Here is a 69,770-nt window from a genome sequence, read left to right as displayed (position 1 = left end):
GAGTCTGGGGTTGCTACCCGGGATCACAGGGCCCCAAAACACCGGAGAAAACTCTGCGGGAGACTCCTGGGAGGAGTTCTGGATAGATCCCGCAGTATGGACCACTGTCAAGAGAGAAAAATTATATTGGGTGTCTTCCCTGGAAGAGTCTGGGGTTGCTACCCGGGATCAGAGGGCCCGAAAACACCGGAATAAACACTCAGGGACATACCCGCAAGGAGTCTCGGATGCTTCCCAGAGGATGTAGCATTGTCCAAGGAGAAAAATCATCTCGGGTATCTTCCCTGGAGGAGTCTGGGTTTGCTACCTGGGATGACAGGGCCCAAAAGCACCGGAATAACACTCAGTGACATACCTGCAAGGAGCCTCGGATGCTTCCAGACGATGGAGCATTGTCCAGGGAGAAAAATTATCTCGGGTATCTTCCACGGAGGAGTCTGGGGTTGCTACCCGGGATCACAGGGCCCAAAAGCACCGGAATAAACACTCAGGGACAAAGCTGCAAGGAGTCTTGGATGCTTCCCAGAGGATGGAGCATTGTCCAAGCAGAAAAATCATCTCGGGTACCTTCCCTGGAGGAGTCTGGGGTTGCTACCCGGGATCACAGGGCCCTAAAGCACTGGAGAAAAGTCTGCGGGAGACGCCTGGGAGGAGTTCTGGGTAGATCCCGCAGGACTGACCACGGTCAAGAGAGAAAAATCATATTGGGTGTCTTCCCTGGAGGAGTCTGGGGTTGCTACCTGGGATGACAGAACCACGAACCGCGAGAAAAAAGACTCAGGGACATAGCTGCGACAAGTCTCGGATGCATCCCAGAGGATGGACCATTGTCCAAGGAGAAAAATCATCTCGGGTTATCTTCCCTGGAGGAGTCTGGGGTTCCTATCTGGGATCACAGGGCCCTAAAGCACTGGAGAAAACTCTGCGGGAGACGCCTGGGAGGAATCTCAGATGCATCCCAGAAGATGGAGCATTGTCCAAGGAGAAAAATCATCTCGGGTATCTTCCCTGGAGGAGTCTGGGGTTGCTACCCGGGATTACAGGGACCCAAACCACAGGAAAAATGTCTGTGGGAGACGCCTGGGAGGAATCTCAGATGCATCCCAGAAGATGGAGCATTATCCAAGGAGAAAAATCATCTTGGGTATCTTCCCTGGAGGAGTCTGGGGTTGCTACCCGGGATCACAGGGCCCCAAAACACCGGAATAAACACTCAGGGACATACCTGCAAGGAGCCTCGGATGCTTCCCAGAGGATGTAGCATTGTCCAAGGAGAAAAATCATCTCGGGTATCTTCCCTGGAGGAGTCTGGGGTTGCTACCCGGGATTAAAGGGACCCAAAACACCGGAATAAACACTCATACCTGCAAGGACATACCTGCAAGAAGTCTCGGATGCTTCCCAGAGGACGGACTATTGTCCAAAGAGAAAAATCATCTCGGTTATCTTCCCTGGAGGAGTCTGGGGTTGCCTCCCGGGATCAGAGGGCCCGAAAACACCGGAATAAACACTCAGGGACATACCTGCAAGGAGTCTCGGACGCTTCCCAGAGGATGGAGCACTGTCCAAGCAGAAAAATTATCTCGGGTATCTTCCTTGGAAGAGTCTGGGGTTGCTACCCGGGATCACAGGGCCCTAAAGCACTGGAGAAAACTCTGCGGGAGACGCCTGGGAGGAGTTCTGGGTAGATCCCGCAGGATGGACCACTGTCAAGAGAGAAAAATTATATTGGGTGTCTTCCCTGGAGGAGTCTGGGGTTGCTACCTGGGAAGACAGAACCATAAACCGTGAGAAAAAAGACTCAGGGACATAGCTGCGACAAGTCTCGGATGCATCCCAGAGGATTTAGCATTGTCCAAGGAGAAAAATCATCCCGGATATCTTTCCTGGAGGAGTCTGGGGTTGCTACCCGGGATTTAAGGGACCCAAACCACAGGAAAAATGTCTGCGGGAGACGCCTGGGAGGAATCTCAGATGCATCCCAGAAGATGGAGCATTGTCCAAGGAGAAAAATCATCTTGGGTATCTTCCGTGGAGGAGTCTGGGGTTGCTACCCGGGATCACAGGGCCCGAAAACACCGGAATAAACACTCAGGGACATACCTGCAAGGAGTCTCGGATGCTTCCAAGAGGATGGAGCTTTGTCCAAGGAGAAAAATCATCTCGGATATCTTCCCTGGAGGAGTCTGGGGTTGCTACCCGGGATTACAGGGACCAAAACCACAGGAAAAATGTCTGCGGGAGACGCCTGGGAGGAATCTCAGATGCATCCCAGAAGATGGAGCATTGTCCAAGGAGAAAAATCATCTTGGGTATCTTCCGTGGAGGAGTCTGGGGTTGCTACCCGGGATCACAGGGCCCGAAAACACCGGAATAAAAAGTCAGGGACATACCTGCAAGGAGTCTCGGATGCTTCCCAGAGGATGGTGCACTGTCCAAGCAGAAAAATTATCTCGGGTATCTTCCTTGGAAGAGTCTGGGGTTGCTACCCGGGATCACAGGGCCCTAAAGCACTGGAGAAAACTCTGCGGGAGACGCCTGGGAGGAATTCTGGGTAGATCCCGCAGGATGGACCACTGTCAAGAGAGAAAAATTATATTGGGTGTCTTCCCTGGAGGAGTCTGGGGTTGCTACCTGGGAAGACAGAACCATAAACCGTGAGAAAAAAGACTCAGGGACTTAACTGCGACAAGTCTCGGATGCATCCCAGAGGATTTAGCATTGTCCAAGGAGAAAAATCATCCCGGATATCTTTCCTGGAGGAGTCTGGGGTTGCTACCCGGGATTAAAGAGACCCAAACCACAGGAAAAATGTCTGCGGGAGACACCTGGGAGGAATCTCAGATGCATCCCAGAAGATGGAGCATTGTCCAAGGAGAAAAATCATCTCGGGTATCTTCCCTGGAGGAGTCTGGGGTTGCTACCCGGGATCACAGGGCCCCAAAACACCGGAATAAACACTCAGGGACATACCTGCAAGGAGTCTCGGATGCTTCCCAGACAATGTAGCATTGTACAAGGAGAAAAATCATCTCGGGTATCTTCCCTGGAGGAGTCTGGGGTTGCTACCCGGGTTTACAGGGACCCAAACCACAGGAGAAATGTCTGCAGGAGTCGCCTGGGAGGAATCTCAGATGCATCCCACAAGCTGGAGCATTGTCCAAGCAGAAAAATCATCTCGGGTATCTTCCCTGGAGGAGTCTGGGGTTGCTACCCGGGATCACAGGGCACTAAACCACCGGAATAAACACTCAGGGACATACCTGCAAGGAGTCTCGGATGCTTCCCAGAGGATGGAGCATTGTCTAAGCAGAAAAATTATCTCGGGTATCTTCCCTAGAGGAGTCTGGGGTTGCTAGCTGGGATCACAGGGCCCTAAAGCACTGGAGAAAACTCTGCGGGAGACGCCTGGGAGGAGTTCTGGGTAGACCCCGCAGGATGGACCACTGTCAAGAGAGAAAAATCATATTGGGTGTCTTCCCTGGAGGAGTCTGGGGTTGCTACCTGGGATGACAGAACCATAAACAGCGAGGAAAAAGACTCAGGGACATAGCTGCGACAAGTCTCGGATGCATCCCAGAGTATAGAGCATTGTCCAAGAAGAAAAATCATCCCGGGTATCTTTCCTGGAGGAGTCTGGGGTTGCTACCCGGGATTACAGGGACCCAAACCACAGGAAAAATGTCTGCGGGAAACACGTGTGAGGAATCTCAGATGCATCCCAGAAGATGGAGCATTGTCCAAGGAGAAAAATCATCTCGGGTATCTTCCCTGGAGGAGTCTGGGGTTGCTACCCGGGATGACATGGCCCAAAAGCACCGGAATAAACACTCAGGGACAAAGCTGCAAGGAGTCTCGGATGCTTCCCAGAGGATGGAGCATTGTCCAACGAGAAAAATCATCTCGGGTTATCTTCCCTGGAGGAGTCTGGGGTTGGTACCCGGGTTTACAGGGACCCAAACCACATGAAAAATGTCTGTGGGAGACGCCTGGGAGGAATCTCAGATGCATCCCAGAAGATGGAGCACTGTCCAAGGAGAAAATTCATCTCGGGTTTCTTCCCTGGAGGATTCTGGGGTTGCTACCCGGGATTACAGGGACCCAAACCACCGGAATAAAGACTCAGGGACATACCTGCAAGGAGTCTCGGATGCTTCCCAGAGGATGGACCATTGTCCAAAGAGAAAAATCATCTCGGGTATCTTCCCTGGAGGAGTCTGGTGTTGCTACCCAGAATCACAGGGCGCTAAACCACCGGAAGAAAACAATCAGAAACAGAGCTGGGAGGAGTCTCTGGTGCATCCCGCAGGATGGACAATAGTCCAAGGAGAAAAATCAACTTCGGTATGTTCCATGGAGGAGTCTGGGGTTGCTACCCGGGATCACAGGGCCCAAAAGCACCGGAATAAACACTCAGGGTCAAAGCTGCAAGGAGTCTCGGATGCTTCCCAGAGGATGGACCATTGTCCAAAGAGAAAAATCATCTCGGGTATCTTCCCTGGAGGAGTCTGATGTTGCTACCCAGGATCACAGGGCCCTAAAGCACTGGAGAAAACTCTGCGGGAGACACCTGGGAGGAGTTCTGGATAGATCCCGCAGGATGGACCACTGTCAAGAGAGAAAAATCATCTTCGGTGTCTTCCCTGGAGGAGTCTGGGGTTGGTACCTGGGATGACAGAACCCTAAACAGCGAGAAAAAAGATTCAGGGACATAGCTGCGACAAGACTCAGATGCATCCCACAGGATGGAGCTTTGTCCAAGAAGAAAAATCATCTCGGGTATCTTCCCTGGAGGAGTCTGTGGTTGCTACCCGGGATCACAGGGCCCCAAAACACCGGAATAAACACTCAGGGACATACCTGCAAGGAGTCTCGGATGCTTCCCAGAGGATGGAGCTTTGTCCAAGGAGAAAAATCATCTCGGGTATCTTCCCTGGAGGAGTCGGGGGTTGCTACCCAGGATTACAGGGACCCAAACCACCGGAAAAATGTCTGCGGGAGACGCCTGGGAGGAATCTCAGGTGCATCCCAGAAGATGGAGCATTGTCCAAGGAGAAAAATCATCTCGGGTATCTTCCCTGGAGGAGTCTGGGGTTGCTACCCGGGATCACATGGCCCTAAAGCACTGCAGAAAACTCTGCGGGAGTCGCCTGGGAGGAGTTCTGGGTATATCCCGCAGGATGGACCACTGTCAAGAGAGAAAAATCACCTTGGGTGTCTTCACTGGAGGAGTCTGGGGTTGCTACCTGGGATGACAGAACCCTAAACCGCGAGAAAATATACTCAGGGACATAGCTGTGATAGTCTTGTATGCATCCCAGAGGATGGAGCTTTGTCCAAGGAGAAAAATCATCTCGGGTATCGGGAATCCCACACTCTGAAGGCAAAGGGGGAGGTCTGGAGAGAGGAAGATTTTCCCTCAGTTGAGGAGGACCGTGTTAGAGACCACTTGGCCAAGCTGGACATTCACAAGTCCATGGGCCCTGACGGGATGCATCCGCGAATGCTGAGAGAGCTGGCGGATGTTATTGCTAGACCACTCTCCATCGTCTTTGAACGGTCATGGAGAACAGGAGAGGTGCCTGAGGACTGGAGGAAGGCCGACATCACTCCAATCTTCAAAAAAGGCAAGAAGGAGGACCCAGGGAACTACAGACCGCTTAGTCTAACCTCTGTCCCTGGGAAGGTATTGGAGCGACTCATTCTGGATGTCATCTCCAAACACGTTGAGGAACAGCAAGTTATTGGAAGTGGTCAACATGGATTTACCAAGGGTAGATCGTGCTTGACCAATCTGATAGCTTTCTATGATGTTATAAGTGGTTGGCTGGATGAGGGGAAAGTCGTGGATGTCATCTACCTTGACTTTAGCAAGGCTTTTGACACTGTCTCCCATGACATCCTCATTAGGAAGCTGAGGAAGTATGGGCTAGATGAGGTGACAGTGAGGTGGATTGAGAGTTGGCTGCGGGACAGAACTCAGAGGGTTGTGATCAGCGGCACAGAGTCTAGTTGGAGGCCTGTAACCAGTGGTGTCCCCCAGGGGTCAATACTTGGTCCAATTTTGTTTAATATATTCATTAATGACCTGGATGAGGGGACAGAGTGTATCCTCAGCAAGTTTGCTGATGATACCAAACTGGGTGGGGTGGCTGACACCCCAGAGTGCTGTGCTGCCATCCAGCGTGACCTGGACAGGCTGGAGAGCTGGGCAGAGAAGAACCTAATGAGGTTCAACAAAAGCAAGTGCAAGGTCCTGCACCTGGGGAGGAAGAATGTAAAGCACCAGTATCGGTTAGGGGCGGACCTGCTGGGAAGTAGCTCTGAGGAGAAGGATCTGGGGGTCGTGGTCATTCTCCCCCTCTACTCTGCACTGGTGAGGCCACAACTGGAATACTGTGTCCAGTTTTGGGCTCCCCAGTTCAAGAGGGACAGGGAACTGCTGGAGCGGGTCCAGCGAAGGGCAACTAAGATGATTAAGGGCTTGGAGCATCTCCCTTATGAGGAAAGGCTGAGAGCTGGGCCTCTAGCCTGGAGAAGAGAAGGCTGAGGGGAGACCTTATTATGGCATACAAGTATCTAAAGGGTGGGTTGAAGGAGGATGGAGCCAGGCCCTTTTCATTGGTTCCAAGTGACAGGACGAGGGGCAATGGGCACAAGTTAGAACACAGGAAGTTCCGTTCAAATACAGGGAAACAGTTCTTTACGGTGAGGGCGTCAGAGCACTGGAACAGGCTGCCCAGGGAGGTGGTGGAGTCCCCTTCCCTGGAGATTTTCAAGACCCGCCTGGATGCAGTCCTGAGTAATGTGCTCTAGGCAATCCTGCTTTGGCAGGGGAGTTGGGCTAGATGATCTCTAGAGGTCCCTTCCAACTCTGATAATTCTGTGATTCTGTGATTCTGTGATCTTCCCTGGAGGAGTCTGGGGTTGCTACCCGGGATTACAGGGACCCAAACCACAGGAAAAATGTCTGCGGGAGACGCCTGGGAGGAATCTCAGATGCATCCCAGAAGATGGAGTAATGTCCAAGGAGAAAAATCATCTCGGGTATCTTCCCTGGAGGAGTCTGGGGTTGCTACCCAGGATGACAGGGCCCTAAACCACCGGAATAAAGACTCAGGGACATACCTGCAAGGAGTCTTGGATGCTTCCCAGAGGATGGAGAATTGTCCAAAGAGAAAAATCATCTCGGGTATCTTCCATGGAGGAGTATAGGGTTGCTACCTGGGATCACAGGGCCCTAAACCCCAGGAAGAAAACACTCAGAAACAGAGCTGGGAGGAGTCTCAGGTGCTTCCCGCAGGATGGACAATAGTCCAAGGTGAAAAATCAACTTGGGTATTTTCCACGGAAGAGTCTGGGGTTGCTACCTGGGATCACAGGGCCAAAAACCACCGGAATAAACACTCAGGGACAAAGCTGCAAGGAGTCTCGGATGCTTCCCAGAGGATGGAGCATTGTCCAAGGAGAAAATTCATCTCGGGTATCTTCACTGGAGGAGTCTGCGGTTGCTACCCAGGATCGCGGGGCCCTAAAGCACTGGAGAAAACTCTGCGGGAGACGCCTGGGAGGAGTTCTGGATAGATCCCGCAGGATGGACCACTGTCAAGAGAGAAAAATCATCTTGGGTGTCTTCCCTGGAGGAGTCTGTGGTTGCTACCTGGGATGACAGAACCCTAAACGGCGAGAAAAAAGACTCGGGGACATAGCTGCGACAAGTCTCGGATGCATCCCAGAGGATGGAACTTTGTCCAAGGACAAAAATCATCTCGGGTATCATCCCTGGAGGAGTCTGGGGTTGCTACCCAGGATTACAGGGATCCAAACCACCGGAATAAAGACTCAGGGACATACCTACAAGGAGTCTCGGTTGCTTCCCAGAGGATGGAGCATTGTCCAAGGAGAAAAATCATCTCGGGTATCTTCCCTGGAGGAGTCTGGGGTTGCTACCCGGGATTACAGGGAACCAAACCACTGGAATAAAGACTCAGGGACATACCTGCAAGGAGTCTCGGATGCTTCCCAGAGGATGGAGCATTGTCCACAGAGAAAAATCATCTCAGGTATCTTCCCTGGAGGAGTCTGCGGTTGCTACCCGGGATCACAGGGCCCCAAAAAACCGGAGAAAACTCTGCGGGAGACTCCTGGGAGGAGTTCTGGATAGATCCCGCAGTATGGACCACTGTCAAGAGAGAAAAATCATATTGGGTGTCTTCCCTGGAGGACTCTGGGGTTGCTACCCGGGATCACAGGGCCCCAAAACACCGGAATAAACACTCAGGGACATACCTGCAAGGAGTCTCGGATGCTTCCCAGAGGATGTAGCATTGTCCAAGGAGAAAAATCATCTCGGGTATCTTTCCTGGAGGAGTCTGGGGTTGCTACCTGGGATGACAGAACCATAAACCGTGAGAAAAAAGACTCAGGGACATAGCTGCGACAAGTCTCGGATGCATCCCAGAGGATGGAGCATTGTCCAAGGAGAAAAATCATCCCGGGTATCTTTCCTGGAGGAGTCTGGGGTTGCTACCCGGGTTTACAGGGACCCAAACCACAGGAAAAAAACACTGAGAAACAGAGCTGGGAGGAGTCTCGGGTGCATCCCGCAGGATGGACAATAGTCCAAGGAGAAAAATCATCTCAGGTATCTTCCACGGAGGAGTCTGGGGTTGCTACCAAGGATCACAGGGCCCAAAAGCACCGGAATAAAGACTCAGAGACATACCTGCAAGGCGTCTCGGATGCTTCCCAGAGGATGGAGCATTGTCCAAGCAGAAAAATTATCTCGGGTATCTTCCCTAGAGGAGTCTGGGGTTGCTACCCGGGATCACGGGGCCCTAAAGCACTGGAGAAAACTCTGCGGGAGACGCCTGGGAGGAGTTCTGTGTAGATCCCGCAGGATGGACCACTGTCAAGAGAGAAAAATCATATTGGGTGTCTTCCCTGGAGGAGTCTGGGGTTGCTACCTGGGATGACAGAACCATAAACCGTGAGAAAAAGACTCAGGGACATAGATGCCACAAGTCTCGGATGCAGCCCAGAGGATGGAGCTTTGTCCAAGGAGAAAAATCATCTCGGGTATCTTCCCTGGAGGAGTCTGGGGTTGCTACCCGGGTTTACAGGGACCCAAACCACAGGAGAAATGTCTGCGGGAGACGCCTGGGAGGAATCTCAGATGCATCCCAGAAGATGGAGCATTATCCAAGGAGAAAAATCATCTCGGGTATCTTCCCTGGAGGACTCTGGGGTTACTACCCGGGATCACAGGGCCCCAAAACACCGGAGAAAACTCTGCGGGAGACTCCTGGGAGGAGTTCTGGATAGATCCCGCAGTATGGACCACTGTCAAGAGAGAAAAATCATATTGGGTGTCTTCCCTGGAGGAGTCTGGGGTTACTACCCGGGATCAGAGGGCCCCAAAACACCGGAATAAACACTCAGGGACATACCTGCAAGGAGTCTCGGATGCTTCCCAGAGGATGTAGCATTGTCCAAGGAGAAAAATCATCTCGGGTATCTTCTCTGGAGGAGTCTGGGGTTGCTACCCGGGTTTACATGACCCAAACCACAGGAGAAATGTCTGCGGGAGACGCCTGGGAGGAATCTCAGATGCATCCCAGAAGATGGAGCATTGTCCAAGGAGAAAAATCATCTTGGGTATCTTCCGTGGAGGAGTCTGGGGTTGCTACCCGGGATCACAGGGCCCGAAAACACCGGAATAAAAAGTCAGGGACATACCTGCAAGGAGTCTCGGATGCTTCCCAGAGGATGGAGCACTGTCCAAGCAGAAAAATTATCTCGGGTATCTTCCTTGGAAGAGTCTGGGGTTGCTACCCGGGATCACAGGGCCCTAAAGCACTGGAGAAAACTCTGCGGGAGACCCCTGGGAGGAATTCTGGGTAGATTCCGCAGGATGGACCACTGTCAAGAGAGAAAAATCATCTTGGGTGTCCTCCCTGGAGGAGTCTGGGGTTGCTACCTGGGATGACAGAACCCTAAACCGCGAGAAAAAAGACTCAGGGACATAGCTGCGACAAGTCTCGGATGCATCCCAGAGGATGGAGCATTGTCCAAGGAGAAAAATCATCCCGGGTATATTTCCTGGAGGAGTCTGGGGTTCATACCCGGGATTACATGGACCCAAACCACAGGAAAAATGTCTGCGGGAGACGCCTGGGAGGAATCTCAGATGCATCCCAGAAGATGGAGCATTGTCCAAGGAGAAAAATCATCTCGGGTATCTTCCCTGGAGGAGTCTGGGGTTGCTACCCGGGATCACAGGGCCCTGAAGCACTGGAGAAAACTCTGCGGGAGACGCCTGGGAGGAGTTCTGGGTAGATCCCGCAGGATGGACCACTGTCAAGAGAGAAAAATCATATTGGGTGTCTTCCCTGGAGGAGTCTGGGGTTGCTACCTGGGATTACAGGGACCCAAACCACAGGAAAAATGTCTGCGGGAGACACCTGGGAGGAATCTCAGATGCATCCGAGAAGATGGAGCATTGTCCAAGGAGAAAAATCATCTCGGGTATCTTCCCTAGAGGAGTCTGGGGTTGCTACCCGGGATCACAGGGCCCCAAAACACCGGAATATACACTCAGGGACATACCTGCAAGGAGACTCGGATGCTTACCAGAAGATGGAGCTTTGTCCAAGGAGAAAAATCATCTCGGGTATCTTCCCTGGAGGAGTCTGGGGTTGCTACCCGGGATCACAGGGCCCCAAAACACCGGAATAAACACTCGGGGACATACCTGCAAGGAGTCTCGGATGCTTCCCAGAGGATGGAGCATTGTCCAAGGAGAAAAATCATCTCGGGTTATCTTCCCTGGAGGAGTCTGGGGTTGCTACCCGGGATCACAGGGACCCAAACCACAGGAAAAATGTCTGCGGGAGACGCCTGGGAGGAATCTCAGATGCATCCCAGAAGATGGAGCATTGTCCAAGGAGAAAAATCATCTCGGGTATCTTCCCTGGAGGAGTCTGGGGTTGCTACCCGGGATCACAGGGCCCTAAAGCACTGGAGAAAACTCTGCGGGAGACGCCTGGGAGGAGTTCTGGGTAGATCCCGCAGGATGGACCACTGTCAAGAGAGGAAAATCATATTGGATGTCTTCCCTGGAGGAGTCTGGGGTTGCCACCTGGCATGACAGAACCCTAAACCGCGAGAAAAAAGACTCGGGGACATAGCTGCGACAAGTCTCGGATGCATCCCCGAGGATGGAGCTTTGTCCAAGGAGAAAAATCATCTCGGGTATCTTCCCTGGAGGAGTCTGGGGTTGCTACCCGGGATTACAGGGACCCAAACCACAGGAAAAATGTCTGTGGGAGACGCCTGGGAGGAATCTCAGATGCATCCCAGAAGATGGAGCATTGTCCAAGGAGAAAAATCATCTCGCGTATCTTCCCTGGAGGAGTCTGGGGTTGCTACCTGGGATGACAGAACCCTAAACCGCGAGAAAAAACACTCAGGGACATAGCTGCGACAAGTCTCGGATGCATCCCGGAGGATGGAGCTTTGTCCAAGGAGAAAATTCATCTCGGGTATCTTCCCTGGAGGAGTCTGGGGTTGCTACCCGGGATCACAGGGCCCCAAAAGACCGGAATAAACAATCAAGGACATACCTGCAAGGAGACTCGGATGCTTACCAGAGGATGAAGCTTTGTCCAGGGAGAAAAATCATCTCGGGTTATCTTCCCTGGAGGAGTCTGGGGTTGCTACCCGGGATCACAGGGACCCAAACCACAGGAAAAATGTCTGCGGGAGCGCCCTGGGAGAAATCTCAGATGCATCCCAGAAGATGGAGCATTGTCCAAGGAGAAAAATCATCTAGGGTATCTTCCCTGGAGGAGTCTGGGCTTGCTACCCGGGATCACAGGGCCCTAAAGCACTGGAGAAAACTCTGCGGGAGACGCCTGGGAGGAGTTCTGGGTAGATCCCGCAGGATGGACCACTGTCAAGAGAGAAAAATCATATTGGGTGTCTTCCCTGGAGGAGTCTGGGGTTGCTACCAGGGATGACAGGGCCCTAAAGCACTGGAGAAAACTCTGCGGGAGACGCCTGGGAGGAATTCTGGGTAGATCCCGCAGGATGGACCACTGTCAAGAGAGGAAAATCATATTGGATGTCTTCCCTGGAGGAGTCTGGGGTTGCCACCTGGCATGACAGAACCCTAAACCGCGAGAAAAAAGACTCGGGGACATAGCTGCGACAAGTCTCGGATGCATCCCCGAGGATGGAGCTTTGTCCAAGGAGAAAAATCATCTCGGGTATCTTCCCTGGAGGAGTCTGGGGTTGCTACCCGGGATTACAGGGACCCAAACCACAGGAAAAATGTCTGTGGGAGACGCCTGGGAGGAATCTCAGATGCATCCCAGAAGATGGAGCATTGTCCAAGGAGAAAAATCATCTCGCGTATCTTCCCTGGAGGAGTCTGGGGTTGCTACCTGGGATGACAGAACCCTAAACCGCGAGAAAAAACACTCAGGGACATAGCTGCGACAAGTCTCGGATGCATCCCGGAGGATGGAGCTTTGTCCAAGGAGAAAATTCATCTCGGGTATCTTCCCTGGAGGAGTCTGGGGTTGCTACCCGGGATCACAGGGCCCCAAAAGACCGGAATAAACAATCAAGGACATACCTGCAAGGAGACTCGGATGCTTACCAGAGGATGAAGCTTTGTCCAGGGAGAAAAATCATCTCGGTTTATCTTCCCTGGAGGAGTCTGGGGTTGCTACCCGGGATCACAGGGACGCAAACCACAGGAAAAATGTCTGCGGGAGCGCCCTGGGAGAAATCTCAGATGCATCCCAGAAGATGGAGCATTGTCCAAGGAGAAAAATCATCTAGGGTATCTTCCCTGGAGGAGTCTGGGCTTGCTACCCGGGATCACAGGGCCCTAAAGCACTGGAGAAAACTCTGCGGGAGACGCCTGGGAGGAGTTCTGGGTAGATCCCGCAGGATGGACCACTGTCAAGAGAGAAAAATCATATTGGGTGTCCTCCCTGGAGGAGTCTGGGGTTGCTACCTGGGATGACAGAACCCTAAACCGCGAGAAAAAAAACTCAGGGACATAGCTGCGACAAGTCTCGGATGCATCCCAGAGGATGGAGCATTGTCCAAGGAGAAAAATCATCCCGGGTATATTTCCTGGAGGAGTCTGGGGTTCATACCCGGGATTACATGGACCCAAACCACAGGAAAAATGTCTGTGGGAGACGCCTGGGAGGAATCTCAGATGCATCCCAGAAGATGGAGCATTGTCCAAGGAGAAAAATCATCTCGGGTATCTTCCCTGGAGCAGTCTGGGGTTGCTACCCGGGATCACAGGGCCCTAAAGCACTGGAGAAAACTCTGCGGGAGACGCCTGGGAGGAGTTCTGGGTAGATCCCGCAGGATGGACCACTGTCAAGAGAGAAAAATCATCTTGGGTGTCTTCCCTGGAGGAGTCTGGGGTTGCTACCTGAGAAGACAGAACACTAAACCGCGAGAAAAAAGACTCAGGGACATAGCTGCGACAAGTCTCAGATGCGTCCCAGAGGATGGAGCTTTGTCCAAGGAGAAAAATCATCTCGGGTATCTTCCCTGGAGCAGTCTGGGGTTGCTACCCGGGATCACAGGGCCCCAAAACACCGGAATAAACACTCAGGGACATACCTGCAAGGATGGAGCTTTGTCCAAGGAGAAAAATCATCTCGGGTATCTTCCCTGGAGGAGTCTCGGGTTGCTACCCGGGATCACAGGGCCCTAAAGCACTGGAGAAAACTCTGCGAGAGACGCCTGGGAGAAGTCAGGGGTACATCCCAGTGGATGGAGCATTTTCTAAAGAGAAAAATCACCTCGGGTAATTTCCCTGGAGGAGTCTGGGGTTGCTACCTGGGATCACAGGGCCCTAAACCCCAGCAAGAAAACTCTCAGAAACAGGGCTTGGAGGAGTCTCAGGTGCATCCCACAGTATAGACAATAGTCCAAGGAGGAAAATCATCTCGGGTATCTTCCCTGGAGGAGTCTGGGGTTGCTACCCGGGATCACAAGGCCCTAAAGCACTGGAGAAAACTCTGCGGGAGATGCCTGGGAGGAGTTCTGGGTAGATCTTGCAGGATGGAGTACTGTCAAGAGAGAAAAATCATCTTGGGTGTCTTCCCTTGAGGAGTCTGGGGTTGCTACCTGGGATGACAGGGCCCTAAACCACCGGAAAAAACTCTCAGACACATAATTGCGAGGAGTCTCGGATGCATCCCACAGGAAGGAGCATTTTCCAAGGAGAAAAATCATCTGGGCTATATTCCGTGGTGGAGTCTGGGGTTGCTACCCGGGATCACAGGTCACCAAAACACTCGAAAAAAAGACTCAGGGCCATACCTGGGTGGGGTGTCGGGTGCATCCCAGAGAATGGAGCATTGTCCAAGGAGAAAAATCATCTCGGGTATCTTCCCTGTATGAGTCTGGAATTGCTTCCTGGGATCTCAGGTCCCTAAAGCAGTGATCAAATGGCTCCAGGAGTTGCCTGGGAGGAGTCTTGGGTGGACCCTGGAAGATACATTTTCATAGAAAAAGAGTGTTTTGGTAGAGAAAACCATGTCAGGTTTCCGTGCTGGGATTGCCCTGAGGTGCCCCCAGTGGAAGCAGGGGAGGGGTTGGGCAGTGCTGGTGTCCCCTGGAGCCACGGCTGCACCGGGGGCCGGGGAAAAGGTCTTGCTCAGGGAACAGCCCATCGCCACTTTTGGGGTCAGGAAGGAATTTTTCCCCCGGGGCACACTGGCACGGGCCCCCGGGGGTCTTTCGCCCTCCTCTGCAGCCCCGAGCACGGCCCCTTGCCAGGGCTCCTCGGGGCCAGTTGTGGCCAGCGCTTCCCTGTCCTGGCAGGAGCGGGAGTCCAGCGGTGCCCTCCATCCCTCCGCCTCTCCTCCCTGTGCCAGCTTGGCAGGGGCACCTCCGGGACCTCCCTGCACGAGCCCCCCGGGGGTCTTCTGCCCTGGGCCGGGCACGGCCTGCTTGCACAGGCTGCAGGCGCCATGCTGCCTCAGGACGGAGCGGGCAATCGAAGCGGAGCCTCCGTCTCCTCTGCCAGAGCCGCCGGCTGTGCCTCGTCTGTCCCGGCCGCAGCCCGAGAGCGTCTCCACCGGCCCGGGCCCGACCCTGTGCCCCGGGGGAGCCCCGCAGCCTCTGCCCCGCCGCCAGCCCGCCTCTCCCCGGGCCCGTCCCCGTCCCCGTCCCCGTCCCCGCCGGCACCGGGGGGAGCGCCGCCAGCGGCCGCAGCCCGGCCCCTCTCCGCACCCCCGCTGCCCGCCGACGGCCGCCCCGCCAGACCCCCGGCAGCAGCGGGCCGGGGCGGGGCCGCGCCCGGGGGACGCCCGACGGCTGCGCCGCTGCCCGCTCCCGCGGGGACCCGCTCCCGGGCCCGCCGGCCCCGCGCTTCTGCCCTCGGGCCCCGCCGCGGCCTCCGCAGCCTCCGCGGAGCGAGGCCCACACGCCCCCTGCCCGCAGCCCCCGCACGCACCCACCGGGACCCCCGGCCCCCTCCGCGCCCACACCTGCCCCGCCGCTCCGCCGGGGCTCCCGCCGCACGGCCCGGCCCGGGCCCGCAGGGCCGCAGCCCACTCGACCCGAGCCGAGCCCAGCCCGGCCCAGCCCAGCCCAGCCCAGCCCGGCCCAGCCGATCCAGCCAGCCGTGCGGGCAGAGCCGGGCCGAGCCGGGCGGGGGGAGCAGGCGGCAGGCGCGGCCGGAGCGAGGCAGTGCCGCCTCCCCGGGACTCCCTCCCGCCTCTGCCGGGGATGGGGGCGGGTGGCCGAGCAGCGCAGCGTCCCCGCAGGGCCCTCCCTGCCCTCTGCACCTGCGGGAGCAGACAAGTCCCCCCCAGGAGAGGCACTCGACGCTGTTCCATCCTTCCCCCGCTCTCTGCCCCCCTGCCCGTCCCCAGCGTCTTCCCGTCCTTTGGGACCTGCTCCTTGCTGCCCGGCCAGCTCCTCTGGGAAGCCCCTTCCCGGGCACTCTTGGGCCAGCAGGCAGTGCCAACGGCGTCCCTGGCAAGGGCCTGTGGCCCAACGCCTGTGGCAACCCAGCCCCGTCCTGCTGGGGAGGGCGAGGATGGGGCTGTGCTCGTGGCCGGGCGAGAGCAGTGTGGGTTGGGGGGATGCTGCATGCCCCCAGGGAGGCCATACCCGTGGACATGCTGTGCCTGCAGGGATGCCATGCCCATGGGGGTTGCCATGCCCACTGGGGTGCTGTGCCTGGGGGATTGCCATGTCTGTGGAGATTCTACGCCCACAAGGACGTAGGTGCTGTATCCCATGGGGATGCCGTGCCCCTGGAGATGCTGTGACCATGGTGGTGCTGTGCCCGTTGGGATGCTGTGCGCGCAGCGTGCTGGCACTGTGCGAGGTCTGCTGGTCCCTGCTGCAGGACTGGGTGATCAGTGTGACCATCAGCTGGAACTGCAACCTGGACCTGCCCGACAGCGAGTGCCACCCTCGCTACTCCTTCCACTACCTCCACCCCAAAAGGACTTCGGCTTCCCCTTGGCTACAGCTACAGGTGATGGCCCTGGCCCTGCCCTGGCCCCACATCCTTTATCCAGCCCTGCCCCACCATCCCCACAGCGCCCATTGGTCTGAGGATGCTCTGTGGTGGGGGGGCATCACCCTGGGGTGCTCCAGCCTCAGGCCAGCCCATCCCGTCCCTGCCCGGGTACCACCGGAGCTGCAAAGGGCCATGGTGGCAGGCTGGGGTAACACTCGCTCTGCCCAAGACCATCCAAGTCCCCCCCAGCTCTGAGTGACATGCTGCCCCCAGAAGGAATTGCACCCCTGCCTGGGTGGGACATGTCCTACAGCCCCCATGTGTCACCACTGCCAGCCCCAGGCCTGTCAAGAAACCCCCGTGCTCAGCATCCCTGCCTGGGGCTGCTCCCTGCAGGCAGAATGGAGGGGGGGGATGGGACGGGACAGGACGGGACGGGGGGGGGGGGGGTGTCGTCCCCATCCTTGAGCCCTGCAGTGCTGACGTGCGGAAACAAATTCCACGACTCACGCAGAGTTATAAAGCAGCTATGTCTATTCCAGCACTGGTGCAAGGGGGATCGCTCCTCCAAACGTGCTCACCGTAAAGGGTTAGTTATACAGCTTATAGACATGCCATATATACACATTCACAAGGGTTTCAGGGAAATGATTAACATGTTCATGACTTTTCCGGGAACTCATTACCATAGGCTACTACCCACCCCGGTATGCCCATTATAGTCTCTCGATGGTCCTTCAGAATCCTCTGGGAGTCGTTGACTCCTTTTTAATCACTGTATTGTTTTGGTCAACTGTCCTTAACTGGTTGCCAAAGCCGCTGCTCTGTGGCTCCAGATGGCTCTGCTCCTCTGCCACCTCCAAGGTAGAGCTGCCCCAGGGTCACCATTCAGGAGCCTCTCAGCACGACTCTCGCTATGCATTTTGCCATGTTGCAATGTCTCTCTGGATGTTGTTTCCCCGTAGCGGTGCCATGGTGGGGACAGGCACATCCCCCAGCGCTCGTGGGGAGCTGGAGGGTCCTGGGGCTGCTTGCCCTGCTGCGGGCATGTGGGAAGAGCGCGGGGTCCCCCCAGCCCCCTCCGGGCACCGTCCCTGCCCACAGGCTGCCTGCAGAACCTGACACAGGCAGGCACCTTGGTTCGGGCGGCATTGCCCCCCCCCGCTGCTACTGCAAGAGGAGGTCGCCCCTGACGGCACCTTGGCGTTGTCCCGAGAGCCCCCGGGGAGCACAGGAGGGGCTCTGCCCGCAGCCCCGGGGACCCTTTTCCCCCGGAGGGGGGCAGGAGCAGGAGCCGCCTGTCCGACGCTGGCAGCCCCTTCCCCTAGAGCTGCAGGGGGACAGCCGGGGGGGCTGCAGGGGTCAGACACGGACGGGTCCGTGGTCCTTCCTGCCCAGCAAGGTCACAGCTCCACCCCCTCAGCTGCATGCACCCCCCCACGGCCACAGCTCCTGCTTCCCCCCTCCCCAAATCTACACCTGCCTTCTACAAGCCAGTTATTTACAGAAATTCAACACTAAAACCACACCTGGGGGCCAGCACAGCCCTGCGGAGCACAGCTCCAGCCCTCGGTGCCCCCAGACCCCCGTGCCCGGCAGCGGGGGGCAGGACAGCCCCACGTTCCAGCTCTTCTCCCGCAGCTCCTCCGCGTTCGGCTCCCCTTCCCCCTCCTCTTCTGCCCCCGCCACCTCCTCCTCCCACACTCCTCTCTTGCCGCTGTCCTTCTGGAGGGAGACAGGGACAGCGCAGCAGTTCCTCCTGCCCGGCCAACACCTCCCTGCTCAGCTCAACCCCCCCCGCTGCTGCCGGGGTACGGAGCGCTTCCCAGCTCTGACCTCCCCGTAGCGGACGCGAGAGTCCAACTTCCCTCGGTACCTCCATAACCGGCTGGATCCATCCAGAGCAGGAACTCCCCGCAGCGGGAGCAGGAGATGGTCCGAGAGCGGAAGATCCCCTCGGAGTGGGTGCGGGAGGGCAGAGACTGCAGTCCCCCCCCGCGTTGGCATCGTCCCGAGTTCAGAGCCTTCTCTGGGGGACACTGTGGGGAGGAGGCGGTGCTGGCAAAGAGGGGGGGTTCCCTTCTCCCCTCCCACCACTGGGGCAGTGATGGGCCGACCCCATCCGACCCCATCCGAGCGGAGCCGACCCCATCCGAGCGGAGCCGAGCCCCGCCGGTGCCCGCGGGCGCGGTGCGGCTCCTCCCGCCGCGGGTGACGGCGCGCAGGAACCGGCCCCGCGGCACCGGGCGCTGCAGCTGCTCGTCCCGCTGCGCTCCGGCGGGGCGGCGCGGGCTCGGGGAGCTCCTGCCCAGGGCGGGGGCGGGCGGGCGGAGCGGGGCGCTGCCGGGGCCGGGGGGCGGTCCGCGGGGGAGGGGGCGTGTGGCGGTGGGAACGCGCGGACTGCGATACGCAGGATCGAAACCGGAATCCGCTGTATTAAGCAAGCGTGCTCTTTACATACCTTTCTACCAAGGCAGTAATTTCCTACTGTACTTGTTTACACCATCGCGTACTCTAAAAGATCACGTTCCCACCGAAAAAGGAATCTCTCTTCCCTGTGAGCAGCACCTCCTTATCTCGGGAGGAGCTTCACACAGCTTCATCGTCTGCCAGAACACTGCTGCAGCTGCTTATTCCTCCCTATTAGTTCTACCCCACTTAACCCTTCTTTTGCCTCAGTCCCCACATCTTGTGATCATGTGTTGCCATCTCATGTTGAGCTTCTCATCAGTCAGCACCCCCAGGTCCTTCTCCCCAGGGCTGCTCTCCATCCATTCTCCACCCAGCCTGGATTTGGGCTTGGGATTGCCCTGACCCAGGAGCAGGACATTGCACTTGTCCTGGTTGAACTTGATGAGGTTGGCATGTGCCCACCTCTCCGGCCTGTCATTAGTAGAAGGCCAGGCCTGCAGCACCCCGGTTATCAGCCCGGCTTGGGTGGGAGGGGATGCTCCTGCATGGGGGGGTTGCCCTGCGCTGGGGGGGGAAATGCCACAGAGGGAAGGTCTTGTCGAAGTGGAGGCCGCGCTCATGCTCCCTCTCCCCCATCCCTCCCCAGATCGCCCCGGCAGAAGGTCCCAAGGCCAGTGAGCGGATGGTCATCATCACGGGGCCGCCCGAGGCTCAGTTCAGGGTGCGCTGGGTGGGGGCTATGGGTGGGGGGGACACTAAGGGACAAGTCGCGGGCGTCCCTGTGGTCACCACGGTGCTGCCAGCCTGACTTGGCCTCCCTCAGTGCCGGGGGAGCTCTTTGCTGGGTACAATGGTTTTGATGCTGCTGGACGTGGGGACATCGTCTCCTTTGGGGATAGAGAGGCAGAACGGGCGCTGCCTGATGGTTTTCCTTCCCGTCCGTCTCCTCCCCAGGCCCAGGGGTGAATATTTTGGAAGCTGAAAGAGGAAATCTTCTTTAACGTGAAAGAAGAAGTGAAGCTTGAAGCCCACATCAAGGTGCCTTCCTTCACTGCCGGCCGTGTGATAGGCAAAGGTGGCAAAACGGTAGGTGGTGGTGCCCCGGGGATGCAGAGTTGGGCATCACCCATCACCCCTGCCCACCCCAGGGGGACAAATCCCGGGTGCACAGTGGTTTCAGCAACGTCTTGACCCTCAGCCCCCATGTCCTGGTGGTGGTTCTCGTTGGTCCCAAGGAAGGGGGAGACACACAGGCTGCCTGGTGCCGTGGTGACAGCTGCAGCAGAGGATTTTGGCTCTTCCACAACAAAACCCTCTTGTGATTTGCTCCAGGTGAACGAACTGCAAAACTTAACCAGCGCGGAAGTCCTTGTGCCACGAGACCAAACCCCAGACGAGAACGAGGAAGTCATCGTTAAAATCATTGGGCATTTCTTTGCCAGTCAGGTACAGTTTGGCCATGGCTTTACCCGATATTCCCCGGCCGCTTTCGTCCACTGAGGAAAGGCGTGGGGTGGCTGAGCCCAGCACCACCTGAGCATCCCGCCGCTCTTCTTTTGGATGGTCCCCGTGCCCCCAAGAGGCACTGAAGGTGTTTCGGTAACTCCCCCCGGCTGTGCGAGCGCTGAAGTTGAAGATTGGCTTCATTGAGCTAAAAATGGGTGTTTTGAATGCCGTGCAGAGCAGCACCCAGGGTGTGAATGGACTCCCTGGTGCCGGCAAGGCCACCCACATCCCACCTGGGTGCATCTTCCATAACCTTGTCTCCTGTCCACTTCAGCGGAACGGTGGCCCCCCAAAAATTCAGGCTCTCTCGAGGAGTGAAGCACAAGTTAAAAAAAAAAAAGAACAAAACAAAACAAAAAATTAACAAAAAAAAACCCCAAACACACACCAGCACCACCCCCACGAAATTAATTACAGCTTGTCCAGAGTGAAAAGTTGGGAGTGGCGAGATGCTCAGTGGGGGCTCGGGAGTGGTTGGTGGGGGGAGAAGAGGTGCCCTGACCCCCACCTCTTGCTTTTCCCCTCTCCTCCCCAGGACTGCACAGCGCAAGATGAGGGAAATGCTCCAGCAGGTGAAGCAGCAGGAGCAGAAACACGCTCCGGGAGCCCCGGCCTCGCAGCACAGCAAGGGAGGCTCCCGCCGTGCCGCCCAGCACCGCCCGATGACTGTAACCCCGCCGCCAGACATCCCCCCCCCTCTCCCACCCCCAGCAGATCAGGGGAGCAAACCAAAGACCCTCCCAAACACACAGCCCCCCATTCCCCGCGGCGCTGCGAGGATGCACAGCCGAGGGGTACGGGGAGCGCTCTCTCCATCCCACAGCCTCCCCCTTCCTCCTCCCTCGCCTCCCGACGCTCTCCCTTTAGTTGGACTAACGTGGGCAGGTTTGGGTACCTCAGCACCTCACGCTTGTGTCTCCCTTTTAGAGATTTTGTGTGCCTTGGAAACCTGAGAGTTGCAGGGTTTTTTTATTAATTTTCTAATAAAAAAAGAAACTAGTTGGACAAAACGATGGGGATAGGCAGCACTGTGGTCATTCTCTCCGGGGCGTTGTGGAGGAAGGCTGCCAGTCTTCCTCCCAGTGTACTTTTCCCCGTTGGCTCCAGACTGCTGCTGGGGCTGAGCTCTGAGCCGCCAGAGCGGTTCTCAGCAGACGGTCACTCGGCGCAGACAATGAGGCCCTGAATAGCCCTTCCTGTGCTCTTGATGGCTCCGGATGGCTCTGCTCCTCTGCTGCTTCTAAGGTGGGGCTGCCCCAGTGCCCTCACTCAGGAGCCTTTTGTCTGTGCAGGTCTCACTTGTGACAGGGGGTGGGGGTGTTGCCAAACTAACTGCTGTGTTGCGATGTGGGAGTGGGTGTTCCTGCCCGTGTCAGTGCCAGAGCTCTTCCGTAGGCTCTTCTGCCAGCGGAGAGCCAGGGGCCGCTCCTTCGGGAGAGAGCTTGTTTAAAAAGAGGGGAAAAAAAAAAGGGGGGGGGGGGAGGAAAAAAAAAAGTGGGAAAAGAAAAAAGGGGAAAAAAGAGAAAAAAAGGGGAAAAAAGTGAAAAAATGAGAAAAGTGAAAACGGGGGAAAAGGGGGAAACAGAGAAAAAAGGGAGATAAGGAAAAAAAAACAAAACCAAAAAGGGAAAAAGAACAAAGGGGAAAAAGAGGAAAAAAGTAAAAAAAGAGAAAAAGTAAAATGGGGAAAAGGAGAAACAGAAAAAAGGGGGAAAAGGCAAAAAAAAGGGAAAAAGAAAAAAAGGGGGAAAAGAGAAGAAAGGAGGGGGAAGCGAAAAACAAAAGGGAGAAAGAAGAAAACCCCACATATTAAAAAAGAAAGGTAGAAAAGAAAAAAAACCTAACAAACAAACCAAGGAAGGAAAGTGGGAACAGCCGCCGGGCAGGAGGAGGGACAGGAGCCGGGGGAGGGGGGGGGCCGTGGGGGGAGGTGGCGGTGCCAGCGCCGGCCCCGGGGGCTGCGACACCACGTTTTTGTCCTCTACTGCAAAGTGTTCTGTGAAAAACAACCAACCAAATCCCACCCACCGACAACATCAAAACCCAAAGAGAAATCTCTCCAGCTCACACGAGCCTGAGCTCGCTCTCCGTTGCTCTCTTTCCAGTGTCTCGGGGGGGTCACGGCCGAGCTGAGATTGGGGGGTGGTGGTGGTGGGAGTTTGCCCCATGGCTGTGATGGGGGGAGAAGGGGTGGGTGGGGAGTGGGGGATGTGGTGTGGGGGTTTTTTGGGGTGGTGGTGTTTTTTTGCCAGGTGTCGCTTTACCCAGTGGCTCGGGGAGTGTGACGAAACGGGAAAAAAGGCTTCACTGAGAGGTTCAAATTAACAATTTCTTTGGACTTCACTCACGGGCCCAATACATCACTATTACAAGTTCTGTGTGTGCGATGGTGATAACACTATTGCAGTTTAGAAGCAATTAGCGGGATCCACTATTGCGAGCTACAAATGCCCCCGACAAGTAGCAACACAAACCACAAGGGCGCTAGATATTAATACCTTAGAAGAGTGCACCAGTCACAAACTCAATCGCATGCCCTATACCGTACGGATGTTTCTTAGTCACTTAACCTCTCTCTCTCAGGTGAGGTCGCTCCATCCCGGGGAAGTTACCCTGTACAGCGTCCTGGATGGGGGGGACGGATCTCCGAGGGGCCAGCTGTATCCTTGGGGGATTCCCCATTTGTCTCCCCAGACCCTGCGGTTTATATTTCCTGACTCGGTGAGGGTGCAGGATTATGCCCGAGCGGATTACACTGTCTGGGATATTTCCCTCTGGTGGTGCCATAGCGAAGTCTCTGTTGCCAATTTGTGATGTCCGGCGCTCACTGTCACGGGAATAGTGGTGGGACGGGACTCGGGGCATTTTGTTTGTTAAGGGCCATTTGGTTTTGGTTGTTCTGTGCCATCTGGAGATAAGCCCGGGCTGAGCTGTTTCGCAGCTCCCCCCAAGTTCTCTCTGCACAGCCAAGGCACGGCGGGGATGGAGCTGAGTGGGATGGCAGCTCCCTGCCCCTCACCTCTGGTGCTCTGAAACCGGCTTGGCTGGCTGCCCCCACACAGTGTGTTACTGGCTTGCCCAGCAGGTAAAGAACCCAGATTTGGGACGCCACTGGGGTGTCCGTAAGGGGTCCTGGACAGCCCTTATGGGGTCCTGGGGGGGAACTCTTGCAGGCCAGAGGGTGTCTGGGGCAGCCCTTCAAGGATCTGGGGGTCCCCTCTGGTGCCTTTGGGGAGGCTTTTGTGGCTGGAGAGGGCCCAGCTGGTTGCAAGAGGTGCTTCCTCCCTTTCTCCAGCCCACCCAGCTCCCCCGACACCACCCCCCCAGGTTGGTGGGTGCCAGCAGTGCCAGCCTGTTCCACTGGGTCGGGCACTGAGGGGGGCACAGCCCCAGCCGCGGGATGGGAGGAGGAACCACAGCACCAGGGATAGAGACCAACATTTTATTTCTTTAACATTTCCCATGGGGGGCACCCCAGGGTTGCACGGCTGCACCGCAGCTGGTGCCAGGAGGGACTCCAACATCCCTCCCTGTCATGGTTTGGCCTCAGCCAGCAACAAAGAACCACGCAGCCGCTCGCTCGACTCCCACAGCCGTGGAAAAATCGGCAGAAAAGGGGCAAAACTCGTGGGTTGAAATATTATAATTTAACAGAACAGACAAAGGGAAGAAGAAAGAAAAACAATAACACCGGTAAAGGAATATAAGAACGCAATTACAGTACTGCCGCGCAGCGCACCGACTGCACCCGCACCACCGCAGCCCGCCCCCGAGTGGCGACTGACTCCCTCTATCCGGCTAGCGCCTCTTATAGCTGGCCATGGGTCACGTGGTATGGAATACTTGCCTCCTCTGCCGGCTCCTTGGGCAAATTAACCCCATCCTTGCCGGAACCAGGACACTCCCACAGCTCACCTGGCTCCGCTCGTGATGCTTTTGATGGGGCTCAGCGCGGCCTCTTCTGTGCTACGGACCAAGCGGCTCCAGGTAGGTGACTGCTGCACCGCACTGTGCCGCAGCGTGGGGTGGGGTGGGGGGCTGCGGCGCGGGGCTGGGAGCTGCTCCCATCTCACCCAGCTCCCGGGGTCCTGCAGAGGGACTGGAAGAAGCCAAAGCAAGGGACGACAGACACGAGAGCCCACCCAGAGGAGCAGAGCGGTGAGTGGCCCTGGCACCGAGCACCATGCAAACAGCCCACACCCCACAGCAGCCCTGAGCCGGGGCTGTGCCGGGGGCTGCCGGCCGCTCACTCCGTCCCCTCCCTCAGCAGCTTCTCGGCTAGCGGATGAAGGATGGGAGCTAGAGTCAACACAGGAGAAGCAGGGAGTGTGGGGGAGACCCCCAGATCCTGCCCCAGACCCTCAGCCCGTGCCCTGCCCGTGCTGGGCAGCCCTGCCCGCGGGCCCCAACGGAGGAGACGGGGTGCAGTGGGTCTCTTCTCTCTCCTCCTCTGCAGGGCAACCGAGGAGGCAGCACCGGGCCCTGCAGGACCCACTGGGCTCCCTACCAACCATATACCGTCGAAGCAGTGATGCCTCTCTCTACCCCCTGCCCCCCCAAGCGCCCAGGTCCCCCTGCCCTCCTCTCCCGCCTATAGGTCCTATCAGTGGGGACAGCTCCTTCTGGTCCAGGCACCCCCCGGGCTCCTGGGCCCCCCGAGGGCCACCGCAAGAGCCCCTGCAGCCTGTGCTCGCTGGCCAACTCGGAGGACTGCAGCAGCCTCTTGAGGAGCAGCTCCTCTTCCCAGAGCTCCCTCTACCACTTCCTGGAGCCCTGGCCCAGTGCAGCAACAGAGCCAGTGGTGCTCACACACTCAGGACACCCCCGCTCTCCCACGGCTGCTGGTGGGGCAGTGGGGAAACTGGGGCTGGTCCTCAGCCAGGAGCCTCCAGAGGAGCTGCCAGCAGGGACTGAGAAAGAGGGGGTTCCCCAGCAGGGGATGGACAGGACACAGAGGCCCACGGACGAGCACCTGTCCCTCGGAAGCCCCCCAGCCATGGACATGGACAAGGTGGAGCGGGTGCAGGAGATCACCTGTGCTTTCCAGGCCTTGAATGCAAAGACGGAGGAGTCCTGCAAGACCACGGGCAGGGAGTGTGGCGAGGCAGACCCAGGGCTGTGCAGGGCAGGAAGGTGCCCGCGGCAGGGCTGCGCCCGGCTGTGGGGCTACCTGAAGGGCTGGTGGAGATGCCACTAGCTGTGTCTGCTTCTGCCAGCCCTGCAAGTGGTGACAGCGCCAGGCCCAGAAGACCAACAATGCCCCTAATACTGAGCGGCTGTGGGGTGTGGGGCCAGGAACCCCTCTGGGGTACCCTCTATGTGAAACGTTAAAGAAATAAAATGTTTGTCTCTAGCCCTCGTGCTGTCCTTCCTCCTCCCGTCCCACGGCTGCGGGTGCCCCCCCGAGGGAGCAGGCTGCAATCAGCAAGCACTGTGTGTTGAGCTCCCCTGCTCACAGCCATGCTCCGCCTGAAGGCAGGGAGGCAGGAGCAGTCCCCAGCCAACTTGGGCGCAAAAAGGTTCATCTGACTCAGCGGGTGAGGAAGGGCCCGTTTCAACTCCGTACCTTTGGCATTCTCAGGTCGGAGGATTTGATGGAGCCAACTGAGAGCGGCAGCATACGCTGTGGGGCTCTGAGCTGCTGCGTGGTGCCAGGTCTATCCAACGTCAGGCAGTACATTCACAGGAGACGTCACCGCTGACAACTCTTCCGAGGAAGTGGGGCCGTTTCTGTAGTCGTAGCCTGCCTGGAGAAACAGCCCCACGGAGCCAATAGTCTGCTGAGCAGCAAGGGAGCAGAGTCGCTGACTCTCAACCCAGGACTGAAATACAGCAACCCACTCTATTGCCTTCCCCCTTCGCCCGCTGCCTCCCACAGTTTGGAAGAAACCAACCAAGGAGCTCCAAAGGAGGGGACCCCTCCCCCACTCCCCCAAATCTGCCCAACACCCCCAAACCTCCCTCACAACACAGGACTCCTCCCACACACCTCCACTCCCCACGTCGCAAACTCTCCCCCAACACTCCAAAAAGCAGCAGTCCTTAGGGCAGACTCCTTAAGCTGACTCCACAGCTACGGCTCCCCGTCGGCTCTGGGGGAGACAAGGGGGCCCCGGGGGTCTCCGTGGGCTTTAAGGGGGTCCCAGGGCTGCCCACGGGCTCCCAGCAATGCCCGTGCCCACCACCCACCCCCGCTTCAGGGGGCCCAGCGCTGACAAACCCCGACCCATCTCGGGGGTACCTGGGGGGACTCGGCCGTGGGCTGGAGGCGGGCGAAGGGGGCACGGCCGGGCTGACCTGCCGGGGGGGGCTGAGAGCGGAGCCCAGAGCGGAGCCAAGCGCCCGGCCAGGCCGGCCCCGGGCACGCTGCGTTGCGGCCGGGGCTGCCGCCACCTGAGGGGAGCGAGCGGGGGGTGAGAGGGCGGCAGCGGGGGACGGGGGGGGGGGGGGGGGGGGGGGGCCTGAATCCGCCCTGTCCTCACCGGGGACCCCCCACTCGGCTCTGCCCCCCCCAAACAGGCCCAGACCGCCCCCCGAGCCCCCCAGCCCGGTCCCGCCACCCCACAAACCCCCCGAACTGGCCCTGGACACCTCCGCGCCGCCGCCGCCGCCGCCGCCGCCGCCGCCGCCCCGCCCCGCCCTCCTCGGCTCCGGTCCTCCCGTCTCCCCCAGTACCGACCGTCGCAGCTCCCGACCGACGCCGTACACCGGAAGTACTCCCCTTCACGTCCGCCCACCCGCGCATGTGCCGAGGCGAAAACCCCGGCCACGCCCCCCTTCGTCGCCGCGGCAAACGCGAGCGAGGGGGCGGGGCCGCGCCGAGGAGAACGAGCCCCGCACCACAGCTTCTCTCCGCGTCGGGCAATGCGAGGCCGAAACCATCCCAGCCCTTCCCAAAATCAGCCGGGACCCCCCGAAACCATCCTAGCCCTCCCCAAAATGAGACGGACATCCGCCTGCAGAGCTCCGCCAGCCCCCCCGACGGACATCACGGGGATGGGGGGAAAGAAAACAACCAGAAAGGTACTGAAAATAACGTGGAGGCGGTGCTTAGAGATCCTTCTGAGAGGCAAAACACGGCCTTTGTTCTCATTTTTGAACACGGGGTTTCGCAGTGCTTCGCGGGCAGTGCTTATCCAGGGGCATCAGCTATCCCGGGAAGCGAACGTTCCCATCCCGTGTGGCAAAAATCCACTCGCATGAATAACTTAGACAGAACCAGCCCACAAAAGGACAAGAGGCACCTTTGGTCACCCTTTGCTTGAAGCTTCGCGAAAACTGTATACTCAGGTTGGCCCTGTCCTGCAGTTTCTTTCCCAGAGTTTTGCCCCAAACCCACGCTTCTACCCCGCTCCCCAAGCCCTCCCTCGGGGCCCACCACCTTTCCCCAGCCCAGCCTGTCCTTAAAGCTTTTCTTTCCACACACAGCCCTTTCCACTCACCTCCCTCCGGGGCCTCCTCTCTCACAGGCACCTCACAGCCCTGCAAACCTCCTCTCCTTTGCCTCTCCCTCTCACGAAAACCCATTCCCCCCTCACAAACACCCATTCCCCTCACTCCCTCCTCACACAGTCGCTCCCACACCCCCCACCATCCTCCCTTCCCCTTCCCCTTCCCCTTCCCCTCCCCCTCCCCCCAACCCCACTCCTGGGCAGCCTTTTCCTCCCTCCCACCTTCTCCCCACACCTCTTCCAGGGCTGGGAAAACACTCCTGCCCTTTCTCCTCCTGCGGGTTTTGAGAAGAAGAGCCCCCCGTCTCCCCAGCCCACACGTGGGGTCTGGGCAGCTCCACGCCTTGTGTTTGAAGTGGGAATTGGGATATTTCAGTTTTCTTCTGCGATCAAGCATGGTTGTGAAAGGGCCAGTTGTAGTGGTTAGGCTTTGGTGGGTGAGTAACAGCAACTCTTATTGAACTTCTCCTTTTTTCAGATTTTGTGTAGGGGGCTCTTTGTCCTCACGCCCGCGAGTTCTGCTCCAGGTCAAGCGAAGCCCCATGGAACTGGCCCTAAGGGCGGCGGCGGCCATGGACCAGCGCCCCTTTGGCGTCGAGAACGTGGTTTATTTTGAGGTGAATCTCCCTGTTTTTCTTGAAAAGCAGGGGGCTGGTTTGTAGCGAGGCTTAAAACCCCGGGTTGTGCCTAAACGTGGGGCTGATTTCAACCTCAGGGGCTGCGAATCCATCCAGCTCCGACTCACAGCCCTGGCAGCACCGTCAGCGCGCCGGGCTCAGCGTTCTCTTGTATTTTGAAGGGTTTCTTATGGATCGGCAGCAGCCGGGGATATTTAGCAGCTGAGTATTGGTGGTGGAATCCGTGTGGTGAAAAGATCTTTGGGGTAAAGAGGTGAATAGGTGATTTTTTTTTTGCACCTCAAGAATGTTTCTTGTTTCCTTGTACCTGTAAAAAGATGTTCAAATCGTTTCATAAAATTACCCCCTAGACAGGAATATGTTTTGTGGTTGGTTTGGGTTTTTTTTATGAGTCCTTTCAGCCTTCTCTCCAGGTGGAAATGGGCAATGCAAAGGCATTACAATGACAGATTTGCTAAATATGTTGCCAAGGTCTATATTAGTGGCTTTCCCTGAAGCGGGGAAAAGACGTCCTGTTTAATTCTTGTTTGCATTTCAAATTCTCTGTGAAATGGATTAAGCAGAGAGGGCTTCTTTTTGTGGGTCTGCCCTTGGAAGGAGAGCGCCTTTAGGAAAAGGCTTTTCTGGAGGGGACGGAGAACTTAATTGCTGATGGCTCTAAAAGCGCGCCCTGTTTGGGTGGCTTGAAAACAAAACCCGTGAAAACCCATGACTGAAAAATGAGACTTTCTCCTAATGATTGGGGCTGGTGTTTCTACTGATTTGCCAGTTAGTAACGGCTCGTTCCTTACTCGTGGTCCTTACTTGTAGCTGGGGACCCTTGAATTGTTTCCCAAAGCCTAATCCAGCGGGAAGTTCTGGGGTTGTCGAATCGCTGCAGGTCAAATAAAACAGCGGTTTGGAGTTGTCTCGTTCCCTCTGTCTTTTCCCAAGAAAGAGGGGTGGAAAAATGGTAAAATGTTTTGCAGCAAAGTTCAAAATGGCAAAGGATGTACCGTGGGGGGGGTGGGACGTGGGTTTAGGTGTTGGTGGGGACCCCAGCAATAAACCGTAAGAGGTAGAGCAGCTTTGTGGGACTTTTGGGGCTTGTTTTTGTGTGGATATTCGCTCGTTGCAGACCACGGGCCGGAGCCCTCCAACAGAGGCGTTAGAAAAAGAAGTCTTTTTATTAGTACTAATGCTTTGAATTTTCCAGTGTGGGAAAAGCCGCAGAAGTGTGTATTTCTGTCCAGCTGCAGAGAAATGGGAAATACTGAGCCCTACAATAGCTTGGTTGTTTTTTTTCCCCTGTGTGATGACTGGTGTGGAGGGAGTTTGTACCAAAGAGTCAACTTCTGATTGTGGGCAGCCCCTGTTTTAGGAAGTGTTGCACAGATTGCTTATCGATGCAACTGCTGCCGCGACTCCTGCACTCCCTGCTGCTGTCAAGCTTTTATTACTTGTTCTGAAAAGCTCTCGAAATACGTGCTGAGCTGCGCGGCTCCCCCGAGCCAGGTGGCCACGGCCACTGCCTCCTCGGCTCCTGTTGGCCATGGCTGACTATTTTCAGCAGGATTCGAGTATGTCTGTGTGCTCCTCCTTCCTTTTTAGCCATCTGTTATTTGAGTTTGGGACTCGGAGGCCTTACTGTCTTCCTGCACTCTGTTTTTTATCACTGTTGACAGTTCTGGATTCACCAATAACAGTACTCAGCGCTTAAATCTGGAACTCTCTGAAAACAACGAACTCATTGATCCAGGGCCAAAGGTTTAGAAATAAATGGAACAAGGTCAAGCCTTGGGATCTTTAGTAACGTGATTCGGAGCCTCTCACCTGGCTTCTTGGTGGAGCTGGCACAGAGGTCGGTGATAATCCAAAACTGCAGAGCGAGCTGGGTGCCCGTGGAAGGGGAACTGCACTCTCAAGTGGCAATACTTGGGGTCTCGTTGCCTGTGGGAGGGAAAGGGACGTCAAGAGTCAACCTAAAGGAACTTCTCACCTTCAGAGATGGGGCTCTGGAGGTGACGGTTAATTGAGGGGAGTCGTGGAAGCGTGCCTTACTGAGCAACATGCTGCTGCTGGCCCGAGACTAAATGTCTCCAAAGTTTGGGGTTGGTTTAATTGCTTTTTGGTTATTATCTGGATGTCACTCTTACAAGCACCTCTTGCCCTGTCTGGAGGGGTTTGCTGCTGCCTCCTGCGTTGGGCCGAGGGGACCGGCAGCCCTCAGGACAGGGACTTTCTCAGGCGCGGAGGTTAAACCTGGTGCGTGCTGCTTAAAAACTGCTCTGGGTGTTAGTGCGGCGGTCACGGTGAGAAATGTGTTGGCTTAGGGGAGCCCGAGATTTGCATTCCTCATAACTGTGGGGGATTTTGGGGAGCCTGGGTGGTACAATCCCCTTCCTGCTCTCAGATTCCTGTCACTGACCCGGCAGCGGGGTGTTAGCAGAGCTGATGCCCGTAGCAGCTGAGGGTCGGCATGATCCCGGCATCGCCGGAGCTCTGGAGCCGAGGAATGGGAGCGTGGCCCATTTCCATCACAGCTTGTGAGGGAAATAGTGCGGTTTGATATAGCCGGGGTGCGTAAACGGGGATTCCTCTTTGCACGTGTGCTTACAGGGTGCACGCAGGTGTGTTACTTGGAGTGTTTCTTAATGCCTGCGAAGCTTTACGAGATTGGTTAATGAGCGTTGCTTTGCTGTGCAAGTGCAAAGTGTTATTTTCATGGAGAAACCAGCTCGGATGTTCCGTTTATTTTTCTTTTGTTAAAGGCAGAATGCCTATTTTAAAGCTTTCCTTGCAGGCAGAATAACATCTGCTTTTGAGGATTGTTTCTTTCCCTGCAGGGTGGAAAAATCTACAGCCTCGCTAAGGCCGCAGAGGAAGAAAACTCGTCAGTTTTCTAGAGAAAACTGCAGTTTGGAGGGGGGGTGGTGGTTTGCCAGAGCGCCTTTTAGCACCTCGTCGGGCACATTTCTTTTCCCTGGGGGCTGAGGTTTAACATGGCCTTTTCATTTGCCTAGCTTTTGGTTGTATGAATTAATGGGTGTTTCAATGGGAACCACAAGACCTAATTTCTCAGTCGCCATCCCAAAAATTGTGCAGGGACGGAAGTGGGACAGGGAGGTGACCGGAGTGAAACGCTGAAGGCTGTTAAGGCTGGAATAAGGAATGGCAGGGCTTGTTCTGGTCACCCAGTATGACAATAAAAGGCCACAAGTTCCTCGTGGAGGTAAAGAACCGACAATCTGGGAGGGCGTTCAGGGACTTGCCTCATTGGAAGGGTTTCCAGGGGAATACAGGGGTCACTCTCCATCTCATTCCTGGTGAGCTGCCTGCCTGTTAAGACCGTTACTGCATTATAATCACGAGGCAGGCCCTGAGTTTAGGTTTGGGAAGCCATTAGCTAATTTTGTGGTTAATTCTTTTTTTTTTAGAGTTAGTCTGTGACTCGGTTCTCTCTGCTGAATATGAGACATGTCCTTCCCTCTGCTTTGGCAATGGCCGCTTTCCTTGGGCGCAGGGACCGCACACCCCTCTGGTCCTTTCTCTGTAAGTAAATCGTGGCTGTGCCGCCTTCCTGCCCGGCCTGGGGAGCTTGTCCTTTACTGAGTGAGAAAGCAAGTTTTTCCCTGGAAGAAAAAAAGAGATTTAAAAATCTCTGTCTTTCTGTGCAGCACTGCCATCCCAATGCGGCCTCGGGAGAGGCACCTTTCCTCCAGCGCTGGAACCATGGCAGGGAAGGGACCTGCTGTCTTGTTCAGATGGATGAATTTCATCGTTCTTTGGCAAGAAACGAATGTGGTGACAATCATTACGTGTCCATCCGGCCTTGGTGGTCAGCCCCCTCCTCCCTTTCCCTGTGGGAAGGCTCCGAGGATCTCCCGGGCTATAGGAACAGGCAGGTAGTAAGGATGCTGTGCTGGGAAGCTTTGACTGCCTTTGCTATCTTCCTCCTGCGAATGGAGAGATGAATCCTCAGCACTTTGGAACTCACCTTCCCCAAACGCTGAGTTCGCCATTTGTTATCCACAAACAATGTGCTTTTCCGTGCAGGAAATTGATTTTTCAGAAATTCCAGCACGGTATGGGAAGAAAACACTCCTGGCATTTTTAATGCAGGTTATTCCTTTTTGGTATCGCAATTAAAAAGCGACATCTGTAACTTTGAAACAAATATTTGTACGTATTTGTCAATGGGTGCAATTCACGTAGCTGCTGGAAGGAGAAGGGATCTTAACCAGCTCTGTTATTTCAGGCTGTATCGTGATAACGCCGGGGATTGATGTCCCGCTGGGGATTTTTCTCCAGTTCCCATCTTTTGCGGCTAATTGAGCGGCAGAGATTTCCCAGCTAGACAGGCAGTGAGCTCTACGGAGGGAATGCGAGCGCGGATCTAATGTTGACGGTGATTAAACTATATTGTTAAAAGACTCCTGCCTTGCAAAGAAAGTCTGGAAAAGTGAAAAAGGATGTGCCTTTCTCCTTTAGGATTGCTTTTGTGTCAGAGGGGATGGAAACAGCCCACCGGGGTTTTGCTCCGCTCCTGGCTTTGGCTTGGAAAAAGCCCCAAACGGCTCAATCCCTGCGGGGCCGACTGTAACCCAGGTGAGGGGCAGCTGTGCCAGGAGATCTGGAGGGTCCATCTCCACACCTTACGTGTCCAGTGAGAGATTTGCCCAAAAGGAGGGAAATTCTGGGAGAATGGGGAGCGGTGTGCAGTGATGAGGGTGACAAGGAAGGCTAAAGGGTCTTGATGATTTTTACTGTGAGTGGGTTTTTTCATATATCTTTTGGGCAGAATGGCCGGGGACTTTGTGTTTAGGCCAATGAAGGTCAACTCTAAAATCCGCATTGGGCCATGAGCTCCGGCCCAGTGGTCAGAATAACCGCAAACCCTGGGGAAAGGGGGCTGAGGAGCGGGTGCATGGTTGGTTTGGCGCCGGGGCTCTGCCAGCCCTCGCTGTTGCCGTTGACCTACTCCCCGTGGCTCGGCCACTTCTCCCACTGCCCCGCAGTGCTGCAGAGGGTAACAGAGGGGTTATTTTGGCTGGAGTATACCCCCGTGCTTGCCAGAAATGGCCAGTGCTAGCCCAGGCTGGGCTTGCCACTCAGGCTGACCTCATGCCGGTTGCCGGCCTCCCGCCTTCTACACAACATTCCAACGGTGGTCTTGGCCCACCGTCGCAGCTCTTCTGCTGCTGGCTGTCGGTCTCAGAGTGAACCTCGCCAGTTTGCTCAGGGTTTGAGGAAGGAAGCGGCAATTTTCTTGCCCGATGGGGCGCAAAAGGGCTCACGTGGTGGAACGGTAATGCTGTTGGTGGCGAGAAGGGGCTGTGGGAGTTGTTAGAGGGCAGTTGGTGACGCTGTGCTGGGAAATAACTGCCGTACCTGACACGTCCCCTCCTTCGAAGCGGGTGCGTGCTATCGTGCTGTTCCCAGCTCTGCTTCCTCACCTCCTCTGCCTTAACGATTTCAGACACGTCAACGTCGGCAGCGACTTTCAGGCAGAGATTCCAGACCTCCAGGACAGATCCCGGTTGGAGGAGGAGGAGGAGGGAGCGTCGCTGGTGTGGAAGCCCTGGGGAGACATCGCAACGAACCTGGAAACACAGGACAGAGGTTTCTCTTAACGTTTTTCTTGTCAGGTTCCCCCTGAGATACTAAGGGTCAAAAACTGCACATTTTCACAGCAGCTGTTTGTCCGTTGGGACCCTCTCCCTCCTTTCCTTGACCGCCTTCATGGCTGGTAGCACCTGAGGGTGCTCAGATCTGATGGGACAGTGAACAGACAACAACCGGTGGGGCTCTCAGTCGCGTCCTCTGGGAGAGACGGTCAGGGGTGTTTGTAGCTGTCCCACGTCAACTGCAGTGACCTCGGAAGAAGGGAGATCTGTCTCTGGAGCTTCTGGTCCCAAAGCTGCTCTGAAGGGAGAGAGAGCGATAGCGGATAACCTGCCTTTTTTGCAGTGCATTTTCTGGGTCTCCAGTCTGTCTGCTCTGTTTGCCCTCGGCCTTGTATCGCACCTTTCCCCCTTTCTTGATGGGAACTGACTTTCTGTTGGTTTTTGTTGCATTTCTAGTGACAAATCTGCTAAATTTCACCTGCTCCAATGTGGTGCCGGGGGGAAGAGCCAACCTGGAGCATGCCTTGCACCACCTGCATGAAGCTCTGGTAAGAAGCAGCTATTTTCGAATTCCTACCAGATTAGGACAGTCTTTGGTACTGGGGTGAGCTGGGAGTCGCTCCTGAGTTTTCTGTTCCGCAGGCTCGAATCCCTTTGCTAAAGGGGCAGAGTTCTTGCGTGCTGCCTGTTGGCTGCCGCCTGCATTAAGGTCTTGTGGGATGACAGACCCTGTGTATCAATAAGAGCTTGTTTTGTCTCTTGTCAATTCTGACAATTTGGAGAATAGAAGTCCTCCTACTCCTGCAGGCAGCTCTGCCTGCAGCAGGGACGAACCCAGAAGGACTCCAGCAGCGAGCAGTGGCCATTGGGGTGCCACAGCTTGGTCCCTGGAGATCTGCGCAGGTTCTGGTTTCTTAAAACACATCAGTGTGGATTGAGGAAATATTCCCATCGACTGCCGTGGGCGGAGGTGACCCCGACATGCTGTTGCTGAGCATCGACTGAGCACCCTCTTCCTACAGTGGGCTGAAGAGTTGAGGTCCCTCCTGAGGGGGAATCTAAGTCTTGTTCTCTGAACTCCCGCAGGAGGGTCTGGAGATGTTGCAGTCTGGGGCACCCCAGCGACCTGAATCCCATCCTCTGGCTGATTATCATTACGCAGGTAAAGTGGAAGCAGAGCTTGTTCCTTCTCCGGGAATGTGAGCGGGTACTGCCGTTCCCTTTGTTCTGATTGAAAGAAGTGATTTTTAGAAACGTGCGAGCAACGGTTCATGTTCTTCGGGACAGGGAAAATTGTCGTTTTAATCTGTTCCGGGGGCCTTTTGGCGCGGGGAGTGCCTTGTCCCTGTGTTCCAGCCCACTGCTGTCCTGTACAGTGATGCCCCACACTGCTGTACGCTTCTCCTTTCACACGCCGGCTTCACGGCAGCTCTGCTGGCAGCCATAACTGCTCGTGCTAACGAATTCCCTGTGGCATTGGCTAATCACTTTCCACAGGAGGAGAGATGTGGATGTGTGATGAATAACTTGTGCGGATTTCAGGTAGGCTGCGAGTGGTCTAATCATTTGCACGTGGCTGTTTCTTCCCAGGCTCAGACACTTGGACGCCCCTGGAGGAGCAGTTGTTTAAAGAGGCTTTTTATGTGCATAAGAAGAATTTCCACCTGATACAGAAGAAGGTAAAGCAGTTAGTCTGAGGCAGGTCACGGGTTGGTAGCGTGGAGGGGAGTTTTAACCCAGAAAAGTCGTCTTTTGAACGGCGTGTCGGAATCCTGTCCTTGGGATGCAGCTTCATGCTAAAAAGACACCGGTACGAAACATAATTTTCCAAATGTGTAATTACCAAATTATGTACAAAACATAATTTTCCAAATGTGTAATTACCAAATTATGTACGAAACATAATTTTCCAAATGTGTAATTACCAAATTATGTACGATACATAATTTTCCAAATGTGTAATTACCAAATTACCAATTTAATCTCTCTGGTACAAAATATGGGAAATATTAAAAGAATAATGACACATTCCGTTGACCATCGGCGTATAATGTACAGTTCTGCCCTCCCAAGGCTTCTTTACGGCCCTTTCAGAAGAAGGGGGCTTGTTTTCGGCCTGATCTCACCTGTGCATTGTGCTGTGGGGACTGCAGACAGAGGGGGGGACAGACAAAGAGCGCTGGATAGATTTGTTGTGGGTCTGTGCCTTCGGTGTTTTCCTGCAGTATTTCCCTCATCGATCGCTTCTGGTTTTCTCCTGACAGATTCAGACGAAGACCGTGGCCCAGTGTGTGGAATATTACTACACCAGGAAAAAACACGTCAGGTTTGGCGCCACCCGACCAGGACAGACAGCCAAAAGACTCCAGCGAGGCACGGATGAGGTGGAGGAGGCTGAAGAGAAGGTAGGAAAACTGCCGGGGGTGGGTGCGAGATGCCCCATGGACGCATTGTCCCAGGCTCTCGGAAATGATCCCCTTCGCATTAAACTTGCTGCTGATGATTTTCGGGGATGTTTTGTAACGTCCCAGTGCTCCGTCACAGGAACTGCCGGTGATCCGCCTCTGTGTGGGTGTTGCCAAAACGTTCCTTGCCAGGAAGCAGAAATGTGGCTCACGGAAATACATATTATTTAGGGGTTTTTTTGATGGCAGACACTGGGTAAGCATGTCACTTCAGTTCTCAGTAATTCTACTGTTCTGCTGAGGACAGTAGAAATAATATGTTTTTTCTTTCACCATCTGTCTTTGCACCCCATCCTCCCCATCGAATTTCGGCATAGTTTTGGCTGTTTTAGCGTTTGGAGGAGCTCAGCGGGGCAGGCTGGGGCTGATAGAACGCGTTCCACCCAGCACACAAATAAACCCCTCACTGCCTGGGCCGTTTGGGGATGTTTCCAGCTAGTTTTTCGCTTTAGCTGTCCCCCTTGCTGAGGAGCAGGAGAAATGAGCACAGGCTGTCTGCTTTACAGGCTGGTTGCAGCCCGAAGAAGAGGCGCCGGCTCGGGTCCACCAAGAAGCAGAAGAGCAGCGAAAAGACACCCCGTGGCACAGGCAGTCCCTCCCGCCATCCTGGGGACGCTCCGTGCGGGGCTGGAGGCGCAGGCGATGTGGCTGGGTTTCCCTGCGGGCAGTGTGGAAGGTGAGCTGCTCGCTTTTTCTTCTTGAAACTCACTGCTTTGGGCTCAAACAGATGGAGACTCTCCGAGATGGCCGGGGGGCAGCAGAACTACGGGCAGCTGGAGGATTCCCCCTGTCCTGCTGCCACCTGCTGCTTTTGTTGGACTTTTAGCTGAAACCGCTGTATTTTCCTGTGCCTTTGAAGGCCTCACGGTCTCTTCCCTGAGGTGTTGGGGCACCTGTCCCATGCCGCACGTGGCCATGTGTTGTCACCACCATTTGTTTAACAGCCGCTTTTCCTCTGCGCCCGTTGGAGCAACGAACCCGTCGGGATTGTTCCTGCTCAGTTCCATCCTCCTCCCGTCTCCCCTGCACTCGGGGCTCCTCCGTCTCCCGCTGACTGCAGCCACAACGGTTTCTCTCTCTCTCTTTGAAGGCCCTTTCCTTCCATTACAGGCTCAGGGCGGTTCATCTCCTTGGGTGAGAATCCCAGCGTTTCTCCTTTGTTTGGCTGAGAAAAAAGTTCCACTGAAGTTCCTTCTTGCGGTTTGCAGCCTGAGGGCTCCTGCGCTGCAGTCGCTCGTGCCAAGCGACATCACTCATGCCACGCAGAGCCACTCAAGTTTCAGTGCGACCCGATTTTAAGCCGTCGCGCCATTAATTCTACTATTTTAATCCCTAATGATCTGCCATGTTTAACCACCGAGGTCCCACCCGGGGTACTGGCAGAGACTGTGTGGCACCACGCAGCAAAACAGACCAGAAACTCACAAAATTAGAAATAATGAAATGTCGTCTAACAAATTTTTTTTTCTTAAAAAAGGAGTTAAAAATCCCCGTTTGTTTTTTCCCTTCCAGGGTGTTTGGGACAGTCAACGGGAGGAACGCGCATGTGAAATACCATCGCCCACGGCAGGATCGGAAGGCCCTGGAGACGTCTTCAAAGGGCGGCGAAGCCGGCAGAAGCCCAGAGGGTGACCTCCTCCCGTTGGCAACTGCGCAACTGCCGGTGCAGCCCGGCAACCAGGTCCCTTTCCACCACTAAGAAAACCCCACCCACCATCTCTCGCCTTCGGCAGCGCCTGAGCTCTGCGGAGGGTCCACCACCACGAGGTCGCCCCCGCTCCAGAAAGACCCAGAAGATAAGAACAGCAGAGAATAAGGTATTGTATTTAATAGTGTTTCCCCCTTAGGTGATAGTGACGTGTAGATTTTCGGTCTTTCTTTAGTGACGTGTAGTCTTTCGGGTGAAAGACTGAGAGGAATTTGCGTCTCTGCCAGCAAGGGATGATGGTCACGTCCTGGTGATGCTCATCTGTGACCTGCGTGTGTCCCCCCCTCACAGCCCCACTTTGGGGCTCTGGAGATGTGTCCTCTCCCGAGTCCAGTCCCTGTCACAGCCCAAATCCTGGCTCAGGAGCCGGAGGGGTCCCTGCAGGGGATGGTGCTGACCCAGCAAAGGAGGGTGCTGATAGCAAAGGAGGGAGCCACAGGGCCGGTGGCTTCGTCTGGGTAGGATGGAGATGGAGAGGGGCGAGGAGGGGGGTCTCCTGCTCCGCCACCAGAGCAGCTCCCCCAGTTTGGCCCCTCATCCCCTTATAACACTGGGATCAGTGTTTTTAATTACACTTTGTGCGAGATTAATTACATTAATCCTCCCTCCTGCTGCTGGTGGCCAGTCCAGCTTGTGTGTGACGGGATGAGGGGGCCGAGGTGGGAAGTTTGCCTGCTCGTGCGATGCTTTTGGCCTCCCCCGGCACCGGGAGGACTCAAAGCCGGACCTGAACCTCTGCTTTGTGCTTTTCCTTATCCTCAATTACACCAAAGCTTCCCCAGGGAAAGATTTTTCTTTCTAACCGGAAGAGTTGCACTGAGACAGGTAAACTGAGGCAGGACAGTCAAAAGTCCCTCTCTCTCCTGCTGGGACAAAAAAAACCCTGCAGCAAAATAATAATTTGGAGAAGTTTTCTTGAGATGGAACAACACCCTCTGCTCCGAAACTCAAAAGTGAGCTCGCCATCCCCTTTCCCAGCCCCGTTTCGATGATTTGATGTTTTCCAGGCGCCTGGCAGCGGTGGCGAAGGACAAAGAGGGAAGGCGAAACGTCTGTGAGTGCTGTTACCCATCCTGGGATGGGATAATTCGCTTTCTGGAGGCATCTCTCTGTCCTGCTCCGTCCCATCCCAAGCCCACGCATCCACAGATCCCATAGACTTATTAAATCCTTAAATCCTCCAGCCATTTCCTCAATGAAATAACCTTTCTGAGTCCATTTGAGTGGCTTAATCGGGAAAAAGAGGGTTTTGAGTGGCACCGTTTCCTTTGGTGGCATCTCTGTGCGAGGTTTGCTGCGATTTCGGGGATGCTGCAACAACTGGGGAAGGGCGATGGGATGCTCGGAGCATCTTGCCACGGACCCACTTGGCTTCTTTCTCCTGTCTTTGCGCCTGAAGCTTTAATACTAAATAATAAAAAAGCAGCAGAGATCTGAGCTTGGATCCCGATGGGATTTTAACGGATTAGCCCTCGGTGTCACTCTCCTTCGCTGTGTTATTTTACACCCCGTGTCACCTTTCAGGGCGAGCCGGGGCCGTCAACCTTTGTGCTGAGCAGCGCCGGGGAGGAAGTTCATGACAGCAAATGAATCTGTAGGCTGGAAATGAGGGATTAGCTCCGCTTGGAAAATAAGGTAGGGCTGGAGATAGCTGGCGGAAGCGAGGAGAGTAAAACATGGGGCTTCTCTGGCCATTTCCGTACGGCGTAGGACTTGGTCTGTCTAACGAGGGTTTATGGAAGCCGCGAAGGGACGGAGGCCGTGCCAAAGGGAGACCTCCCTGAAACACCCTGATTTGATGCAGGAAATGTTGATGAAAATCAGGGCTGCCCCATAACGGGCATTTCCCCAAGGGTTTGTGCCTCGTGTGGTCTTTTGGCAGTTTGGGCTTTCAAATACACCCAAACACTGTGTAACACCTTTTGCCCTGCCGAGATGCAGCGTTTCCACCCCTTTTCTCTATTCTGGATAGTTTTTCCTCAAAACAGAGCAGGTTTCTCCCCATCCGCTAAGTTTTCCAAGCGGGATCAGTATTGGGGTGTATAGCTTTAAATAACTGCCGGGGTCACCCTGAACATTCCGATCCCAGCAACGGTCGCTGTTTATGTGCTGGAGATGGTGCAAACTGGGAGTCACTGGTCTGCAGTCGGAGGGTTTGGTCCTCTGATTGATCTGGAGGCTCAGTTATCCCCCAAAACCGGTGACCGACTTGAGGATGAAGCAGGAGGAGCGTCCCAAAATGACACTTCTGGAAGAGTTACAGGTGGGAGGGCTGTGCCAAGGGTCTGCGCATCCCCCAAAAAGGGGGGGAGACTTCCCAAAATCCCACTGGCATGTCGCCAGAGCAGGGAAGGATGCGGGGGGACGATGCTTTGTGCCCTGCCGGGGGCAGGTTTAGCATCGTGGGTGGGAGCACGGAGCCAAAATGGTTTCTGAGAGAGAAGCAGACTTTCCCCATGTTGCTCGGGGGGGATTTGGGGAGCTGTGATGCCCAAATCGCTCCGTTTATTCCCACTCTGACACCCCTGTAACACACTCAAGCTCGCTATTGTATTTAAATTGCGATTTTATTTCAATTGTGATTGTATCTAAGTTGCGATTTAATTTAAACAGTGATTTAATTCAAATTGGGGTTTTATTTCGGTGGCGATTTTACTTAAATTGTGATTTAATTCAAATTGGTGTTTTACTTAAGTAATGATTTTACTAAAATTGCCATTTAAAGCGATTTGATTAAGCCCCTTTTGTCCCGTGCCTTTTCTGAGGATGGGGTTTGGGTTTTTGAGTTTTTTTTCCGGTAAATCTGGAGGGGAGCAGACGCATTGCTAAGAAGGGACGGAGGGTGGTGGAGATCGTCGTGGGAGAGAGGACGGGAAAGCCACAGGCGTGTCATAATCCGGCTGCCGGGTGACGCGGGCGAGTGCCGGGAGGTGGTGGGGAGGTCGCAGCAAGTCGGCTTTGAAATTAGTACTCGGGGGCCAGAAAAAACTCATTCCCAGATGGGAACGTTTGTTCCTTTTGCTCATTAAATTAGCTGGTGAGCGGGAGGTGTGAGCTTCCCGAGCGTTGCTGCTGCACAGCGGCAGGTGATGCCATTCAGTCGAAGCAGGGATTTGGGGGATAAAAAGCAGATTTCTGGTGTTTTGCTCTTCTCTAAAGAGAAGGGTTTCCTGGAGGCCCTTTCAAAGTTGCAGTTGCGACTCGAGTGTGAGACGTGGTTGGGTTTTTATTTCTTTGAGCGTGGTGATCCCGGTGATGCCCTTCCCCAGCCCCGGGGGCAAGGGGAGAAGAGAACGCCTGTAATTCTCCTTTGGCTTTTAAGGCACAGATGCTCTTTGTGCAGCGCTGGCAGTGGTATTTCAGCCAAGGAGGGCATTAGCTGTTAGCCTTTGGCTTTTCTTTTGAGGAGAAAAATGCAGTTTTGTGTGGAAAGCATGCTTGCAGCAAGAGAAGCCCGAGCCTGGTTGGGCTGAAGTCGAAGCTTCACCCTTGCAGGTTCTTGAGGGCCTTTGGAGGTTGATGGTGGCCATGTCCTGTGGCCAAGTGCCATCTAGTGAGTCCTGCAGGTATCACTTTTGGAGAATGAAACTGGCTGTGCTCAAAAGTGTGGAGTTGGGTTCCCCCACCCCACTCCACCTCCAGTTTGGAAATCCCTTTTTTAATTTTAATTTTTCGAAAGGAACCACAAGAACGAAGCAGGAGGTTTGGTTTTGGTTTGAAACACTCAACTGTCTCCCCTTTTAGTAAATCCTTCCAGACTCACGGTATATACAATACAGGTGACATTACAGGTGGTTTTATTTGGGTATGGGAATAAAAACCTCCAAGTCCGTGTTTTTTGGGCTGTGCCTGGAGGAGGAGACACGCAGAGGTGTGATGCTCTTGGGCTCACGTGGCCGCAGGGATGGGTGATGACTGGGAAGACGTAAGGGAGCTCTCCTCACCTGGTCCCAACTTGTATCTTCTTCTCCTCACTAAACAGAGACACGACGAGGAGGCGGTGATTGACCAGGGAAGAACGAGCACCGCTGTCACTATTCACTATGAGAAGGAGGAGCTGGAAGGTGAGTCGGGAGAGGTGCCACCAGCCCCACGCGTTTTTCTGTTGCGCAAAGTCCCTGCCGCGTCCTGTGCTCAGCGTATGCATCACCTGCAGCGAAACGTGGCGTGCTTCTAAATAAGCAAGCACAGTTATTTTCACATTGTTTTAATATTATGGCTTTTAGACAGAGGGGAAAAAGCCCCCATGGCATCTGCGGTGTGAGCGTTGGCCACAGACCTTGGTAGTTCCCAGCTTGTTTTCTCAGGCTGCTCTTGGCTTGGAGAGGTCAGGAGAATAATTTGATGGCTGCAGACACAGGGCTGTGATTTTCTTTTTTTTTTGTTCCAGACTTCATTATCACAGGACTGATTGGATCTCCTCTTGTTGCCTTGTGCCATACAAAGATTTTAAAAATAATTACCTTCTGTCGCTGCTTAATGAGCAGGTCTGAGTGTTGTCCAGCCAAAGCTGGAATTTTAGACAAGGGTTGATATTTTCAGGGCACTTTTAGGTGACCCGGAGCCATCGCTTGTTGTTGCTCTGTTGTTGCAAAGTTAGAGTAAAACAGGCTTGGAAAAAAGGATGTCTCTGACATTCAGGGATGCAGTGAAACTAAAATGAAGAGAAGTTGGTGTTTCCTCCTGGCATGGCTGCGCTGGTTTAATCGTGGCAGCGGCGTCAACCATCTCCGCAATATCGAGAGTGATGCGAACACTGCTTTTTTCGCAGGCCACCGCACCCTGTCCGTGGGCGTGCGGATGCCGCTGGTGAGGCAAAGCCACCGGCGCCACCGGCACCACCGACCCCACCGCCAGAAGCATCGGAAGAAGGAACGGGAGAAGGACTGTGCCCCAATGGAGCAGGGCTACCACTGTAAGTCCCGCCGCAGTGTTCACGAGCCTTCTCGGGGCTGCGTGGGTGCCGGGGTCCTCTGCAAGCAGGTCTGTGTGGCTGATTTGTGTGGTTTGCTGTTCTTCTGAGGGAAAGTGGCATTATTTGGGAGGCAGTTGAAGGCATAATGGATTGAGGCTGGTCTTCCGTAGAGGGATCCTGCCTTTAAAAATGGAAACGTGGGGAAGGAAAGTGGCCCGTCCTTATGCAGAGGTGCAATAGATGCTTCTCCTTCTCCGTGGCTCTGTGCAAGCCCGGCCAGACCCGGGGGAGAGGGGCCAGCCCAATATTTAGGGCTGAACTGGTGCCGATCGATGGCCACTTTGCGTGTGAGCGTGACGGGTCGAATGCAGGTGTGGTAACGGGATTTATCTTCTGCCCCCAGACACCCCATCCCAGCGGGTGCAGTTCATCCTCAGCACCGAGGAGGACGAGCAGCATGTTCCCCACCACTTGTTCACTGAGCTGGATGAGATCTTCCTGAAGGCGGGTGAAGATGCCGAGTGGAAGGAAACGGCAAGGTAAATCCCTGCCGCCGGCTGCGGTCGCGGCCGTGGGCTCTGCCTTCCGCTCTCCGGGACGTGAAGCTTTTGCAGCTGCAGGTGCCGATGCGCGGAGCCTTCTCCTCTTGCCGCCCCGTAGCTGCACCAAAGGGGTTGCAGAGCTGAGGCTGTTTTCTTGCAACGGGGCTGATCGTGCCCAATGTCCGCAGGTGGCTGAAGTTTGAGGAGGACGTGGAAGATGGCGGTGAGCGCTGGAGCAAGCCCTACGTGGCCACGCTGTCCTTGCACAGCCTCTTTGAGCTGCGGAGCTGCATCAGCAACGGGATGGTGCTGCTGGACGTTTGTGCCAACAGCATTGAAGAGATCGCAGGTACTGAGCACGCTGCGTCCCGCCGGGAACAGCCGAGCTCAATTTGCCGCGGTGCCCTTCACTCCCGTATCAAACCCTGCCCCAATGGCACGTCCTTTTCCAGAACCTCCGCTGTGTTTTTAAATGGTGGGTTGCTTTTTGGATGTAGACTGGGTGTACAACAGTCACATCAGCTTTTTCTCCCAGTATGGGAGCCTTTTGAAAGCAATTTGTGGGGTCAGAGAGGCGATTAGAGAATATTCTCTTGCCAGAAAGGAGTGTCAGGGCTTGGCAGGCTGCTCTCAGGAACACGGAGTCTGCCTAAGAGCTGAACCTCCTTAAATAAACTGCTTACTACAAGCTGTTTCCTCCCGTTCTTTGTTTTTTTTTTTTTCCTCTTGCCTTAACATCCAGGATTTAAGAGCTTTAAAGGCAGAGTTTATTTGGCAGGTGACCAAGCAGCATATTTCTGTGGGGAAGATAATTGAAGTTAATTGAAAAAGCGGCTTTGGAGAAATTATCTTTGACTGGCAGGTCTCCATTCAGCCCTTGCAAGAGCTGGAGAAGTCGGAGCCGTTCTTAGCACGTTTCTCCCTGTGTTTGGCAAATTGCAGTTGATGGGCAAAGGAAACTCTGGGAAAGTCTGTGCTAGAGATTGCTCATAATTTGTTGAAATGTGTCGAGTCTAGAGAGTCTGTCTAGAAACGCCAGATTGGGCAAAAAAATGTCATTATCTAGGATGGGGAATAATTATCTGAGCGGAGTGATGAATAAGCACTTTGATGATGGCTTTTAGCAAAAGAGAATTCTTCCTTTCGCTGCAAAGGCTGAACTGCGTTAAAATGTCTTGCTAAGCAAGGCTGAGCCCGCGTTAGGGTATCCTGCGTGGCGCAGCCTTCGCTGGGGGCTTGAGGGGTCGGGGCTTGGGGACTTTCTGCTCTGACGGCTTCGTTTCCCGTTGCCATCTCCAGATATGATCCTGGGCCAGCAAGAGCAGTCCGCGGGGTTTGATGAGCGCATGCGGGCGAAAGTTCGAGAAGTGCTTTTGAAGAAGCATCACCATCAGAACGAGAAGAAAAGAAACAACCTTCTCCCCATCGTCTGCTCATTTGCTGACATGAGCAAGAAGCAGTTAGACCTGCATCCCCTTGACAAGCCAGGTGAGGGTTCCTGCAGGGTTTGGTACCCGGTGAGGGTTTCTGCCAGGCTTTGGCACCAGGTGAAGGTTTCTGCAGGGCTTGGCCCCATTAGACTTCTCCCAGCAAAGGAGAAGTGTCCCGATTGCTCCTTGCCTGTCTTTCTCAGTGTCTTTCTTTCTCCTCCCAACCCAAACACTCACTCCTCATCCATCTCCCACCACTGCAGAAGCTAAAAATGGGGTGAACCATGACAGCCATGCGATGGATCTAAGCAAGGTGAGACACTCGTAGCTTTCTTACGCTTTTAGGCCAGATTTGCTCTTGCAAACTTGGCTGCAGAGTGTTCTGCAGAGTGCGGTGGGCTTTACTTTTGGGGTAATGGCCTGAAAATCCTTTGTCATGCCCAGGCGGAGCTGCGCTTCATGAAGAAAATTCCTACCGGGGCTGAAGCGTGCAGCGTGCTCGTAGGAGAGCTGGATTTCCTTCGCCAGCCCATCATGGCATTTGTCCGCCTGACCCCAGCTGTCCTCCTCTCGGGCATGATGGAAGTTCCCATCCCAACGAGGTCTGAATGAGAAGCGCAAAGTTTTTATTTAAAAAAAAAAACACCACAACAAAACACCAAATTCATGCATCAGTTGGGCGTCCCAGGAGAACACAGCCAGTGGGAGCAAGCACGTTTCTCCCACCCACATCTCCGTGCTTTCATTCCTCCCTTCCCTGCTGGAGCTTTTAAACCCATTGGCCAATTTTAATGAAAGTTGGCCCAAACCTCAAATTTGTGTTTGGTTTTGATGCGTTTCAAATTCATCACCGGAGTCGGTGAGCCTACACGTCCCCCCTGGAGCCACGCTCTGGGCTGGGAGCTCCCAGGGATTTCCTTGGGCGCCCTTTGAGTGAGGCCATGTTCTTCTCTCTCATTTTGGTTTTCTTGCCTAGGTTCCTGTTTGTTTTGCTTGGACCAGGAGGAAAAGCCCATCAGTACCATGAGATCGGCAGGTCCATGGCTACTATCATGACGGATGAGGTGTGACGAGATAAGAGATATCTCCGGGTCATTTTTTGGGGCTTTCTTCACCTCTCCCTGTCTCTGTAGTAGTGAGGAAGAGGGTTTGCTGTCCCTGTTAGCTGCCTGCTGGAGGCTAAAATCCCACCTGGGCTGCAGCCCGCGCCTCATCCTTCTCCCCAGGGTCCCCAGCACGCTGTCCCCAGTGGTGGCATTGCCAGGGCCAGTGAAACTTCTCTGCTTGAAGCAGAAGGCTGTGGTGTGCCATGGGGGACGGGAGCCTGGTGGAGATGGTTACAAATACTGTGATGCACAGATTTTTGCTTTGGGGGGAATATTTCCTGCCACTTCCAACAGGCGATTTGGGGGAAATGACCTTGCATTTAGCCAAGAGCTTATTGCACTGGTTAGGACATCCGAGATGGGTCATGCTCTCACCAGGTTGTCTCCTACGGCAGGTTTTCCACGATGTTGCCTATAAAGCCAAGAACCGGGCTGACCTGGTGGCTGGCATCGATGAGTTTCTGGATCAGGTCATGGTTTTGCCGCCAGGAGAGTGGGATCCCTCCATCCGAATTGAGCCCCCGAAAAACGTCCCTTCGCAGGTGGGTGCTGCAGCAGAAGGAGGCACGAGGGGGACGGGCAGGAGGGCAGCACAGCTGGGGGTGCTGCTCAGGGGCCCAACTTCACAGGTCACGTACCCAGCCCAAAAAGCAAAACAAGCCAGTGGCTGCAAAGACATATCTTTATCTTATTTCCATTTTAACAGGAAAAAAGGAAGGTGCCAGAAGCTCTCGATGACAGCGCTTCTCACAGCAAGCCGGAGAAGCACAGCGGTCCTGAACTGGAGCGGACAGGAAGGTGTGAACTGAAATAGTTTGGTGGGGTGTTTTTCTGTTTGCCCCTAAAATCTGAGTGTGCACCTCCCTTCTAGCAGAGTTTTGGGGTGAACTGGGTCAGTGAAGGGGCTCCAGGTTCCCAGCTTGGTCCCCTGGGCTGGGTGGGTGGGAGATTTGGGCAGCTGGGCTCAGCCGCACCGTGGTTGCACACAGGTTTTCTTGCTTTGGGGTGGAAGCAGATGTGTAAGTACCTCCAGGTAGAGCTCTGCTGCTTCTCAAAGTGAGGGACTGTTGCAATAAGAGGGGACGGGCTCTCAGGTTTGGTCTCTTTTTGTTGGAGGGGTTTTTTGTATGCCTCAGTTTCTACTGGGGCTAAAATGGGAGAAGGAGACTTCTTTTTAGCAACGGAAGTTACTCTGTGCTTATGATTGTCCTTCCTCAGCCAAGAAAACTTAACGCGGTCTTCCACGAAAATGTTGTGTTTTTTTTTTTTTCCTTCCTCCAGGCTCTTTGGAGGTTTGATCCGGGATGTGAAGCGAAAAGCCCCCTGGTTCTGGAGTGACTTTCGGGATGGTCTGAGCCTGCAGTGTCTGGCGTCCTTTCTCTTTCTCTACTGTGCCTGCATGTCCCCCATCATCACCTTCGGGGGACTGCTGGGGGAGGCGACCAACGGCCACATAGTGAGCACCTCTCTCTGTTGGGTGGCATGGGGGAGGACAAAACTCATGCAAAAGTCCTTGCTGCAGTGAATTTGCACTTGTGTTTTTCCCTCTAATGACTTAATTACTCACTGCTGCCTCTCTTCCCCGGACAGAGTGCCATGGAGTCGCTGCTGGGCGCATCCATGACCGGCGTGGTGTATTCCCTCTTTGCTGGCCAACCTCTCACCATCCTCGGCAGCACCGGCCCCGTCCTCGTGTTCGAGAAGATCCTCTACAAATTCTGCAAGTAAGGCTGGCTGCTGCGGCCAGGTGCTGCGAGCGCCTTTGGAAGAAGGCAGGGATGGAGAAAAGATGTTTTTCTTAGTGGTAGTTGGTGGATTTAAGTTGTCTTCTGTGTCACAGACATCACGCGCTGCTGCTTTAGTATGTGACGGTGCAGGAGCCCTCGGTCTCTGAAGGATGGATGGGTGGTTTGGGGTTTTTAGGGTTAAAGTGAAAGAGCAGGAGGAGAAACCACAAGGATGTGGATGCCCAAGCTGGGCTGCACAGGGAAGATGAGACAAATGACTCTGGTTTGGGAATGAGGGAAGATTTGCTTTCCTCTCAGTACAAACTCGGGCACTTTTTTGCATGATTGTTGCTGGAAGTGGAAATATATTTTACCCACATATCCAAAGAGTTTTCTGGTCCAATGTTTTGATGATTTTTGAGAAAGCAGGAGCTTTTCAGGCGAAATGGATATTTTCCATGACAGTCTTTTTGTTGTGGCAACTGTGATGGGAGATTAACCCCCTTATTGCAATTAAATTTATTATGAAGCCCCAACTTGCTGGCAGCAGGTAACTGGGTGCAAACCCAGCCGGTTTCGCTGTTAGGGCATCGGGGTGATGTGGGAGAACACCACCTTCCACAACAGGGACCTGACCTCAATTAGCCTCCGAGGCATTAACACAAGGTCATTGTTAAATAAGGATTAATTAGCCTCTCCTCCTGCGGGCCCACACCCTGTGCCGCAGCCCCGAGGCTGTCTGTCGTAGGACCGGAAACTGCATTTACCATCCGCAGCCTTGACACGCTCCTGAATTGCTGCCGACTTTCCCCGAAGGAAGGCACGGCTTGGAGTCTCTTGCTGCCCTCTCCACCCTGCGTTTTCTTTTGCTTTCCCAGGGACTACGCGCTCTCTTATCTCTCTCTCCGGGCATGCATTGGTCTGTGGACCGCCTTCTTCTGCATAGTGCTGGTGGCCACTGATGCTAGCTCTTTGGTGTGCTACATCACCCGCTTCACCGAAGAAGCCTTTGCCTCCCTCATCTGCATCATCTTCATCTACGAGGCTCTGGAGAAGCTGAGTCACCTGCGAGTGACCTACCCTGTGCACACGCACAGCAAGCTGGACTTCCTCACCATCTCCTAGTGGGTTTCTTCCTCCTAAAACGCCGCTGCCCCTTGGCAGGAGCTCAGGGCTGCACCTCCATCGCCTTCCCCTCACCCCTGTCTTGGCTTCTCTCCTCCCAGCTGTAAGTGTGAGGCACCGACCCATCCCAGCAACAAAACCCTGCAGTTCTGGGAGAGCAACAAGATCAATGTGTCTGGCATCACCTGGGAGAACCTCACGGTGACTGTAAGTGCCCCGAGTCACTGCTTCCTCGTGCCGTGGCCGCGGGGTCCAGGGGCACTGGCCTGGTGCAAAGCTCAGAGCCCTTCAGGTGATGATGGGCTTCCAACTGTGCCAGTGGTGCTCTGAAAAGTCATTACTTCAGTCTAAGGTGTGGGTTTAACCCCCTTGGGCCTGGGAAGGAGAGTCCACCTCATCCCCGACATGGTGGGCAATAACTGTTATCCTCAGGACAGCAGTTCTGTCTGGGAGCAAGGTTCAGTGGGTGCTTTGGTTATTGGAGAAGTTGGAGGACTTCAGTTCATGCTTGAAGGCCATAATTAGCTTCCTTAATTGGTTCCTAGTAACTCCAGGCCTTGCTTTCTTACTCAGCGCTGTCTGAAGGTACGTGCATAAACTTGCATGTCTGAGCAGCCCCTTGGGCCATTGTTGCTGGAATCAGAGCTCAGGCACAGGGTGGGACGCTCTTATGGACATCTTCACCCCCCTTGTCCGTGTCCTGTGAGCCCGCCCCTGGGAAGGGACAATTTGTCTCTTCTCCTTTCCTGTCGCTGTTGTCTTAGCCCTCCTTCCCCGTTCCCTCCTTCCCCGTCCCCAAGAGTTTCCAGTGTTTCCTTCCCCTCTGGTGTCTTCTTCAGCCACGGTTACCTGCTGTTCAAGCAGAGGATGTGCCATGGGTCTGTGGTACAGTGTCCCATCACATCTCCTCTCTCCGCTGTCTGTGTAGTTCCATGTGTCACTTATTCAGCTGCTGTTGATCGTTAAATATAAATCTCCGCTGGCAGCAGCAGTCCCGAGGTCACAGATCTTGGAGCAAGATCCTCCAAACCCCCTAGTTATCCGAGGTTTCCTTGCCGCATGTGCACTACCTTTGTGTCCTGATGCTCTGTTTCCCCAGGAATGTCGGTATTTGCATGGAGAGTTTCGTGGACCTGCCTGTGGACACGATGGCCCCTACACGCCCGATGTCCTCTTCTGGTGCTGCATCCTCTTCTTCTCCACCTTTGTCCTGTCGGGCTTATTGAAGAAGTTTAAGACCAGCCGTTACTTCCCGACCAGAGTAGGTAGAAGACGGTGGCCAGCAGCAGTCTCCACACTCATTTCCCAAAATGGCTTTCCCGGAGCACTAAGCAGTGTTTGCCACCGCTTGGTCAAACTGGGAAATATTGGACCTTGAAGGCCAAACTTGGATGTCCCTCACTCATTTCCAGGAGTGCAAAACGATCGTAGCGTTTCCCACCTGCCTCTCGACCTGCCCCGGAGCGGTTTTTTGCCCAGGCAGTGGGAAATCAGGTCTTCCAAAGTTGGTTGTTTGTTGTTTTTTCGTTGTGTTTTTTTTCACCTGGTGTGCCCAAGGGGAAAGTTGATTCAAATGAGGAACTGCCATAGAAAAAGACACAAAAGACACTGTTTCTTCCTTTTGAGGAGTAAATGATGCCTCAGTGCCTTATTCCCATTGTCGCTGTGAGTGCAGCTGTAGTGGCAGACGTCTGTTTCCTTATTTTTTAATATTTATTGGCTTTTTTTTAAAGTTTGAATTTAAACCACCCTTTTCCACCTAATTAAACTTGTTTTATTGCCTGACACCAGATCTCGCAGGTACAAACACAGCAACAGCATCTAACCGAGGGATTTGGCTGCATCTTCTCAGAGTGGTGGGAATTTGTTAACCAGCCTTAATGCTGTTGATGTCTTTAACTTTTCCATCTCACGGTATGGCCCCGTTTGTGCTGTCCCTTTCAGCTCTGCTTTCTTGCCCCAGGTACGGTCTGCAGTAAGTGACTTTGGTGTCTTCCTCACCATCGTCGTCATGGTGCTCATTGACTTCCTGGTTGGGATCCCGTCGCCGAAGCTCCACGTCCCCCACATGTTCAAGGTAATGGGGTGTTTTGGTGTGGAGCCGCTTTCAGCCCTTGGGGATGCCACAAGGTGATGCTGGGACAGGACAGGGCTGAGTCTGGAGATGCTGGTGGTGTTACCATCTCCTCTTCCACCTCCGAGTGCATTGTTTCCTTCTGGAAAGAAGACGCCAGCCCCAAAACTTGATACCTACAGAAGTATGTATAGGTGCTTGCGATGAGGACGCTGGCACTGCTGAACCCCGTAGGAGAGGGTGACATGAAGGCAGGGCCAGGAGATGAGGCGGCACAGCGATGGAGAGGAAAATCAAAGCCAGTGAAGTGGCTGGGCTGGGAGTTGATCCTGATGTGTGTTTTGGCTTTGTTGCAGCCTACCAGAGACGACCGCGGGTGGTTGGTCAACCCCATAGGGCCCAACCCTTGGTGGACAGTGTTGGCCGCGCCCATCCCAGCTCTGCTCTGCACCATCTTGATATTCATGGATCAGCAGATCACGGCTGTCATTGTCAACAGGAAGGAGCACAAGCTGAAGGTAAGGGGCTGCAAGAGCTGACCCCATCCCCACCCCACTCTGGGCTGCAGGTGTGGGGAGAAGCTCCTATGCCAAGTGCTTTGTGAAGGCGTTGGTTTGGGACAATGTCAGGCTGTGTGGCAGGATGCTCTGCTGGATTAGTGATGTCACAGGGAGCAAACGAGGGCAGTTCAGATGAGCAATCTTTTGGAGGAACAAATTAATTTTCGAGCACTATAGAAGCGTGTTTTTGTTTCAAAACGCCAGCAGGAGCTGGGGGAACGAACTGTTTTGACACACTGCCAGGGATAACTCGGGGTCACGCCTTGCTTGCCAGTGGTAGAACTTTCTTTATGAATGAAAATAGTCTTTTTTGTTTGGTTTTTTTTTTTTGAGAAGTAGCTATTGCACAAACCTCCCAAATCCACTTGGTCTGAACTCCTGCCAGATATTCATGCAAGGTGCTTGCGCAAAGACCGGATCCATCCTTATTTTTGCCAATTCTTCTCTTAAATTTTCAAGAGGGTGACTTGCGCCCAAGTAGGGTTTGAGTCTGAGTCGCAACGTTGTCCTCACTCTTGTGCTGTGAGATGCTCTGTTCCTTGTTTTGCTACCCACAGAAAGGATGCGGGTACCACCTGGACCTTTTCATGGTGGCCGTGATGCTCGGGGTGTGCTCCGTGATGGGGCTGCCCTGGTTTGTGGCTGCGACTGTCCTGTCCATCACCCACGTGAATAGCCTCAAAGTGGAGTCTGGCTGCTCAGCTCCAGGAGAACAACCCAAGTTTCTGGGGATACGAGAGCAGAGAGTCACCGGCTTGATGATCTTTGTGCTCATGGGCTGCTCTGTCTTCTTCACTTCGGTGTTAAAGGTAAGAGGAAAATGCAAAACGCCCAACAAGCGTGAGCTTTTTGGAGGTTATACAAAAACCATCCCCTCCCTCCAGGCCTGAGTAGGTGTGGAGCAGAGGAGGAGGCGATCCCAAACCTTGAGGCTTGGCCCACGGTGGGAACCAGCCTCAGTTACCCTTTCCACCAGTTTGGTGTCCTCGAGGCAAGCGAGCAGGACAACTGCTTTAATTCCCAGGTGTCTCTCAGGCCCACCTGTGTTTATGGGTTATGATGAAGTGGATTCAGACCAGTACACTGCTCTCTTTCAAGCAGGCAGCACCTTATGGGATGCAATTGGCTCCCCCAAATGCCTCCCAACAGCCGTTCCCAGTAGCTAAACATACCAAAATCATCCCCGTGGGCTTCCTTGTGTGTTCCTCCCACAAAGTCACCGCAGCTCTAGGCTAAAAGGAGGCACTTCGCTTTTGCGTGTTGCCACAAAAATGTGTAGAAATGTTCTTCTGCCGTCACAAAACGTGGCGTACAGTTTCATGGGTGAAATGACCTATTTTCCTCCAACCTTTCAGGAAAACGGGATTATTCTAATGAAACGTAACTCAGAAGCTCAGCCTAAAGCAGAGCATTCACTCACTCACTCGCACGCACAAAACCTCTACGGGTTAAGAGGTGACACATCTCTAACCCTGTGGAAACTGGAAAGCTTTAGGCAATTTTAGGCAGTGCCTCTAGAAGAGAGCAGTAATACTGAAAAAGCAATTAAAAAAATAAATTATTGCATTCTTTTTTTTTAATTTCTCAGTTTATACCCATGCCTGTGCTTTACGGTGTCTTTCTCTACATGGGTGTGTCATCGCTCAGAGGGATTCAGGTACGGACTCTTACAGCGTGCAGCTCCCTGCTGTGTCATCTCCAGAGACGCAGGAAAAAAGCAGTGGTGTGGGAGAAAACCTCCCCAAAAGCAGGCAGTGAAAGTATTTTGTATAATGAAAAGATTGGTGGGGGCACAGGAGGTACGTAGGGCGGGAGGACCAGGCAAGTTCAGTGCGCTCTGCGTCACGGTTTGGGACAGGGCAGTGTTTGGTGTGGTGAAAATGGGGGAATTCAGTGCAAAGCGAAGGCGATTTCTACTGCCGGTGGGAATCCTCACTGGGGGATTCAGTGGGCTGAGAAATGCCAAATAACAAACAGAAGAATAGAATATATTAAACATATATTTTTATAGAAGAACAGGGAGGGGGGGTGAGATGGTCTGAGGAGGACCTGGGGGTGCGGACTGATGAGAAGCTCACTGTGAGCCGGCAATGCGCGATCGCAGCCCAGAAGGCTGACCGCATCCTGGGCTGCATCAGCAGTGTGGCCGGCAGGGCGAGAGGGGATTGTGCCCTCTGCTGTGCTCTGCTCTGGGGAGACCCCCTGCAGTGCTGCCTCCAACTCTGGGGCCACAGCACAGGAGAGCCATGGACCTGGTGGAGCGGGGCCAGAGGAGGCCCCGGAGCTGCTGGGCGGGCTGGAGCCCCTCTGCTGGGAGGACAGGCTGGGAGAGGTGGGGGGTTCAGCCCAGAGAAGAGAAGTCTCCGGGGAGCCCTCAGAGCCCCTTCCAGTGCCTAAAGGGGCTCCAGGAGAGCTGGGGAGGGACTCTGGATGAGGGAGGGGAGCGATGGGATGAGGGTGGATGGTTTGACACTGACAGAGGGCAGATTGAGGTGAGATATCAGGGAGAAATTTTTCCTGTGAGGGTGGTGAGGCACCAGCGCAGGTTGCCCTGAGAATCTGTGGCTGCCCCATCCCTGGAGGTGTTCAAGGCCAGGTTGGACGGGGCTTGGAGCAACCTGGGCTGGTGGGAGGTGTCCCTGCCCAGGGCAGGGGGTGGGACTGGCTGGTGTTCGAGGTCCCTTCCAACCTAAACCTTTCTGTGATTCTATAATAGAAGGATGTGGAATAATTGCAATTTGGTGGGCAGCTCTCATGGACACACTGGTTTATAGATGGAGCAAAGGGAAAACGGGTGCTGCTCCCGGGAGGAACAAAGTGGGATCCAGGATTTCTCACTGCACGCGAGATCCTGAAAACTCCTTCCACGTCCCAACAGGGCCAGAAACTTTCCGCAGCCCCAAGGGGTAACTTTTCTGCTTTTATTTTGCAGTTCTTCGACCGCTTGAAGCTCTTTTGGATGCCGGCAAAACACCAGCCGGATTTCATCTACCTGCGGCACGTTCCCTTGCGGAAGGTGCATTTCTTCACCGTGATCCAGCTCATCTGCCTCGTCCTGCTCTGGGCCATCAAGGTGTCCCGTGCTGCCATCATCTTTCCCATGATGGTAAGAGCCGGTGCCGCTCAGCAGCGGGACGTTTGCAGCGTCGGAGTGAGATGTAACATCATCTCAGACCTCACCCCCTCTTCCTTCTTATTTTGTGAAGGTTTTGGCTCTCGTGTTTGTCCGGAAAGTGATGGACTTCTGCTTCTCAAAGCGGGAGCTCAGCTTTTTGGATGACCTTATGCCAGAAAGCAGGAAGAAGTTGGCCGATGCCAAAAATGAAGCCAAAGAAGAAGAGGTGATGCTTGCTGAGTGCTCGGGGGTGGGTGTCTCCCTCGGGCTCTGAGATTGCCTCTTTCCGTCACAGCTTCTCTTGAAATGTTGGGGGAAGATCCGAACTCAATAGAAATAGATCCTGACAGCCTGGATCCCGCATCATAACCTTGTTTTTAAATTAGCAGTGAGCTTAACACTTGAATAGCGGTACAATTTTTAAAGGTGCCATTTATAATAAACATTATAATTATGATGGAAAGATTTGCTCATAAGGGTGGTTTTAACCCCCTCCCAAAATGTTTGGAGTGAAAGGTCCTTCCCCGGCTGCGCTAACAGAAGGTCAGAAGGAGAGGGCAGCATGTGGGTTTTGCTGGGTGTTCAGTTTATCTCCACTTCGATCATAGACAGAGAACTTTGATTTGTCCCTTTTTATGTCAGGAGTCCCAGGAGATGATGGAAGCTGCTGCTGCAAACTCCGTTTGGCTGCAGCTGGGCAAGACCAGCAGCGCGGATATCCCAAAGCCAAGCAGCGACAGGTAAAGCCCCACCAAGCAGCAGGACCCCCGGCAAGATTAGCCTGAAGGGGGTTGGCAGAATTTTCTCCACGTTTATCTTTGCTGAGCATCCCAGCGCCATGCACTCAGCTTGGCGGGAAGAGCAAATTTATGGGCAGGGCGGGCGGCAGAGCGCTGGCACAGCTGCCCAGAGAGGTGGGGGAGTCTCCCACTTGGGAGCCATTCCAAACCCGCCTGGAGGTGTCCTGTGCCACTGCTGTAGGTGCCCCTGCTCTGGCGGGGGTGGGACTGGGTGAGCTCCAGAGGGCCCTTCCAGCCCTGACCAGTCTGGGATTCTGTGCAGAGCCTTTGCACAGAGCTGTAGCTCTGCGGCTCTCCGGCTCGCCTTCCAAACCTCCTCCTCCCGCCCAACCCGCTGTGCTTATGCGCAGCTTTGGTTCTCCTCCCCCCCGTTCCTCTTGCTGGTGCTGATGCGCTGGGTGGCGTCAGTTCCCGCAGTCATGGATTGCTGTCCCAAATATTTATTGCAGGACTGATCCTTCGGAGATTAATATCTCGGAAGAGATATCAAAAACACCCGTGTGGAAGGCTCTCACTATGAGCATGGAAACAGTCTGAATCTGGGGAGAAAAGAGGTAAAGGATCGCGTGGGAACGTGGCCGTGCTCCTTTGCAAGCTGTGGCACATGCCTACGGCTTTTCTTTTTTTGCCGGCAATGCCGAGCAAGCGGCGAGGGCTGCGGCACACGAACCAGCTCCTCTCTGCTGGCGCGGTCTCACGAGCGGGGCAGCAGCCCCACTGATGACGCTCTCCCTCCTTTTCTCTCTCCTCCATCCCCCCAACTCCAGTTTTCATGTTTAGGAATCTTGACTTTGAAGGAGAGGCATGAGAACGTGACTCGGGGATGTGCCCACGCAGACATGGGCAGAAACCGCTTTTATTTTGTTTTCCAGTTGGCGGATTCCCCTTTAAGCCACGGCGATGGTTTCAGCTGTCCTTGGTGTGCTTCAGGCATTCCCTCTCTCCAGAGCAGCAAACTGAGGTGCACATGACAGTCAGTGGGAGTTCGGTGGTGTTCCGCCTCCGTGTGTTCGTGTGTGGGTTGTTGCCATTTTGTAGCAGTAGAGGGACTGCTGCTGCTTCATCGTTCGGTGCTATTTTTTTAATATCTCACTCCTTTTCTATTTATCTTTCTTTTGTTCCCCAAAAATAAACTCTGAATGTTTCTGTTGTATGTGACGCATTCTCCACTTTCTTCTTCATCGCGACCAGGTTCTCGGGTCTGGTTTGGGGTCCTGCCTTCAGTTCGCCCTTCTGTCTCTCCCTGGCAGGAGAGGGATGCCCTCCGTGGGGGGGCAGCGCGGAGCACCCGAGCGGTTGGGCCGAGGCGAAGGAAAAGCATTTGCTCCCTGCGCTCCAGTTTTACATTGGAGTTTTATGGGAATTTTTGTTTGTTTGTTTGTTTGTTTGATGATAATTATTTTTCTTGTTTCAGCTCTGCCGTCAGCCTGGAAGCTGCAAAAGGCAGAAACGGCGCCTTCTCCTCCCCCGGCTGTTAAATTAATATAAGGCAGCGCTTCAGATCAAACCCCTCCAATCCGTCGGGTGGTGGCGGGAGCGGCCAGGCGAGACCTGGGGCTCTGTGTCCCCGGGCGGCCCCTCCGCTGTCCCTCCGCTTTCCTTCCTTTTCCCTCCCTGGCTCTCTCTCTGTGGTGTTTTTTCCTCCTCCCCTCTCGTCGCAAAACCACATCTCTCTCGCAGGGTGGGATGAGCCCGGAGGCAAGTGGGAAGGTGCCTTTTCCTCTTCCTTTTTCCTGCCCCTTTGCAGGAAGAAGCTGTTGAGCAGAGATGGTTCTCGTGCTCTCTTCCCATCTCGGGGGGGTCGTTGGGCTGCGGCGTGGGGCCGCGGAGCCCGGGAGGAGAGGACAACCCCGAAGAAAAGGTCCCCTTGCTGCCCTCCACCAGCAGCGGTGGGATGGGTGCAGGGACCCTCCTGCCATCGGCTTATCCCGTCCCCTGCGGGAGCCTTTTTCTGCAGCAAACCGACCCAAAATGACAACGGCACGTTGGTGCTTCTTGCTAAATGGGGAGGGGGGAGAAAAACAAATCATCTATCAGTTTGCTCTGTAAGGATGGAAGCGGCGCATCCCCAAACAGGGCCAAAATCAGGCGGCTTTTATGGGATGGGGTTTTGCAAAGCAGCTGGTGCCAGTGCCCCACGGTGACGGTCGGAGGGGGAAGAAACTGGTTGAGCCCTTAAAAAGAGGAAAAGAAAAAGGCTCAGAGGAAGGGAAAGGTGCAGCGCCGGGTTTCCTTGCTGCTGTTCCTCCGGGATGCCCGTGCGCGTCCCCTCCACGCTGCCCTCCGGGCAGGACCGTGCTCGCTGCTCCGGCTCTGCCTCCCCGGAGGGGAAAGGTCCCGGCGCAGGAGAGTCCCCGTCTCTCCCCCCTTCCCAAAAGAAACTTTAATTTAATCGTTACGCTGGTGACCCACAGTGGCTGTGGGGCGGGGGGCTGTGGTACCAGCCCTATTGCTGCCCTGCCCTTAAAATGGAATTATACACTTCTAATATAGGACAATTTGGTTTTTTTTTTTCCATTTTGTTTTCCTCCCTGGAAAAGGAGGGAGCGGGGCTGAGCTTCACTCCCTCCTGGCCGGGACCGGGGCCAGAGCCTGGGATGGTTTTCAGCACATGCCGGGCATCACTCCGGCAGAGACAGAAAGGAAGAAAATCACCCTGGAGGGAAAACGCGGCCAGTTTTGGGGCAGAGCGGGCTGAGTCCGGCTCTGCATCTCCCCCTTCCCCGGGGGCCACAAAACCTTGGCGGCTGCATCCAAAAGTCCTTACTTAAAAAGCAAAGCAGATTTCCCCGGCGCGGCCCTCTTCTGCATTCGAAGCTCGGGGGTTTTTGCTGCTTACAGGGTGAGATTTTTTATTTATTTATATATTTATGTATTTATTTTTAATTAAATGAAAGCTGAGGTCTTGGTTAACAACGTGACTCTGAGCCGCCTAAAAGGCGGCTGTAACCCCCCGGGCTGACTGTGGGACACAGTGCTGCGCCTGTCCCCCCCTTCATGCCCCGTGATCCCACGGCCGGCTCCATATTTTGGGAGGATTTAATATTTCCCTGTGCAGAGGAGAATTTTACGGGGAGGAGTCGGGAGGAAAAATCTCTCTCAAAGCTGCTGCTGGAGTCGCTTTAGGAATCAAAAGAGATATCCCTGCAGTGCCCCGCAATGCTTTAGTTGGCAGCAAAGCCCCTTCCCAGCGAGGCGGGACGGGGGCTGCTGTGCGCTTCGGTGCCTTCAAACAGCTCCTCACGTCCCCCGGGGGCCCCTCGAAAGAAGTTTCCTAAAATGATGCGCATAATAAAGATCCTTAAGTGGGGGGGGGAGGGGGGGGGGGATAATGTAAAAACGCTCCGTGTTGTAAATAAAACTGGGGGGGGGGGGGGGGGGGGGGGATGGGGATCCCCCAAGCAAATCTGTGTTAGTTATCACTTTGAATCTTTGTGTGGTTTTGTGTTTGGTTTTAGGTTTTTTGTTTCATTGGGTTTTTTTAATTTATTTTGGGTTCATTCTGTGGAACACAAATGACACAAATCCCTGTCGCCGTCGCGTGGGTCCCGTCGGTGGAGCGTCACTGTGGACTGAGGGGTTCCCCCCGCCGGAGCCGGGACTGTCGTCCCTTTTTCTCTTGTTGCCCATTGAACGTAATGGGAAAAATAATGGAAAAAACCTCTCGTTTGTCTCACTGCGCCGCTGCCGTGTCTTTGGGAGGGCGGGGAGGAGGCGGAGGGGGCTGTGGAGCTTTTTTGGGGGCGGGCTGGAGGGGATGGGGGAGTGGGCAGCACTGATTTTTGGGGGAAAGCCCATTTGCCTGGGGCTGGGGGTGGGGAACCAGCTGATTGGGGAAAGGGCTGAAATTAGTGGGTTTGGGGTTTGAAAAATTTAATGACTTAAATATGTTTTGGGTTTTAAATTTTGTTGTTTTTTTTTTTTAATTTGGGTTATTAAATTTGGGGGGTTAAATTTTGTTGTTTACTTTAATTTGGGTTTTTAAATGTTTTTTTTTATATAATTTTGGTTGTTTTTCTGTGCAAGTAATTGCGATGAGCTCTGTGCTGCAGGAGGGAGGGGACAGCAGTGTCACACGTGTCCCCTCTGCCAGACCGTGGGGTGCTCAGGGAGCTCAGAAAGGGGAGTGGGGGGAGGGAGGGGCCGGCGCACAACAGAAATTGAGCATTTCTTCCTCCCTACATTCTTGGGGGTATATTTTTGCCCATCTGCAATACAGTTAATTAGCATTACATTAAATCCAAAGAGATTCTAGTTATCTTTCATATAGTATTTTTTTTATTCATTTCTTTCAAACCCCCCTCTGGCACAGGTCTGTGGGGTCAGGCAGGCGCATCCCCAGTGCCCTTTTACCTAAAACTTGAGGAACTGAGTGAAAAAAGAGGGCAACTGAGCCAAGCCAGGGGTCAGAGCCTGGAAATCCCAGGGGACCGGTGGCGTGCGGGATCCCTGTGGGATGCTCAGAGGCGTTGGAGACGTCAGAAACCGGCTGCTGGATTTAGGGAAGGTTTTATTATGATTTAGGGAAAGCTGCAGGATCCGCGGTGCTGTGGGAGCAGTTACAGAGAAAACTGAGCCGGAGAAATCGAGGTTTGAAGGGGCGGTCGAGCCTTGGGGGCACTTACCTTCTGCAAAGACAGCCGTTCCCCTAAAAGCAAGATCCTCTTTTCCTCCTTCGAGCTGGTTGTGGCTGAACTCTTCTCCTCACCGGTGCCTTTAAGCTGGTTAGCAGGATGCTAAAAGCTGACGGGTAGGTCACCGCTACTCGCGGTTTTAGTTGGGTGGGTCATTATGAATCATTACAGCATTTTTTAAGTGGGGCTGTTGCAAAAAATACAGTTGTTGCACTATTTCCCACCTTACGCCTTCAGCGAGGGGCTGATTTGGTGGTTGGGGGTGGGGGGGTGGGGGAGGGTGGGGGGTGGGGGGTGGTGGTGGTGGTTCTCTTTTCTATTTTTTTCCACTCTTTGGACCAAAGGAGTGACCTGTGGGTTTCCTCCTTTCAGGTGAGATGGCCCCGTGGTGCCACAGCCCATCTCGCAGGGAGGAATGATTTCTCTGCCCACGGGGCCGCCCTTTCCAACACCTTTGGTTTGAGTTGAAAAAGTTAAGAAACAAAGAAGAGGAAAAATGTAAAAGAAGCCTTTGGGTACCCAAGCACCGGCTGCTGCTTTTCGCCGAGTGAAACTCGGGTGGGAGCTCATCAGCTGGACAGACACCATCATAGACTCACGGAACCGTTTGGGCTGGAAGGGACCTTGAAGATCATGGAGTTCCACCCCCCTGCCATGGGCAGGGACACCTCCCACTAGACCCAAGCCTGGTTTCATCCCCCAAGGTCAGATCTGAAACTGGGGCCGTTCCCCACCAAGTGTCAAGGACCAGCGCAGGAAGTGCAATTCCGGGGGCTCTGGTGGATTAAAGGAGCTGCTTCGGACCCTCAAGATACCCTAAAAAAAACAGAACAGGGGCAGAATCCACCCAGTGTGAAGGAGTTACAGCAAGTTCTAGGAACTTTAAGCTGTTGGCGTAAACACACCCCTGGCTTTTCCATCATTGCTCGCCCCTTGATGATTTGCTCAGGAAGGGAAAATCCTGGGAATGGACTGACCAACATACCAATGCCTTGGAATTGCTAATAAAAGAGCTGAGGTTATTCCAACAACTTGGTCCTATACATCCAACTGACCCTGTCCATGTAGAATGGGGGTTCAGTGAACGTGGTTCTCACTGCACTTTGGCAGAAGGGACCCACACATCTCCACTCCCCACACCGACAACCCTCCCCCTCCCCCAAAGCTCCAAAAAGCAGCAGTCCTTAGGGCAGACTCCTTAAGCTGACTCCACAGCTACGGCTCCCCGTCGGCTCTGGGGGAGACAAGGGGGCCCCGGGGGTCTCCGTGGGCTTTAAAGGGGTCCCAGGGCTGCCCACGGGCAGAGAGAGGGGTAGGAGAAGAAAAAAGGAGAAGAAGAGAAGAGGTGGGTCGAGGGGGGAGGGGAGAATGGTGGGGGGAATGGTTGGGGGTGTGGGAGTGAGCGTGTGAGGGGGGAGTGAGGGGAATGGGTGTTTGTGTGAGGAAGGAGTGGGGGAAATGGCTCTTAATGTGAGGGGAATGGATGTTTGTGAGGGGGGAATAGATTTTCGTGAGCGGGAGAGGTGAAGGAGCGGAGGTTTGCAGGGCTGTGAGGTGTCTGTGAGAGAGGAGGCCCCGGAGGGAGGTGAGTGGAAAGGGCTGTGTGTGGAAAGAAAAGCTTTAAGGACAGGCTGGGCTGGGGAAAGGTGGTGGGCCCCGAGGGAGGGCTTGGGGAGCGGGGCTAGAAGCGTGGGTTTGGGGCAAAACTCTGGGAAAGAAACTGCAGGACAGGGCCAATCTGAGGATACAGTTTTAGCGAAGCTTCAAGCAAAGGGTGACCAAAGGTGCCTCTTGTCCTTTTGTGGGCTGGTTCTGTCTAAGTTATTCATGCGAGTGGATTTTTGCCACACGGGATGGGAACGTTCGCTTCCCGGGATAGCTGATGCCCCTGGATAAGCACTGCCCGTGAAGCACTGCGAAACCCCGTGTTCAAAAATGAGAACAAAGGACGGGTTTTGCCTCTCGGAAGGATCTCTAAGCACCGTCTCCACGTTATTTTCAGTAACTTTCTGGTTGTTTTCTTTCCCCCCATCCCCGTGATGTCCGTCGGGGGGGCTGGCGGAGCTCTGCAGGCGGATGTGTGGCACATTTTGGGGAGGGCTGAGCTGATTTCAGAGAGTCCCGGCTCATTTTGCGGAGGATTGGGCTGGTTTAGGGGGGTCCCGGCTGATTTTGGGGAGGGCTGGGCTGGTTTCGGCCTCGCAGTGCCCGGGGCGGAGAGAAGCGGTGGTGCGGGGCTGAGGGGGCCTCGTTCTCCTCGGCGCGGCCCCGCCCCTCTCGTCCGCCGTTGCCGCGGCGACGTTGGGGGGCGTGGCCCGGATCTGCCCCATGGCGCATGCGCGGTTGGGCGGACGCGAAGGAGAACGTTTCCGGTGTGCGGCGGTGGTCGGGAGCTGCGGCGTTTGGTACCGGGAGAGACGGGGGGACCGGGGCCGAGGGGGGCGGGAGCGGGGTGGGGGTGGGGCGGCGGCGGCGGCAGGAGCGGTGCGGAGGTCTCCGGGGCCAGTTCGGGGGGTTGTGGGGTGGCGGGACCGGGCTGGGGGGCTCGGGGGGCGGTCTGGGCCTGTTTGGGGGGGGCAGAGCCGAGTGGGGCGTCCCCGGGGGAAACAGGGCCGATTCAGGCTCCCCCGTCCCCCGCTGCCGCCCCCTCACCCCCCGCTCGCTCCCCGCAGGTGGCGGCAGCCCCGGCCGCAGCGCAGGGTGCCCGGGGCCGGCCTGGCCGGGCGCTTGGCTCCGCTCTGGGCTCCGCTCTCAGCCCCCCCCAGCAGGTCAGCCCGGCCGTGCCCCCTTCGCCCGCCTCCAGCCCACGGCCGAGTCCCCCCAGGTACCCCCGAGATGGGTCGGGGGGTGTCAGCGCTGGGCCCCCTGAAGCGGGGGTGGGTGGTGGGCACGGGCATTGCTGGGAGCCCGTGGGCAGCCCTGGGACCCCCTTAAAGCCCACGGAGAGCCCCGGGGCCCCCTTGTCTCCCCCAGAGCCGACGGGGAGCCGTAGGTGTGGAGTCAGCTTAAGGAGTCTGCCCTAAGGACTGCTGCTTTTTGGAGCGTTGGGGGAGGGGGAGGGTTGTCGGTGTGGGGAGTGGAGCTGTGTGGGAGGAGCCCCGTGTCTTTGGGGAGCTTTGGGGGTGTTGGGCAGATTTGGGGGAGTGGGGGAGGGGTCCCCTCCTTTGGAGCTCCCTGGTTGGTTTCTTCTAAACTGTGGGAGGCAGCGGGCGAAGGGGGAAGGCAATAGAGTGGGTTGCTGTATTTCAGTCCTTGGTTGAGAGTCAGCGACTCTGCTCCCTTGCTGCTCAGCAGACTCTTAGCTCCGTGGGGCTCTTTCTCCAGGCAGGCTACGACTACAGAAACGGCCCCACTTCCTCGGAAGAGTTGTCAGCGGTGATGTCTCCTGGGAACATACTGCCTGACGTTGGATAGACCTGGCACCACGCAGCAGCTCAGAGCTCCACAGCGTATGCTTCCACACTCAGTTCCGTTCCCTGCCTGGGAACCCGCTCTTTCTCGGTCCCTGCTGGCAGCTCCTGTGGAGGCTCCTGGCCGAGGACCAGCCCCAGTTTCCCCACTGCCCCACCAGCAGCCATGGGAGAGCGGGGGTGTCCTGAGTGTGTGAGCACCACTGGCTCTGTTGCTGCACTGGGCCAGGCCTCCAGGAAGTGGTAGAGGGAGCTCTGGGAAGAGGAGCTGCTCCTCAACAGGCTGCTGCAGTCCTCCGAGTTGGCCGGCGAGCACAGGCTGCAGGGGCTCTTGCGGTAGCCCTTGGGGGGCCCAGGATCCCGGGGGGTTCCCTGGACCAGAAGGAGCTGTCCCCACTGATAGGACCTATAGGCGGCAGAGGAGGGCAGGGGGACCTGGGGGCTTGGGGGGGGCAGGGGGTAGAGAGACGCATTACTGCTTCGATGGTATATGGTTGGCAGGGAGCCCAGTGGGTCCTGTGGGGCCCGGTGCTCCCTCCTCGGTTGCCCTGCAGAGGAGGAGAGAGAAGAGACCCGCTGCACCCTGTCTACTCTGTCGGGGCCCGCGGGCAGCACCCCCTCCTCAGCAGGCGGGCAGGGCTGCCCAGCGCAGGCAGGGCACGGGCTGAGGGTCTGGGGCAGGATCTGGGGGTCTCCCCCACACTCCCTGCTTCTCCTGCATCAACTTGAGCTCCCATCCTTCATCCGCTAGCTGAGAAGCTGCTGAGGGAGGGGACGGAGTGAGCAGCCGGCAGCCCCTGGCACAGCCCCGGCTCAGGGCTGCCGTGGGGTGTGGGCTGTTTGCATGGTGCTCGGTGCCAGGGCCACTCACTGCTCTGCTCCTCTGGGCGGGCTCTCGCGTCCGTCGTCCCTTGCTTTGGCTTCTTCCAGTCCCTCTGCAGGACCCCGGGAGCTGGGTGAGACAGGAGCAGCTCCCAGCCCCGCGGCGCAGCCCCCCACCCAACCCCACGCTGCGGCACGGTGCAGTGCAGCAGTCGCCTACCTGGAGCCGCTTGGTCCGTAGCACAGAAGAGACCGCACTGAGCCCCATCAAAAGCATCACGCGCGGAGCCAGGTGAGCTGTGGGGGGGATGTTGGAGTCCCTCCTGGCACCAGCTGCGGTGCAGCCGCGCAACCCTGGGGTGCCCCCCATGGGAAATGTTAAAGAAATAAAATGTTGGTCTGTATCCCTGGTGCTGTGGTTCCTCCTCCCATCCCGCGGCTGGGGCTGTGCCCCCCTCAGTGCCCGACCCAGTGGGACAGGCTGGCACTGCGGGCACCCACCAACCTGGGGGGGGTGGTGGTGTCGGGGGAGCTGGGTGGGCTGGAGAAAGGGAGGAAGCACCTCTTGAAACCAGCTCAGCCCTCTCCAGCCACAAAACCCTCCCCAGAGGCACCAGAGGGGACCCCCAGATCCTTGAAGGGCTGCCCCAGACTCCCTCTGGCCTGCAAGATTCCCCCCCCAGGACCACATAAGGGCTGCCCAGGATCCCTAACGGACACCTTAGTGGCGTCCCAAATCTGGGTTCTTTACCTGCTGGGCAAGCCAGTAACACACTGTGTGGGAGCAGCCAGCCAAGCCGGTTTCAGAGCACCAGAGGTGAGAGGCAGGGAGCTGCCATCCCACTCAGCTCCATCCCCGCCGTGCCTTGGCTGTGCAGAGAGAACTTGGGGGGAGCTGCAAAACAGCTCAGCCCGAGCTTATCTCAAGATGGCACAGAACAACCAAAACCAAATGGCCCTTAACAATCAAAATGCCCCGAGTCCCATCCCACCACTCTTCCCGTGACGTTGAGCGCCGGACATCACAAATTGGCAACAGAGACTTCGCTATGGCACCACCAGAGGGAAATATCCCAGACAGTGTAATCCACTCGGGCATAATCCTGCACCCTCACCGAGTCAGGAAATATAAACCGCAGGGTCTGGGGAGACAAATGGGGAATCCTCCAAGGATACAGCTGGCCCCTCGGAGATCCGTCCCCCCCATCCAGGATGCTGGAGGGGAGCATTTACAGCCGAGGACGGCCTTTCCTTTAACCTCTAGAAAAGCCGGCTTTTGCTAAAAAACAAACGTCCCCCTCCTGCCCCTGCCCCCTCTGAAATGAAATAAATAAAGAATTAAAATCCTTGCAAAACTTAAAAATAGCCGCTAGTTTCGTTATCGTTACATTGATTGTAAAAACTGATGAGCTGCTGTGCTGTGCGCCGCAGCCCAACCTCCCCCCCCCAACGCTGGGCGAGCTCCTCTGGCCATGCCTGGGATGAAAAACCGGTGGCTTTTAGGAAATATCAAATAAAAAATTAAAAGAAAAAAAAGAATAATAAAACCTCTCTCTCTGCCTGTGTTAGTCTAACAAAACGGATGGCGTCGGGAGGCGAGGGAGGAGGAATGGGGAGGCTGTGGGATGGAGAGAGCCCTCCCCGTACCCTTCGGTGGTGCATCCTCGCAGTGCCGCAGGGAATGGGGGAGGGGGGGTGTTTTTGGGAGGGGTCTTTGGTTTGCACAGGGTAGCAGTGGTGGGGGCTCAGCCCCATCCTTACAGTGCTGGGGCGCACGGGGCTACCAGGCGCAGAGTTCCTCCCCCAGTGAGGTGCTTTGGTGTGTTGAGGTGTTAGATGGGGTGGCACAGCCCCTGCCCACCCCGGGAGGGGGGACACCACCTCTCCGGTGGCACTGGATGGGTGGGAGGGAGGGTGGGAGGGAGGGAGGTAGCAGAGCTCTGGGAGCCATGGAGAAAGGCGTGGGGGTGTCCCTCATCGTGGCAGCCCCCAGCAGCCCTACCCCGCCACCCGGCCACCCCAAGGGACACCCAAGCCCCATCTTGGTCCTCTCCCCGTTGGGTGATGCCCTTCCACCCACCCTGGAGGTGGGCTCCTCTCCTGCGGGGGGGACGCCCAGCGCTTGCCTGGCTAGAGAAGCACCGGGGGGGGGTTGGTTAGGGGGCATCTGGCCACTGGGTAAAGCGACACGACCCCAAAAAAAACCCCACACCACATCCCACATTCCCCACCCACCCCTTCTCCCTCCATCACAGCCATGGGGCAAACTCCCACCACCCCCCAATCTCAGCGCGGACATGACCCCCCCAAGACACTGGAAAGAGAGCAACGGAGAGCGAGCTCAGACTCTTGTGAGCTGCAGAGATTTCTCTTTGGGTTTTGATGTTGTCGTTGGGTGGGATTTGGTTGGTTGTTTTTCACAGAACACTTTGCAGTAGAGCACAAAGACGTGGTGTCGGCAGCCCCCGGGGCCGCCGCTGGCACCGCCACCTCCCCCCCCTCCCCCGGCTCCTGTCCCTCCTCCTGCCCGGCGGCTGTTCCCACTTTCCTTCCTTGTTTAGTTTGTTAGTTTTTTTTTCTTTTCTACCTTTCTTTTTTAATATGTGGGGTTTTCTTTCTCCCTTTTGTTTTTCGCTTCCCCCTCCTTTCTTCTCTTTTTCCCCTTTTTTTCTTTTTCCCTTTTTTTTGCCTTTTCCCCTATTTTTCTGTTTCTCCTTTTCCCCGTTTTTTTTTTTTTTGTTTTTTTCCCTTTCTACCTTTGTTTTTTAATATGTGGGGTTTTTTTCCGTTTTCCCTTTTTCTTTTTTCTCCCTTTTGTTTTTCGCTTCCCCCTCCTTTTTTCCCTTTTTCCCCTTTTTGCTTTTTCCCCCTTTTTTCTGTTTCCCCTTTCCCCCCCGTTTTTTTTTCTCTTTCCCCCCTTTTTTCCCGTTTTTCTTTTTCCCCTTTTTTCTTTTCCCCCATTTTTTTTTCTCCTTCCCCCCACCCCCCACTCCCTTTTTTTTTCCTCTTTTTAAACAAGCTCTCTCCTGAAGGAGCGGCCCCTGGCTCTCCGCTGGCAGAAGGAGCCTACGGAAGAGCTCTGGCACTGACACGGGCAGGAACACCCACTCACACATCGCAACACAGCAGTTAGTTTGGCAACACCCCCACCCCCTGTCACAAGTGAGACCTGCACAGACAAAAGGCTCCTGAGTGAGGGCACTGGGGCAGCCCCACCTTAGAAGCAGCAGAGGAGCAGAGCCATCCGGAGCCATCAAGAGCACAGGAAGGGCTATTCAGGGCCTCATTGTCTGCGCCGAGTGACCGTCTGCTGAGAACCGCTCTGGCGGCTCAGAGCTCAGCCCCAGCAGCAGTCTGGAGCCAACGGGGAAAAGTACACTGGGAGGAAGACTGGCAGCCTTCCTCCACAACGCCCCGGAGAGAATGACCACAGTGCTGCCTATCCCCATCGCTTTTCCAACACGGTTCTTTTTTTATTAGAAAATTAATAAAAAAAAGCCTCCAACTCTCAGGTTTCCAAGGCATACAGACTCTCTAAAAGGGAGACACAAGCGTGAGGTGCTGAGGTACCCAAACCTGCCCACGTTAGTCCAACGAAAGGGATAGCGTCGGGAGGCGAGGGAGGAGGAAGGGGGAGGCTGTGGGATGGAGAGAGCGCTCCCCGTACCCCTCGGCTGTGCATCCTCGCAGCGCCGCGGGGAATGGGGGCTGTGTGTTTGGGGGGGTCTTTGGTTTGCTCCCCTGACCTGCTGGGGGTGTGGGAGGGGGGCTGGGGAGGGGGGGAGGGAGATGTCCGGCGGCGGGGTTACATTCATCGGGCGGTGCTGGACATCATGGCGGGAGCCTCCCTTGCTGTGCTGCGAGGCCGGGGCTCCCGGAGCGTGTTTCTGCTCCTGCTGCTTCACCTGCTGGAGCATTTCCCTCATCTTGCGCTGTGCAGTCTTGGGGAGAATAGGGGAAAAGCAAGAGGTGGGGGTCAGGGCACCGCTTCTCCCACCACCAACCACTCCCGAGCCCCCACTGAGCATCTCGCCACTCCCAACTTGTCACTCTGGACAAGCTGTAATTAATTTCGTGGGGGTGGTGCTGGTGTGTGTTTGGGGGTTTTTTTGTTAATTTTTTGTTTTGTTTTGTTCTTTTTTTTTTTTTAACTTGTGCTTCACTCCTCGAGAGAGCCTGAATTTTTGGGGGGCCACCGTTCCGCTGAAGTGGACAGGAGACAAGGTTATGGAAGATGCACCCAGGTGGGATGTGGGTGGCCTTGCTGGCACCAGGGAGTCCATTCACACCCTGGGTGCTGCTCTGCATGGCATTCAAAACACCCATTTTTAGCTCAATGAAGCCAATCTTCAACTTCAGCGCTCGCACAGCCGGGGGGAGTTACCGAAACACCTTCAGTGCATCTTGGGGGCACGGGGACCATCCAAAAGAAGAGCGGCGGGATGCTCAGGTGGTGCTGGGCTCAGCCACCCCACGCCTTTCCTTAGTGGACGAAAGCGGCCGGGGAATATCGGGTAAAGCCATGGCCAAACCGTACCTGACTGGCAAAGAAATGCCCAATGATTTTAACGATGACCTCCTCGTTCTCATCTGGGGTCTGGTCTCGTGGCACAAGGACTTCCGCGCTGGTTAAGTTTTGCAGTTCGTTCACCTGGAGCAAATCACAAGAGGGTTTTGTTGTGGAAGAGCCAAAATCCTCTGCTGCAGCTGTCACCACAGCACCAGGCACCCTGTGTGGGCCCCCCTTCCTTGGGACCAATGAGAACCACCACCAGGACATGGGGGCTGAGGGTCAAGACGTTGCTGAAACCACTGTGCACCCGGGATTTGTCCCCCTGGGGTGGGCAGGGGTGATGGGTGATGCCCAACTCTGCATCCCCGGGGCACCACCACCTACAATCTTGACACCTTTGCCTATCACACGGCTGGCAGCGAAGGAAGGCACCTTGATGTGGGCTTCAAGCTTCACTTCTTCTTTCGCGTTAAAGAAGATTTCCTCTTTCAGCTTCCAAAATATTCACCCTTGGGCCTGGGGAGGAGACGGACAGGGAGGAAAACCATCAGGCAGCGCCTGTTCTGCCTCTCTATCCCCAAAGGAGACGATGTCCCCACGTCCAGCAGCATCAAAACCATTGTACCCAGCAAAGAGCTCCCCCGGCACTGAGGGAGGCCATGCCAGGCTGGCAGCACCGTGGTGACCACAGG

The 69,770-nt window shown here is 55.2% G+C and overlaps 1 protein-coding gene across 1 annotated transcript; it reads left to right on the top strand.

The window, feature by feature from the left end:
• Positions 1 to 33,366: 33,366 nt before the first annotated feature.
• Positions 33,367 to 56,236, top strand: LOC309684885 (electroneutral sodium bicarbonate exchanger 1-like; the record flags this gene model as incomplete). The annotated part of the gene is made up of 24 exons (XM_082500729.1): positions 33,367 to 33,384; positions 42,288 to 42,369; positions 43,077 to 43,220; positions 43,624 to 43,759; positions 43,951 to 44,111; positions 45,062 to 45,250; positions 45,396 to 45,505; positions 45,637 to 45,794; positions 46,169 to 46,256; positions 46,694 to 46,840; positions 47,005 to 47,096; positions 47,580 to 47,754; positions 47,889 to 48,022; positions 48,904 to 49,149; positions 49,252 to 49,357; positions 50,250 to 50,411; positions 51,114 to 51,227; positions 51,581 to 51,742; positions 52,342 to 52,593; positions 53,373 to 53,441; positions 54,717 to 54,890; positions 54,991 to 55,125; positions 55,542 to 55,639; positions 56,149 to 56,236. 24 exons carry the CDS (start codon positions 33,367 to 33,369, stop codon positions 56,234 to 56,236), a joined length of 3,240 nt encoding a protein of 1,079 aa, XP_082356855.1.
• Between the last annotated feature and the right edge of the window lie 13,534 nt (positions 56,237 to 69,770).

This window comes from Vanellus vanellus (assembly GCF_965231255.1).
Source record: "Vanellus vanellus genome assembly, contig: HAP1_SCAFFOLD_38, whole genome shotgun sequence".
Lineage (NCBI taxonomy): Eukaryota > Metazoa > Chordata > Aves > Charadriiformes > Charadriidae > Vanellus > Vanellus vanellus.
The sequence above is the reverse complement of the archived record's forward strand: the minus strand, read 5'-3'. Positions and strand labels throughout refer to the sequence as shown.